This window comes from Hyaena hyaena, unplaced genomic scaffold, assembly GCF_003009895.1.
Source record: "Hyaena hyaena isolate Hyena2069 unplaced genomic scaffold, ASM300989v1 scaffold_141, whole genome shotgun sequence".
Taxonomy (NCBI): Eukaryota; Metazoa; Chordata; class Mammalia; order Carnivora; family Hyaenidae; genus Hyaena; species Hyaena hyaena.
The window spans coordinates 288861-360949 of record NW_024080773.1 but is presented as its reverse complement, the minus strand read 5'-3'; the positions used below and the strand labels follow the sequence as shown (position 1 = coordinate 360949).

The window sequence follows — 72089 nt, the reverse complement described above, 5'->3', positions numbered from 1 at the left end:
TGCGGATTCTTAGATTTCATTTTATTTATTTATTTGTTTGTTTTATTTATTTTTGAGACAGAGACAGAGCACGAGTGGGGGAGGGGCAGAGAGAGAGGGAGACACAGAATCTGAAGCAGGTTCCAGGCTCTGAGCTGTCTGCCTAGAACCCGATGTGGGGCTCGAACCTACAAACCATGTGATCATGGTCAGACGCTTAACCAACTGAGCCACCCAGGCGCCCCAGGATTCTTAGATTTTAGGAATGGAAAATATTTTAGCAGTATTTTTGTCTGCTAAACACTGCTGTTTGACCCTACTGTCCTACAATCATTAATGATTGTGCCCTCCTTTTATTCTCAAAAATGCTCCAGTTAGGATAACAGTGGTATGGTCGGTATGTATATATTTTATATCAGTTTCCTGGGGGCGTCCTGACACATTAGCACAAACCTGGGACTTAAAACCACAGACGCCTTTTCTCTCACAGTTCTGGAAGCCAGAAGTCTGAAATTAAGGTGTTGGGTGAAGCGGGGCCATGCTTTCCCAGATGTTCAGAGGGAAGGACCATTCCTCTTTCCTTCCAGCTTCTGGTGGTGCCTGGATTTGTGGTAGTGTCCCACCGTCTTCACATGGTCTTCATCTGTGTGTCTGTCTTTGTCTTTGCCTCTTACAAAGACACCTGCCTTGGATTGAGGGCCCACCTGAATCCAAAATGATCTTATTTCAAGATCCTTACCTTAATTACATTGCAAAGACCCTTGTTCCAAATTAAGTCACATTCTGAGCTTTTGGGTGGACGTGTCTTTTGGGGACCAAAATTCAACCCTCTACGTAGACACACACACACACACACACATAAAATACATATATATAAAACATATAACTATATCACATATATTATATGCATATATGTGTTACATACATATAATATATATGATATACTATGTATTTTGCAATATATATTTTATAAGCTAATTAAAATCTGTTATATCCATATACATTCATAATAGATTTTTAGTTAGCATATAAAAAGAAAAATAATGTCCCTCAATTACCCATAAAGCGTAGCATGGATAACTTTTTGTGTACATCTCTCTAGTGCAATTTTTAGTCACGTGAAGGTTTGAAACTGGTGAAACTAAAAGAAAGATAATAAAGAAAAGTGTTAGAAACTTAGAAAGTTACTTTATTATGCCTGTAAGGGAAGGGTCAAATTCCAGGATGGGGGAAGTTTGGAGAATTAGAGTGACTCTTCCTTGTCTCTGGGGAATACTGCATTCTGTTATAATAAGCCTTTTTGGGCTTCATACACAGTAATAAATCCTTGTTAGGAGACTTAAGTAAAACAGAGAATCCTTTCTCAGTTGTGTCTGCTGTAAGCCTCATTGTGCTTCATCAGTTCTCCTCACGTCACAGAAAATAAATGTTGGGCTCAGAGATAAGTGTTCAGTCAGAGTTCACATCTAGAAAATTGCAGAAAATCCTAGTCCTCCTGGAAAAACTGATTCTCTGAGATAACCATGTCAATGGTAATAACTAATAATCAGATAATCCTATTAGATATAATAATTATATACAACACAGATATAATATAAACAGTATAGGTATAATGATAGGATGTATGTAATAATTAGATTAGACTTTCAATAACAAGTACAGTGACTTTAAAATTAGTTTACATATTAAAAAATAATGTACACTCATGGTTTTTACAAAGTAGAAATATCTCTAAAGTTGTAAAGAGAAAAGTGATTCTTCTAGTTTCCAGTGTGTCTAAAAAAGGCACGATGGTTCTTATGTGTACTATTAGAATTTTTCTGTGCATATATAAACACATGCTAATATAAAATACATCTATCCTCTTAATTTTACACAAATGAGATCAAACTTGGCATAATGTTCTGTAATAGATTTTACTTAATACTGACATAGCCTGCCTGATATATCTTCCTTACTCTTAGCAACTGCTACCTATCATGCCTTTGTATGGATTTCTGAAAGTAATTTATTTAGAAGGCTTTTATAAACAATGTTTCAAACAGGGTATTGGTACACATGTCTTTAAAATGTGTGTCAGGGTGCCTGGGTGACTCAGTCAGTCAAGCTTCTGACTCTTGATTTCAGTCCAGGTCATGATCTCACAGTTGGTGGAACTGAGCCCTATGTCGGGCTCTGTCCTGACAGTGCAGAGCCTGCTTTGGATTCTCTCTCTCCCTCTCCCTGCCTCTTCCCCACTCATGTGCTGTCTCTCTAAATAAATAAATAAACTTTAGAAAAATTAAAAAAGGAAAGTGTGTGTGTTAAAGCTTGAGCATGACTCTGAGGTAGAAATCCTTTGTTAAAGGCATGCTTATTATAAACATTGCAATATTGCAAGCCTGGCAAATAAAGAGTATGATATAATTTTGAAGCGAAACCAAAAATCAGTTGTTGAATGTTTACAATTGTTATAAATTCTGTCTTATTTCGAACCTGAATCAGCTCTATTGTAAATTCCAACTACTGGTCCTGTTTATGCCCTTGGGAAGAGCAAAAAATAAAGCATTTTCCTTCATCAACGTAACATATATTCAAATAGTTTTTCAAAGCTCCATCTAAATATTTTCTTATGCATGTAAAACATTTTCAATTATTACAGCTAGTCATGTTTGAAATAGCTTCCAGAACCTTTCTTTTCCTGCCCGTAAACCTCTTTAGTTTATTATTGTCTTTGCTCTAAGGTTGTTTTTACTTTAGCTTTTTTACTAAACCTTATCTTTCTTTAAAGTGTGAGGCTTTCTCCAGGTACAGTCTTGTGGAAAACAGCTAGAGACCCCACTTAGGATTCATGCAGCATAGGGAACAGCCCCTGTGTCCTCACCTCATCTGTCAACAAGATGCTGTTTCATGTGATGAATTTGTTCTTCATTGAATGGGAATAACTTGAAGATATGTTCTGTCATGGCCCGGACAGATCTTTGTCCTACTTAGTATAAGGTGAAACTGAGATTATTTTATACAGAAATTGTTAGGGGCGCCTGGGTGGCTTAGTCGGTTGGGTGTCTGACTTTCGCTTAGGTCATGATCTCGCGGTTCGTGGGTTCGAGCCCCGCGTTGGGCTCTGTGCTGACTGCCAGCTCAGAGCCTGGAGCCTGTTTCAGTCTGTGACTCCCTCTCTCTCTGACCTTCCCCTGCTCGCGCTGTCTCTCTCTCTCTCCTAGAAATTAAAAAAAAAAAACAAACACATTATACAGAAATTGTTAATGAGTATATGCTACATTTTAATAGCTTTTTTTTTTTCTAAAATGGTCACAGACCCCATTTCACAGTTGGTTCTTGTCTTTTTGGGGTAAAAACATTGTTCTTACTTCTTCATAGTTTCCATAAATTTTCTGTTCCCTCTTCAGAAGATTAGAAAACTTTCCAACACTTTTCTCCACTGTTTCTCAAAGATTTCTCCAAGATTACCAAGATCTCCAAGATCATATCAGGCAAGTGCCCTGAGATGAACTAATTTGGACTCTACCCTAAATGTTTTGGGCTGACTAGGCATCCTATCATGTTTCCTGATAACATGGCTTTCAGTTACCTCTGAGTGATGTTTTCTAGACCCTATTGGATTTGAGAGTCCTTCTCTTGAGTAGTCAGAAAGTTCTGTCATCCCCCCACCCCTCTTCCAACCCCCTTTGTATACTAATACACACCATCTTCTGAAGGAGAGTTAACTCCTATAGTTACAGTATGAGTTTATTTGAATTTTTGAATTTCTGCTTTTATAAAATCTAGGACTTCACAGCATCATGGTAGTGTTTCCATCAAGAAGGTTACACATTCTTCATATGAAACATCTGAATAAAATCAGAAATTTCTGGTGAATTCCTATGTTCCTGATTATTCATATGAATCAGGAAGACTAATTATGGTCTTCACAATGTCCGCCGAGTGCTTCAAGGTTTTCCTCACATTTGACCTGTGGTGCTTTAGGAAAAAAAATGTTGGGGAGAAAACACAGGCATTTGCACACCGGGCTCACTCTCCCCATGCCCCAGGATTGTACAGCTATAGTAGGATGATGAATACTCCCCGCTGTTTACTCCTTGGGTTATAAGTGACTAGTGCTCCTAAATAGAAATAGACAAGATGCCCATGATGTAAGAAGATGCAACAGTTGGGCTAAAACCACAGGAGACAGAGAGGCCACAGTATGTTAGAGGTGTTGGGGACTTTCTACATCTGCTGCGTGACCTTGTAAGCCCCTTGGCAGCTCTTCAAACTTTACCACCAAAGTCTGCAAACTTCAGAGAAGAGTGAAAATAACCAGATTCTGGGGTATCTGGAAGGGTTAGCTACACCTAGCCCACTATAAGCGCTACATTTTGACAGCTAGTGTTTTTATCTTGAGAAGTGATGCAGTTTTACTTTATGTCTTATGGTATTTTTGTTGTTTGAATATTTTTAAAAAGTCTAATTAAGCCCCTGAGTTTCCCTTTCAATCCTCTTGATCAAAGTCATACTCCGGAAAGGTGTTTCAGCCTTTTAAAACAGACTTGTTCATGTATAGTCAACAATTAGCTGCACACGTTGCATGTGTAGAGTTTGGTGGTTTGACTTACATGCACGTTTGCGAAACCATCCTCACGATCAATGTAACGAATATGCCCATCACTCAGAAGTGTCCATGTGCCCTGCCTCCCTCCTGCCCTTGTTTCCTCTTCCTACAAACAACCACTGAACCACTTGCTGCCACCATGGATTAGTCAGTATTTCCAGAGTTTTATATGTAAGTAAAAGCAAACAGCGTGTGCTATTTTCTTCTTTTCACTCTACATGATGATTTTGAGATTCACCCATGTTATAGCATGAATAGTTCATTCCGTTTTGTTGCTGCGTACTATTCCTTTATATGGATATACCATATAGTAGAATGATACACATTCTAACAATAGACATTTGGGTTACAGTTTGGGGATATTATAAATAAAGCTTCTATGAACACGCATGTGCAAGTCTTTATAGGAACATATGTTCTGTATTTATGCTGTGGCTTTGTAGCAAGCACCGTACACATACCCTAGATGAGAATCATGGCCTCGGATACTCCTTAGGGAGAGGATGGACTTTGCACATGGGCTGTGTTCAGCCATATCTTTTTTAAATGGATAAAAATATGGATGAGGACTTTGGGAGAAAAATAAAAATGTGCATCATGCAATGAAAAGGACCCTCGCTGAAGTCAGGACATTTTAACACTACTATCTCACCATGTAATAGTAAGCAAGTTACTTAAGTGTCTTACACTTTAGCTCACTTTGGCCATGATACTAAAGCCCTCAAATCTCTGAAAAGTAAAAGGTCTTTGATACTCATTTGGTGGTGGAACGTGACCAAATCTGTACTGATTCATGTGCAAAATCAGACATGAAGTGATGAGAACCTATTATAGTTTTATTTATCCCATTCTATGGGAGCGTTCTGATGTGTTGCTGAAAAAGTATGAATGCAGTCGATTATGGGACCCTGCCACAGGTGCAACTGCTGTGTTCCGTAATGTACATCTTATGCATCATATTATCCCTGTGGAGGGATTGTGAGCGCTCCACATATCCGTATTTGAGTTAGATTTGGTTTCGGTTGACAGAAAACACACACAAAAATGGCTCAGACGGGAAGTTTATTTCTGTCTCCTGCGGAAGGCCAGAGAGTAAGCAGTTCTGAGCTTTATGATGGCTGCGTGATGTCAGGGACCAAGGCTGCTGCTATCTCGTGACTCTGTCTTATGTGACTTTTGATCCCAAGTCATGATGTAGGTAAGATGGCTGCTTGAGCACCAGCCTTTTAATTTGTTGTTCAGTTCAGCAAGAAGGGAGTGGAGGAGATAACTAGATCATGGCATTCAAGGACACTTCCCAGAAATTGCACACCCTACATTGGTCAGGCCTTAGGTGCATGGGCATATCTGACTCAAGGGAATACAGGAAAGGGGGGTCTACATTTTAGACCACAGTGAGTCTAGCTAAAAATAGGAGGTCCTGTAACAACAGGAGAAGAGAATAAACATGGGGGGATAGCGCAGTCTTTGATACCTTCTACCTTGCTGGGTGACTGTGGTAACAGTGAGAGATAGTAGACATGAAAACACCTTGAATCAAAAAGTCTGCAAAACTACAGGTTCATAACAAGAAGGATTTTAAATAGGAGATTTTTAAATTCTTACAAGGTTTTGATATGCCAATTTGGTGGCTTCCCAGCATATTATTGGAAATATGTTGTAAATGGTGGGTGAAGGCCAATTTCTACCATTACTCAAAGACTTTCTCAATTATTATTTTTATCTACCAGGAAATCTAGTAGTTTCCTTTTTTTTGAAGACACTTGAACTTTTGGCATGTTTCCAGAAAGCTATAACACAAAGTTGAAACAGCTGTAGCTTCAAACATAGTTTTGTTTCCCCTCCTTTTTTTTCCCCTCTACATTTTTCTGGATCTTTTCTTCAAACTGTGAACCTGGTTACAACTCTGTAGCTAGTAGATCTCATTCTTGCCTACTTGTGCAAATTTTATTATTATTTTCTAAATATCTCATATATTTTCACAGGATGACTTTTTAGAACTTGTGGTTGATTTGAAACAATGGAAGACACAAGGCAGTGTAATCTTAGGAAAAATGGAAGAGGAAGAACTAAATGGACCTCAGTGGGAGGTCCATTTCTGCAAGGTGGATATGCTTGTGACAAATAGGTAAGCACTGGGCATATTTCCATCTCTCCCCACTCAGTAAAGGGCTGGGATTCTGCTTCTCTGCCTGTCTCTGATTAAATAAGTTCAATTTAAGGGGCAGGGATTACGATATCTAACTTGTTGGGTTCAAGCCACATTTTTCAGCTCTATTTTGTTTACAGTAAAGGTAGTATCACATTTTATTCCTCATTGAGTGCTGTACCTGTTCACAGACCAGCTTAGAATGTAAAGAGGGGATGGGGTGATGTAAGCACAGATCCCTAGCAGTACTCAACAGCAATTATCTGATAAATGGATGAATGAAATTTATATGTGAAATTTAAATTGGTTGACTGAATAAGTAAAGCAGAGTGATGGGAAATGATGAGAAAGTTAAACTGTAGATGAGTGTCTGTATGCTCCAAAAAATGATACCTGAGCTATGTATAGAAAACATAAGGGCATTTCTCTTCCTGTGAGGAAAGAGCCTTTGGCTTTGTGTAAATATTGCGGGATGGCTTGCAGTGTCCTGACGAGTCTCTTTTAGGAGAGAGTGATCTGGCGGCTGGTATGTCAGGAGAAGCTCTGTGATTCGATGCACAGGAGAATTCCCGGGACTTTAGCACCTCTAGGTATAGCCCAGCCATGCATTTCACAGTCTTCTAGGCTCCATGATGAACCTGAATCTTGTTTTATAATAATGCTGGTAGATGTTTATTTTGGTTTAAAAAATTTAAGAGAGAAATGCAAGCTGGGGTTGATTCCACACAGCAAACATGCCCTTAGCAGAGCCCCCATCGGGATAGATTCTGGACAGTACTTAGGAAGCATCATTGCCGTGGGGCCATGTTCAAGGGCTATCAGTAACCTTGTGTGTGCTTTCAGCATGATTTACCCGTTGACATCAGCCAGTGTCTTCCACTGAGCGCTCATCACTCGGCACAAAATGAGCATTTTGCTAATGGTTTCGGGAACTCAGTCTTGGTGGCTCCACAACGTCCACACAGATGCTCTGGTTAAAAAAGAAGAAAGACTCTCTGGGTTGGTGCCTTTATTTTATTCTATATATTACTAGTTTCCACCCAATGAAAGGGAAATATAACATTTCAGTTTTCCCTTTGGTTTTCATCATGAACAGACACATTCAGAACATTTACCAAGGCCATCGTTGAGCGTGCTGCAGCTGGTTTTTATTCACGCTCCTAGGTGGCCCTGCTGAAATGCAAGTTTTCTCTTCGGAGGCATAGATATTTGGTTGGAAAGTGTAAGTAAATTGAGGTGCTCCTAATGCTCTTGAGTAAATCACTATTAATTGAAAACGTGAGAAACTCACAACTCTATCAGACCACAGAAGGAAAATAAGCTTAATGTATTTTAGAACCAAATTTTCTTAAACTTTGCTAAATTTTCTTCTAGAGACTTTAGAGATAATCTAATGAATGTCTTTGTCCTCCAGGCAAGGAAGGTAGGTTGCAGGGACGTTAAACCGTATTCTTGACATCATATGGTTCTCTAGCATCAGAATGAAGACTTGAACCCAACTCTCTGATGGTCCAGCCCAAGACTCCTTCCTTCATGCCGCGTTCTTGTCTTTAAAAACAAATACTGCGATTGCTCCTCGCAAGTCAACTGGCTGATGGCAAATAAGGAAGTCTGTTATGCTAAGTGTCACCCCAGGTCGTGCTGTTAGAGAGGAAAGGGCGTCTCTCAGATTATGACTCTTTGTGGGGTCCAGGAGGCAAGCTTTCTCTTCCTGTTTCTAAATACCCCGCCGGTGCAGTGGGTCCCTGGCGTCTCTCCAGGGAAGCCTCCTTTTCTCCACAGAAGAGATGGTCATAAAGATGTTAGTAAAAGCGAATAATCCAGTCAAGTCGCTGAATGTTTGAGAACCTTGCTTTTATCAGCAACAAGCACAGTAACGTTTGTCTTGTAGAGGGGACCTGCCTCATCCTCTCTGATCCCAGAACTGATACAGGCTCGAGTTGCCCATGCAGACCCGTGTCCTTTCTTCCAAAGATAATGAGTAACAGACCCTCACAGTGTCTGTTGAAAGGGGGAGAACAGTGGCTGTCTGCCTCTCATTCCCCAGGGAGGGAGAGTTATTGTGAGTAAGCAGACAGGCCGTGTGCGGTCGCCCCGCTCACAATGGCACATGCTAGTGACGAGAGACACAGCGTCGGGGCTGTGGCTCCTGCGTGGCTGCAACTATTGATACAAGTGGTGTCGTTATTAGGACTTCAATCGGGTTGCTGCATTCCAAGTGGTAATGAGTCCCATACAAGTGCGGCCAGCATGCACCCCTCACCCTAATTCCACAGGATGTGAAGGGAGAGGCACACGATGGAGAGCAAACCCCTGTCCTTTCCATGGATTACATGATCTTCCTTCTAGGTTAGTCTGACACTGGGCTAGAGTTAACGGAAGGAAGAGCAACATTTACAGTCTTAATTGCTGATGGGCAGTGAGCATTAACATCCACAGAGTTTTATGGAGACTGTCTTTCATCACATGTGCAGAGCTTTGCAGTGTGGTGTGTTTAAATTCTGTGTGTGTGTGTGTGTGTGCGCGTGCATTGGGCATGTGTGTGCATGTATGTGCATGCATAGGTGTGTGCATGTGTGTGAGCGTGTAGGTGTGTGTGCATGTTTGCATATGTGGGCGTGTGTGTGTGCGTGAGTGTGCATGTACACTTGCATGTGTATAAAATAGAAAGGCAGTGAGATTAGAGTTTTAAACTAGCAGGAAACTTAAATATACCCTAATCAACAATTCCATGTTACGGTTATAGAAACTTCCACCTAAGGGGGTTAAAGGTTCATGTGTTGGTGTCAGAAAAGAACAAAAATCCAGATTCTGTTGGTTTTTCATTCCAGTGTGTTGGTCTGGATTTCAAATTACACGGCGGCTTACAATAGAAATTTTTAAAATGCAACGATAATGGAAAAACTTGTTCATATCCATAAATTAGCTTTAGTTATTCTCTGAACCATAAAGATGTATTGGATTTTAGTGCGATATTAATGTGAAAGGTATTTTGTGGTATTTAAAATTGTGATATTTTAAAAATTTCTCTCAACTGATGAGAGTTTTAATCAACTAAAACACCTTCACTGAGTCCCTTGGTTAACAGAAAACTCTGAAATTTAATTCTGTTTTCCCTCCATTTATACAGGGAAACCAGAGTGAGGTACTATGTCTTATTCTGTTTAACTTGGTCATCTTTACTCTTCATCTGAGGAAGAGGAAAACCAAGTTTGTTTATTTAACAAACAGTCTAGATTTTCTTTAAATGGATAAATTTCTTCAGATCATTCATCTCCTGCTTTACTGGTTTAGACATACATGGTGCTGTTTCCATGAGCAGGAATGTTTTTACATAGCGATTCTAGCAAATTCTACTAGTAAAAGACTTTGTACTACCAGCGAAGTATTAAAAGCAAGGTGGAGATGGAGAGGCATGAAGAAGGATGTCTGGCCAGATGCTAATATGAAAGGGCACGGAGGAGGGCACTTGTGGGGATGAGCACTGGGTGTTATATGGAAACCAACTTGGCAATAAACTATTAAAAAAAAGGGGGGGTAGGGTCCCAGGTAGCCTGTGAAAAGCAGATTTGAGTTAAAGGAAGAAACTTCCTATCAGCCTCCAAGTATTTACAAGTTTCTTATACGGGTGGTGACAACTTTTAGGAGGAAGTTGACTTAAATCTGTGGTTCTCACATGTCAACATGATAATTGGGGGCACTCGCTTGAAGTAGAGTCCTGGGCTCTGTCTCAGAGACCATTTCGTTCTGGGTGGAGGCACAAAAATCTGTGATTTTAACAAGGAGCTATGGGATGCGCATACAGGTAATCTGGGGTCACACTTTACAAACTCTAATGTAAGTGGGAGCAGGTGGGATTTAGGTTATACAGAGGAAAACATTCCAGTCCAGTTTGTGCCGTAACAAATTCCCCTGTGGAAAGCGGAGTTACTCTTTTCGAGCAGTGCTTTATGATAATCACAATAAACTGCTTCTCATACAGATGCTCGCCTACACAAATAATCTGAGGAAATCTGTAAACTATAGTCAAAATTTAGATACCTGTGGCATATGTTTACATGTGAAAGGTGCTGCACTACAAAAGTTTCTCTCTTTTTAAGCCAGCTTCCTAAACTTAATCACATCATCTGTTTTTGCTTAAGCAAAATTCTCATTTATATGCCATTGAGTCTATTCTCAAAAACACCACTTGAAGAAACAATAAAGTAATAGAAGATTTTTAGCTGTTTGCATTCATGTGCAAGTCCATTATCAAATGCCCCAAATACCTGCCAATAGATCCCTTTATCTGTGAAGGAGGATGGCCTGGCCTCTGGGGCTTCTGCGGGGATATTTTACTGCTATTGCTATCGCTTTGCCTGAGTGTTATTGCTTCAAAAGTATCCTCCATCAGTAGGAAGACCTATTTGCATTTGATTATTTTATCTCCTCTCTGATTACAAGTCCTCTTAATTACAGAAGCTGGTGGAGAGTTATCCAACTTTACTATTTTATGCCTGTTTATATAATTATTTACAATCATTTGATTACCACTTTCTGGCAATGACAAAGTGACAATAGATAGAACAGAGAGTTTTCTGAATAACTCCAAAAGAGATTTGGAACGTTTTCTCATTATGCGGTGGGGTTCCATGCCCACCCTGGGGTGAGCAAACCATCTTCTGTCTCCATATCTGCTTCTGATAAACAGCTGGCTCTGCCGGAGAAAGTCACAGACATGGAGATGGCTTCCACCGTGAGTTTGTGACCACCAACCTTAAAAAGCCCTTTCCCATGACCAACCTGTTCTACCATGTATCTCCGACTCTCCAATGGCCACTGCAAACGTTCTCTCCTTCTAACTGACTTTCTCTCTTTTCCCCTTGCTGAGGTCTGAACTCCAACATCATGACTTACTTTATGAGAAAACAGAAACCATGTATTGGAAACTTAGCAAAGCATAGAAATAGCCCTACACCTGCTCCCATACTGTCATTTTCCTTTTTATTACAATATAAAAGCTTTCCCCCTTCCTCTAAAAGGCTAATTCTTCCACACATGGTTCCACACATGCGTTGAATTATTTCCTATCCCAGCTGTTAAGGTATCTTACAGAGTCATGTCATACTCTCACTGTTTATTTAGTATCTATTGTGAACAAGACAATATTTTAGCGTCTAGAGAGAGACCTATAGGCAGGTTACATAAAGATCCCTGCCTCTTATATTCTAGTGAAATATTTTTCTTTACATTATAGATAATCCCTTCTTTTATTTGTCCTTGGAATATCTCCTCTCATCTGGATTTGTCACATTGGTTTTTCTCATTAAGAAAAGCAAAACCAGGGGCCTCTGGGTGGCTCAGTCAGTTAAGAGGCCGACTTCTGCTCAGGTCATGATCTCATGGTTTGTGGGTTCGAGCCCCATGTCAGGCTCTGTGCTGACAACTCAGAGCCTGGAGCCTGTTTCAGATTCTATATCTCCCTCTCTCTGACCCTCCCCTGCTCATGCTGTCTCTCTTTCTCTCTCAGAAATAAATAAAACATTTTTAAAAAACTAAAAAAAGAAAAAAAGAAAGAAAAGCAAAACCAGTGGTGCCTGGGTAGCTCAGTTGGTTGAGCATCTGACTTCGGCTCAGGTCATGATCTCATGGTTCATGAGTTCAAGTCCGCATCAGGCTCTGTGCTGACAGCTCAGAGCCTGGAGCCTGCTTCAGATTCTGTGTCTCCCTCTCTGTCTGCCCCTCCTCCACTGGTGTGTGCTATCTCTCTTAAAAATAAATAAAAATTAAAAAAAAAGCAAAGCAAAACCATACCAAATAAAATCCTGTCATCTTTGCAGGTCTGGCCCAGTCTCACTCCTCCTCCCACAGCCACATCTCCTAGTAGAGCTGCTCTACCCTCTCTTTCATTGACGCGTCCACCTTCTATCTGCTCCCTATTCACTAAACTCCTATTTCTGCCCCCATCATTTCGCATGAGTGGGTTTTTAAAATTTTTTTAACGTTTTTATTTATTTTTAAGAGAGAGAGAGAGAGCAAGTGGGGGAGGAACAGAGAGAGGGAGACACAGAATCCGAAGCAGCCTCCAGGCTCTGAGCTGTCAACACAGAGCCCAACACAGGGCTCGAACTCACAAACCGCGAGACCATGACCCAAGCTGAAGTTGAACTACCCAGCCACCCCCATGTGAGTGGGTTTTTTAAAAAGTTTATTTATGTATTTTGAGATAGAGATTGGGAGTGGAAGAGAGAATCCCAAGCAGGCTCAGGACTGTCAGTGCAAAGCCTGATGCAAGTCTCGATCTCATCAACTGTGAGATCATGACCTGAGCTGAAATCAAGAGACGCTTAACCACCTGAGTCACGCAGGCCCTGCATGAGTGGTTTTTTTTGAGGGTGGTAATGGGCTCTAATGTTGCTACATTCCATAAACACTTTCCAGTCTTCATTTTCCTTACCTCTCAGTAGCACTTGACTCTGTACGCTACTCCTTGAAACACTCGCTTTCCATTGGCTCGTCTGATCATCATCTCTGGGTTTTTTCTTTCTCTTCTAGGCACTTGTGATCTTTCTCTTTTTCAGGCATGTGTCCTTCTGCTCAGTCTTTATGTTGGAGTCCTTTGTGTTTCTCTTTGGCCTCAGGGCCCTTCTTCTTTGACTTTACCATTGCTTCTAGAGAATCTCATTCAGATCATTCATTTGAAATGCCACCTCTACACCAGTGCCTTGCACACTTCTGTCTAGGTCCCTGTGAGCTCTGGAGAGCTCTGTCTGCAATTATCTATCTCTGTCGATCCATCTACGTGTAGATATTGATAGGCATTGAGATATATGTATATATTCTGCAACTGAATGTGTCTCTGTCTGAAATTCACAACTCTTAAGACTTCCTTAGTCTTGCTTTCCCTCCAGTGTTCTCTGCCTCCCCCAAGTCAGCACCCTTGAGTCACCCAGTATATCTCCCTCTTCCTCACCCCCTCCCTCATAGAATGCATTGCCTTGCTGTATTATTTGACCTGAATATTTCTAGAATCCATCCACTTGGCTGCTTCTCCACCACCGCCCCAGGAAGGTGTCCATTCTCACCTGGGACTTTATAATAGCCTCCGTTCAGGCGTGAGTCTCCCTCCTCTCCTCCCTCCACTCTGTTCTCTGAAGCAAGAATGCTCCTTTGAAAGGAAAAGCTGGTCATATCACCTTCTTATAACAACCATCCTTTACTTCCATTGTTGTTAGGATAAAAGTAAATTGAAATCTCTCCCGGCCTGCAAGGATGCCCCTCGGCATTGGCTGGTTCCTTTTCGCCTTGTCCCCCCTTCAGCTGGGCTGTCTCTTTCTCCTCCCTCCATCCCTCACCAGCTCTTGCTTCTCCCTGCCCTGGGCCTCTCCCGATGCCATTTCCATACCACCTGGAATCCCTTTCCCTTCCAGCTTAGTGTAATGAACCCCTCTTGGTTTTCCACATATTAGCTCCATTTTCACTTCCTCAAGGGAGTTTTCTGCATGCCTGAGTTGGGTCAGACCCTTTTCTGTTGTGCCACGTGCTTTTCTTCTGTGAGTGCTTGCAGTTGTACCTCTAGTCCCGTGATTGTGGGCTTCATGTCTTTCTCTCATTAAATTATAAGCTCTGTAAAGCTGACAACTATACATGGTTTGCTTGCCAATTGTCAGCAGCGGCTAGTACATACTTGGCACTTTGAATATATATAAAATAATTTGAACGCTTGTGACGTATGTGACATACTTTGTCAGCGAATTTTCATACCAAAATATGCCCAGTTTTCTAGAAACTCAAAGTTCAGTGGCTTGAACAGGTGCCAGAGGATTGCTATGATCTCTGTGAGGAGATGACTCAGGACAGTCCTGTAACCTCCACGTACATCCCCCCATCCACCCGCCCCGCAACACAGACCCTTTGAAAATTTCTATTTTCCATTCTTTGAGTTATTGTCTATATTTATATATAAATTTAAATATATATGTAAATATTAAAAGCTCTCTCTATATATTTATATAAATATAGATTATAGTCTATGCTTATAGTCTATAGTCTAGTATTTTCAAAAACATTGTGGAGTTTATAGGTATCAAAAACTTTGTTCAAGATGAATCTCAGCAGGGCTGCCTGAGGGGGGCTCAGTCGGTTGAGCATCCGACTTCAGCTCAGGTCATTATTTCACGGTTTGTGGGTTCAAACCCCACGTCGGGCTCTGTGTTGACAGCTCAGATCCTGGAGCCTGCTTCAGATTCTGTGTCTCCTTCTCTCTCTGCCCCTCCCCTGCTCACTCTCTATTGCTCTCAAAAATAAATTAAAAAGGTAAAAAAAAAGAGAGGGGAGTCTATAGTATTCCCAAGGTTAGTGTGGAGTTGTTGGAGAAAGTGTCCCTAGGGCTCCGAAGGGTCTAGAAATACAGTAATTGCTCTACTCATTTCTTTTCTTTAGATCCTCATCATTTAATGTTTTCTCTCCATATTGTTGAAATGGTAAATTCTTCCTGGATTAAAGAGCTGTCTTGATAAGGCTTGCCACACCCCAGTATGGTATGTGATATACTTATAAACGTATGACACATATGCATCTATTTAATAATTATGTGGGAGAACTATACGATAGACAGGGTTTGGTAAATGCCTGAGGTTAACCAGGGAGTAGGGAACCCTAAGCTATAATTTCTAGCTGGGATTTCAATACTGTGTTTGCTTCTGAGGATAAGAACAGCATGTGCAAGGCATTCTTACTATTTTGTAGAGTTAGGCTTGTATATATAGTCATAAAACAAGGCACTTGACATAGTAGAGGTACCGTATGCTACAGGGGCTTGGGTTAGAGAGTGATCACAGCTCCCTGCCAAAGACAAAGATCTAGTTAAAAGCAGTGGAATTTATTTTAATATTAATATCAAATATTAATATTTGAATATTTGCCATGATTTGTAAAAAAAAAAAAAAAACAGTAGAACTTTTTCCTGTCACAGAAACAATATAAACTCTTTGCAGGCAATAACAAACACACATGTGCAATTCTACCAGATAAAAGTAATCAGTGATAACATTTCTGTATATTTCCTTTACCGAAAGGGGCAATATAGAATATTCTGTTTCATTATTTGAAAGCATAGTGTGAAATACTGTCCAGGCCAGTTCTTCTATAATATAGTCTGTAGTGGCTATTTACATACCCCTTGTGCAAACGAATCGTGATTTATTTAAATAATCTTATAACGACCGGCACCGCTGTGCTGTCGTCAATGATAACTGATTCATCAGTGGTCAGAAATTTAGGAGACCATGGGGGGGTGGGTAGGGTGGGGAGGTAGGGATGTTCACAATGTTTGCTCTGAGCTGCAAAGTGTGAGCTGAGCTGGGAAACATAGGTGACTCTATCTTGGCCCACTTTGCAAAGGAACATGAAACACCATGGCACAGAGCAGAAGCCAGGCGAGTCTCTCAGCCTGGATTCAGTACAGGTCGGATACTTCGTGTCCTCAGATGTCCCTGGCAAAAGAAGGTGGTGCTGGAATAGTAATCAACACGGTTAGTTGTACATTCGGACTCTAGAGATACAACTCCTAACTTTGTCACTCTGTCACTTGATCCAGGGCAAATCATTTCATTCCTCTGAGTGTCAGCTTCCTCGGATACAAAATGGGAATCATTACACCTGTAGCAGGAAGGTTGTTGCAAAGATGGGAATGCTGCCTCCAAAGTACTTAGCACACTGCTTAGAACATAGCACATGCTCAGCAAATACTGTCTCTTGGTATTGTAATTTTGAGAGCCTTTGAAAAAATGTAAAACCAAAATTTTGAAGTGCTAAATGCTAAAATCCTGGTCAACATGGGTCTGTACAGACTCCCGCGAAGAGGGTAACTTTTATATGTTTGGATGCTTAAGATGACTAATTTTTTCTTTTTTTCCCATTAACCATAGCTCCTTTCTGGGCTGTTAAAGTCATATCCACTCTCTTTGCTTATCTGCACACTCAGAGGCTGTGAAATTTTACTACTCCACCCTCCACAAGCATTTGATGAAAATAAAAAACACATAGCACTTGGCTGGCCATCCCATCTTTCTTTCAAGGACAAACAAATTAATAGATTTGGTCAAATGGCAACACTTAAAAAAATAAATTATCCATTTTATGTTTTCAGACTTTTTTCCTCATGAGAAAGGTATATATGCTTTTTGAATATATATTCAACATTTGTGTGTGTTATTGAGATATTATTGACATGGTACATTAGTTTTAGGTATACAACATTTATGACTTGATAAAGGTATGTGATCACCACATACAACTGTCTCAGCAACTGTCAAATATGCAATTGAGTACTAATATCTATAGTCACCATGTTGTACATTACATCTCCAGACTTACTCATATATAATTGGAAGTGTTCCCAAAAGGTACAAAAGGCAATGTTGTTGATCCCAAATCTGTCTTTGGAAATATCTGCACTTCAATTAAAAACCTTTTCTAAGGTTAACACTGTAAGGGATAAATCTGCACGAAGAGTGGAAAAATGAAAGGTTCAAAGTCCTGCTGTATTGTTTTCAGTTTTTTTTAGTATTTCTTTCTTTCTTTTTTTTTTTTTTTTTGAGAGAGAGAGAGAGGAAGAGAGAATGAGAGAGAGCAAAAGCATGAGAGTGAGCATAGGAACAGGGGAGGGGCAGACAGAGAGGGAGACACAGAATCCAAAGCAGGCTCCAAGTTTTGGGCTGTCAGCACAGAGCCTGACGCAGGGCTTGAACTCATGAATCACAGGATCATGACCTGACCCAAAGTTGGAAGCTTAACAGACTGAGCCACCCAGGTACGCTCAAAGTCCTTATTATATTAAAGGCATATTCAGTCTAGTGAAAGACACACACACATACACACACACACACACACACACACACAGGCCTAATTATTGCATAAGGAATCTCTACAAGACCTTATAGTTCAGAGGAGACTCAAGGCATAAATCATGGTGTGTGTTAGCATAGCCATACTTCTGACCTAATACAAATTCCTGCTAAGGAATATTGACAATGTAATTGGAAGTAGAAGCAGACTCTTTTAATGCAGAAAGCCCTTACTATTTCTATCCTTAGTAGCTTGGATATTCCTTAGCATCTCTGAACTTCAATATTATCATCTGTAGAAAGGAAATACTATAAATAGATTTTCAGTTTTGTTTTTTTTGTTTTGCTTTGTTTTGCTTTTTGTTTGTTTGTTGTTGTTGTTTTTTTTTTTTTTTTTTTTTTAGAATTTAACAATATGAATGGACCCCCCCTGGAATAGTTCCCTAAATATACTACATTTCCATCCATTTCTGGTTAATCACACCATCAAAGCTAATCCTAGGGGTAGAATGGTAGTATTTATAGCAATAATCTCCCTGCCTTGCCCCTTTTGGGGCCCTTGGGTTAAGCTGAGCCAATAAGACCAAGGCATAACTGGAACACAGACACTCCAAGTGTTTTGTGTGGGGCCCTTCCCCTGGGGGAGCACAGATCATGCAGAGTTATGCCATGTCCAAGCACAGCAAGTTGGCCTGTGAAGGGGAAGAAGAAAGGATTGGACAGGGAGAAGCTGAGATGAGGAGAAACCATGAGGCTCTTGACAGACTGAGGAGCAGACAGGTTCCTCATGTTACTGTTGATGCTGTGGCCACTGGTAAACTGAGGTCCGTGCATACGAGGTCGCTGGTCATGTTCCCAGTGGGTGGTGCTGTGTCACTCTCACTCAGTGAAGAGGGACGAGGAAGACAGATAGGGCTGTCATGGAACCTTCAGAAGTAACCTGTGTTTAATTTTAGTAACATCTCTTCCCTGACGACTTCTGTGTGTCTTAAACCAAAATGCTTATTTTGTTTTTGAGAGAGAGAGCTTGAACAAGTAGGGGAGGGGCAGAGAAAGAATCTTAAGCAGGCTCAGTGCCCAGTGTAGAGCCCAATGCGTGGCTTGATCTTAAGACCTTATTATGGCTGGAGCCAAAGTCAAGAGTTAGAAGCTTCACTGACTAAGCCACACACCCAGGTGCTCCTTAAACCAAAATGATTAAAACCCAGGTTACAATTACAAAGTAGGTGATATCGGTCTTATCCTCATAGAAGTTCACACTGAGGGTCTTATCTTTTAGTATCCAAATGTGACTTCTTAATGTTTCTCTTCCACGACACATCTCCAGGAAATCTTTCTGGGTCTTTCTGCACTCTGGCATTTCTTGTCCTTGGTGGTTGCATATGATTGATTCCTTACCAGATTTCCCCTCTACCCCTCACATTCCTTCATGATACACTCATGGGTTAGAATCAAGATAGAATTTGTGTAAAAATACATTACTTCTCTTGTCAGCCATATAAGTCACTACTAATATTCCCTCTGGTTCAAAGAGGGAATGAAAAGGCAGGAGAGTACATGAGAAGCATTGAGATCTAGAGTTTGTTGTCTGATATTATAGCCACTGGCCACAGATGGCCTTTCAAATTTAAATTTAATTAAAAATTAATACAGTTATGAGGCACCTGGGTGGCTCAGTAGGTTATCTCGATTTCGGCTCAGGCCATGATCTCATGGTTCATGAGCTGGAACCTCACATCAGGCTCTGCACTGATGGCATGGAGCTTGATTGGGATTCTCTCTCTCCCTCTCTCTGTCCCTCCCTCGCTCAAGCTTTCTTTCTCTCTCAAAAATAAATAAACACTTTAAAAAAGTAAATATAGTCAATAAATCATTTCTTTAGTCACACCAACCGCACCTTATGTGCTTAGTACCACATGTGGTCATTGGCTACCATATAGGACAGTGTAGAGTAGAGAACATTTCTCTCACTATAAAATATTCTATAAGATAGTGCTGCTACAGAATGAATATTACAAATATACCCTTCTTTTGCACTCATGCTCTGATTCATTTGAGGAATATTACAACACTGTCAGAAAATGGAGTATCAAAAAATCATTATTAACTACAGATAAAGGCGAAACTGGAAGATGTGGGTTAGATCGTGGTTAAGCATATTCATCTAGCCAGACTTACCTATACAGATATGGCTAAGCCAGATGTGGTGGCTTTACCTATGTGGTGGAGAGGTCCTACTGTGGAAGAACAGCCAAGACCTGATGAAAGGCAAATCCAAAGAGGAAGTAAGGTCAATGGAATTCATCAATGGCTAGTTCACTCCCCTCCCCCCTGGACAGAGCTATAGTATTTTAGCCTTTGGTCTTCTTTCTGTGGAAGAAAATAGTATATAGAGATTATTTCCCTTAAATAGAAAATAAAAATAATGTCTCCAGCCTTTCCTTATCTACTATGAATTGTAAGGTCCCAGGGTCTCAGGACCAGAGTTTCCCAAGCTGCATGTCTTGAGATCATGATCCCCTTAGTTCTCAGAGTAGAGCATGAGGAAGCCAGGACTCCTTGCTCATTGTTACCTGACACCTAGATGTAAGCTATCTTTATCTATCTATCTATCTATCTATCTATCTATCTATCTACCCATCCATCCATCTATCCATCCATCCATCCATCCATCCATCCTATCCCAAAATAGGTTCTTTCCTTATAAGGGATTCTGCCTTTCTCCTAAAACAATGGACTCAAATTTTGCCTCCTTTCAAGAACAGTTTCCCTCACTTTCTACATTATCATTGTTATTAACTGAATGCTACTAATATAATAGATATATAATTACTCTATGAAATAGGTGCCCTTGTTACTGATGAAAAAAAAATTTCTCTCTTCCCAAATCCAATCATTTTTAAGTAATTTCCCCAAGCTCATGTACCTAGTTAGGGGAAGTGCTGACTATGTGAAAATCTGTATTCTCAACTACTTATGTCTAGGCTCTACCATGAGACTCTATACTAGGGAGAAGCAAACTGTATTTTGTTTATTTGTATCTCTATTATCCTATACAGGATTTGGGACATAGTAGCTGCTCTGTAAATATTTGTTGCTCAGTTATGAAAAACTCCTAACATTATTAACATATTTGTAATTTATTGAAAACGTGATAAAAATGAAGAAATAACTCTACTAATCAATAAGATGCTGTGCTTTAGCCAGATAAGAAGAAATTAAACACATGTTACACAGACATGTGAAATCTATTTATGGCTCCTTATTTTCCAAATCATTTTACAGACAGAGTAACTTTGGGAAAAGAACATTCAAATTGAAATGGTCCACTTAGTTTTAGTTTACATTATGGAAAATGAATCAGATGAAATCAACAATTGGCTGTTTTTACTGAGTAATAAGAAAGAGCAGTCCTTCTTCTAAGTCATAAACAATGAAAAGATTCTAATTAAAAGTGTTAAAAAAATCCCCAACTCTTCTCACTTAGCAGCTGGTTATGTTTTCTACACCTTGTTTCATGACATGGAATGCAGCACAGTCCATCCTTAGGGCCAATATGTCAAGATGCCTCTGACCAAGATGCCAACTGCCCTTATAACACTGTCCTTAGTGTGTTCATTCTTCTGAAAACTCAGACATAGTTTTTTAGTAGAGAGGAAGGAAGGAAGGAAGGAAGAAAGTAAAGGGAGGGAGGAAGGGAGGGAGGAAGGGAGGGAGGAAGGGAGAGAGGGAGGAAAGAAGGAAGGAAGATCATTAGTGCATTATGATAAAGACAAACTCAAGATTAAAAAAATTTCTTTTTAAACTTTCTCATAAAACACATTTTTCCAAGGAGGGTGTTTTAAAAGTCATGATTTCTTTTAGATGAGAGTTTGGGGAGATTTTCATAATTGTTTTTGTGTATCTTCCTCATGTTTTCATTCTTAGTGCTTTTAAAAGCATACATTGATCACTGTGTGTATTTATCCATTTATTCAACCAAGAGTGATTGAACATCTTCTGTGTGTTCATCATTGACTGTGGAGAAGAAGAAGATGCAGCATTAAACAATGAAGACAGAGTTCCTGCCTAGGGGAGCTCACATCTGATGGGGTGAGGTAGACAGTAATAATAGAAATAGAAATAATAGAAATAGAAATAATAGAAATAGAAAATAATAGAAATAAAAGACAGAAATAATAGAGGTAGACAGATATAGAAATAATAATAGAAATAATAGAAACATTACATATCTAGATAGGTAGGTAGGTAGATAGATGATAGATAGATAGATTGATTGATAGATTGATAGATAGAATTATAGACATTTAAGAAGAGCTATGAAAAAATAAAACAAAATTTTGAGTTAGAAATGCTTTGATATAATGATCCCAAACTTCCCTCTCAAATGGTGAAACTTGTGTTAAGGTCTAAAGTATAAGGTCTACCAGTCTTAAAGTAACTGGTAGAAGAACATTGTAGGCAGAGGGAATAGCAAGTACAGAGGCCTTGAGGTAGGGGAGACCTTGGTGTGCTGGAGGAATGGATAAGGCCCATATGTGGTTAAGGAGAAAGTTCAGAGTTCATATCAAGAGGTAGGTGGGAACTAGATCTTGCAGGTTTTGTAGGTTGTGGTGAATTGTTTTGATAAGCCACCGGGGGGGTTGATATGTTATACTATGGAGTGATATGATACACTATGCATTCTTTAAAAAAAAAAAAAAACACAACAACAACAACCCATGATATCAATTTGGTAGCAGTATAGAGAACAGGGTTTTCCAGGAGCACGAATGGTGATGGGGAGACTATGTCATTGTCCAGGCCACCAGTGATGATGGTGTAGACCAGAGAGGGGGTGGCGAAGCCAGTGAATGGATTCAAGAAAATTTTACAAGAACTGGCTGTGTTAACCGATGGATTGGATGTGGTCCAGGGAGAGAACCACACGGGGAGGGATTGGCGCTTGCACGACTTTACCTAGCTGGAGGAACCCGGAGGAGAAGCCTCTCCTTTCGTAGGTGTTTCAGCAACCCCGACAGTTTTGCTTTCATGAAAGATGAGGCCAGAGGCCTTGGTTTTGTCTCCATTCTGCTTCTGAAGAATGTGACTTTGGCAAAACACTTAATTTGATTCCTAGTGTTCCTACCTGTATATGATAATATGCGGCCAGAGTGATTGTTAACAGCCTGCGTTTAATAATTTCATAGTTTTGCCATAAAGCTTTCTTTGCCTCCACAGTAGAGGCATGGCTTCTTCCTATGTCTTCCTTAGCTCTGTAAGCTCTGGATTGCTCTTGTATTTTTGCTTCACGCTCTCACCCTCTCTGCCTCTGACAGCGAGACTTTCTCCAGCCCCTCGTTCTCACTAACCCCCTTCCCCTGGATGCTTGCACCTGCTGCTTTTCCTCCTCAGAAAGCTGAACTTGCCCTCCTTGGACTAGTGGACTTTCTTACAGATTCAGGTGTAGATTAAATTGTCACCTTCTCAGGGAAATGTTGTTGCCTTGCCTAGATCAAATGGGCCTTGTCTATTCTCATAGCTCTGTGCATATTTCTACACCAGCATCTGTCAGCAAACTTCATATTGGTTTGTCTGTTTTACTGACTTGGTTTCTCCCATGAGGACAGAAGTTCTGCCTGTTGCCCCTCAACATTATATCGCCTGCACTTAGGCAGGTCCTAACTTTGTGGTAATGTTACGGGATGAATGAATTGTTGAATAAAAAATTGAGTGAAGGGGCTAGATCACATTACCATTTATTTTCTTCTGAGTACTGAAAACACTACTTCTTAGCAAGAAAGTGATTCTTTGAAATGCATGTGATTTGCGTCACTGCCATTTTTTGTATGCAGTTCCACTGACCTGGAGTGCTCTGTGCTGGTAAAAGTTGTCTCTCTCTGGCTTCTTTATTTATTTATTTAAAAAATTTTTAATGTTTTATTTATTTCTGAGAGAGAGAGAGAGAGAGAGAGAGAGGCTGCGTGAGCAGGGGAGGGTGAGAGTGAGAGGGAGATACAGAATCCAAAACAAGCTCCAGGCTCTGAGATAGCTGCCAGAACAGAGGCCTGTGCGGGGCTCAAACCCATGATCCGTAAGATCATGACCTGAGCCGAAGTTGGACGCCCAACCAACTGAGCCACCCAGGCGCCCCTCTGGCTTCTTTAAAGTGGTAATCTTTACCACTAGCAGTGGTCAGTGCCTTTTTCAGGGATTGTGAATGACATCATTATTATGGGATCAGTTGTGTTTCCCAGAGAATCATGTGTTCAAGTCCTAACACTAGTATCTGTGAATGTGGCCTTACTGGGAAATCGATTCGTACAGAATTAATCAAGCTAAGATGAAGTCATCAGGTTGGCTTTAATCCAGTATGACTGGTATCTTTGTAAAATGAGGAGAATTTGGACACCAGCAAAGACATGTGAAGATAGAGGCAGAGGGGCTCCTGGGTGGCTTAGTCGGTTAAGCGTCCGACTTTCGCTTGGGTCATGATCTCGTGGTTCGTGGGTTCAAGCCCCACATCGGGCTCTGTGCTGACTGCCAGCTCAGAGCCTGGAGCCTGTTTCAGAGTCTGTATCTCCCTCTCTCTCTGACCCTACCCTGCTCACACTGTCTCTGTCTCTCCTAGAAATAAATAATAATATTTAAAAAAAAAATAAAAATAAAAAAGATAGAGGCAGAGACTGGGATAGAGTAATCATTTTAAGGAATGCCCAGCCTACCACCTGAAGTTAGGGAGGGAGGCATGGAACAGAGCCTCTTTCAGAGCATTCACAAGGAACCAACTCTGATCTTGGACTTTGAACCCCCAGAACTCTGAGAACATAAATTTGCATTGTTTAGAGCTACTTTGTGTGCTTTGTTATGGCATCCTAGGAAACTAATAGAATCATCATGTAATTGTTTTTGGTCTCTGCTTGGGTATCTTCTCTCCCCAACGAAAGTCTTCATCCACTCTGTGGCATCCTTATGCAGTGTAGGTACCTCTATGATACAGATGTAAGTGATTGCTCTGTATTTGATGCTCAATATAATGAACAAGGTTTATATTTTCTTAATGTTTAAAAAAGTCTCTACTTTGATTAATTCCTTTTCTCCAACCTAGCAAGATGTGATTTCTTCATTCAAACAGAGTAATTGAAGTTTTGTTTATTGTGGAATCTGGCATGAATTTGATATATTTAAAGAATAAATTAATAAAATGACTCAAGAAGTTAGCAAAACATCAACAACTGTATTCTCCTGAGATATTTGAAGAGGTCTTATTTTAATACATAAGAACTAGTCTGAGGTAACAACTGCGTGAATGATGGTAACAGTTGGAATCTGTTCAGTTTTTGGTTTTGTGTTCCAAAAATTATCTCTTAAGTGTTTTCTTTAGAATTCTCAAATGTGTATATTATAATGTCACATACGATTCTGCACCTGGCTTTTTTCAATAAAAATCACATTTTTTGAGGTCTAATCACTTTGAGATAGAGAAATCTTGTTCATTTATGAAATCATAATGTGCTATTACTTAGAAAATTTTATTCACACTCCTCCCCTATTGATTATATTTAGGTTATTTCTAATATTTTACTATTAAAAGCAGTGCTGCAGTAATGTTTGCCATAGGTTACAAACTAAGAAGCAGAATTTCTGGCCCAAAAGGAATATATATTTTCAGTCATAAAAGATTCTGACTAATTGTCCACATTTTCCTAACAAATTGCATTCCCACCTACATAAGTCTCCTTCCCCGCATATTCTTCTCTACCCTTGCTATTAATCAAACTTATTATTTGTAATAGTCTTTTGAGTGTGTGAAATGATATCTCACTGTGCATGTGTATGAGTACATGCTTTAAGCATAGTTGGGGAATTAATCTTTGCCTTCTGTATATCTGGTAAATGTGGCCTCCTGACCAAGAGTTTACCTTTTACACTTTATCTTTAAATGTGTCTTTCAATTTAAATGAACATGAAGTTATGAACCTTTTCTTAATGATTAAGAGTTTTGCATCTTGTTTCAGAAATTGTTTCTTATTTAAGGCGATAAGGTTATTTTCTATGTTTTCCCCTAACTTACTGGAGTTAACATTATTCTTATTGAAGAAAGCATAGCCATAAACATAGGATTTTTTCCTTACTAAGTCTCAGTCCATTTTTTACATTTCTTCTCAAAAATTTGTCTACAATCTAAATCTTAGAAATACACTTAGTTTGTTTCAGTCAAAAAATGAATAAATGTTGGGGAAAGAGGAAAATGGTGGACCCTAGTCTCCTCTTGTCCCATGAACACATGTAGATGACTATCAAATTATCTTAAATACCCCAGAAATTGACCCAGAAAGTGGCAGGATAGACTACATAAGTAAAGGGAGACAAGAAGTGACATTGGAGAAGGTAGGATATGTGGAGATGTGATTTAGGGGAGAAAGGATCACAGGTGTTGCAGATGGGAGGGAGCCATGGTCCCAGACAAGGGGGAGAGAGGGAGGCAGGGAGAGAGAGAGAGAGAGAGAGAGAGAGAGAGAGATGAAGAGGAGCACACAAGAGGAATGTACGATGAGTATGTTTCCCCATAGTCATTGGCTTGGAAAGCAAGAGAGGATGAATTTTGTGTTTTTGCAACCAGTGGAGCATAAAGCCTGGAGTTTTGTTTTTTTTTTTAATTATATTTTTTCTTAAAGCCTGGAGTTTTAAAGGTCACTGGGCTTGGCTGGTGTAGCAACAGAGGGCACTGCACTGTTCCTGGAGAGAAGGCAGGCAATCAACCTAGAGCACACAATGTGGAAACAAATCTGAAGAACACCTAGGGCACACAGGGGAGAGGTGATTTTCTCTCTCAGAAGACACCCCTGTGAAGCAGTGTTCATGGTGGCACCTCTCGGGAACCAAGGAGCTGGCTTGCAGAATTTCTCTCCCCCACTCCTCAGCATAAACACAGGGCCATCTATAGGAAGCAGTTCAGTGCCAATACTGGTGGCCTAACTTGCTTACACCAAGCCCCAGCCCCCTGTGCTCTGGTGCAACACTGTACCTCTCAGTTACACTTGCCTCAATTCCAGTGCCATAGCCCCTCCCCAAGAAGACCAGTACAAAGCCCTTCCCACACCATGTCCCCCAAACAAAGAGTTCTGTAGGGCCTCAGTTCTAGTGGAGGTGGTGTCAAGTCTCATTTCACGAGCAGACTAGAACACATCTAGTTAAAACTCATCACATTCAGGCCAGGGACCAAACACTGCCCACAGCAGGCAAGGAGAGCTGCTGCAGACCAAGAGCCTAAAGGACAGAGCAGTCAAAACACAAGAGCAGAGTCCATGCAGCAACACACTGGGGACACTCCCTGAAGCACCAGCCCTGGGCATTCTGTGACCATTTCTTCATAAGGCTATTATTCTCAGGATCAGTAAACATAACGGCTTTTTTAACACAGAGAGGGCAGAGACTTAGACAAAATGCAAAGACAGAAGAATTTATCCCAAATACAAGAACAGGATAAAGCTGTAACCAGAGATCTAAGTGAAAAAGATATAAATAACATGCCTGATGGAGCATTTAAAGCAACAATCATAAGGAAACTCACTGAGCTTGAGAATAGAATGGAAGACATCAGGGAGACCTTTACCACAAAGATAAAAGGGTTAAAGATAATCAAGGATGAAGAATGCAATAAATGACTTTGGAAACAGGCCTTGATGCAATAAACAGTGGACTAGAAGAAGCAGAGGTATGAATTAGTGATCTAGAAGACAAAATAATGGAAAATAATGGAACTGAACAAAAGAGAGAAAGAATTATGCAGCACAAGAATAGACTTAGAGAACTCAGTGATTCCATCAAATGGAAAAACACTTGTATTACAGGAGTCCAAGAAGAAGAAGAAGGAAGAGGAGGTGGAAGAAGAGGAGGAGGAGAGAGGAGGAAGGAGAAAAAGGGACAGAAAATGTATTTGAAGAAGTAACAGTTTGGGGCACCTGGGTGGCTTAGTCGGTTAAGCGTCCGGCTTTCACTTAGGTCATGATCTCGCGGTTCGTGGGTTCGAGCCCCGTGTCAGGCTCTGTGCTGACAGCTCAGAGCCTGGAGCCTGTTTCAGACTCTGTGTCTCCCTCTCTCTCTGACCCTCCCCTGCTCACGCTGTCTCTCTCTCTCAGGAATAAATAAAAAACATAAAAAAAAAAAAAAAGAAGTAACAGTTGAAAACTTCCCTAATCTGAGGAAAGAAATAGACCTCCATATCCAGGAGGCACAGAGAGCTCCCATCAAAATCAACAAAAGCAGGCTAATACCAAGACATATTGTAATTAAATTTGCAAAATATAGTGATAAATAAAAAGATCTTAAAAGAAACAAGAAAAAAGAAGTCATTAACTTGCAAGGGAAAACTCACAAGGCTAGCTGGAGATTTTTCAAAAGAAACTTGGCAAGCTAGAAGGGAGTGGCAAGATACATTCAATGTGCTGAATGGGAGAAATCTGCCACCAAGAATATTCTGTCCAGCAAGCCTGTCATCCAGAATAGGAGAGATGAAGAGCTTCCCAGACAAGCAAAAACTAAATTAGTTCATGACCACTAAACAACCAGCCCTGCAAGAAATATTAAAGGGTACACTTTAAGTGGAAAGGAGAGATCAATAATGACAGTAAAAGGCATGAAACACAAAAGCAGTAACAATGGATATTTCTGTAAAAATCAGTCAAGGAATTCACACACAAAAAAAGGATATGAAATATAAAAGCATATACTGATAACATGGGGAGGAGAGGAGAAAACAATGTTTTCAAATTTGAATGATTATCAACTGAAATAGACTATTTGCAAAAGATGTTATATACAAACCTAATGGTAAGCACATATTGAAAAAAACGTTAACAAGCATGCAAACAATAAAGGGAAAGGAACTCAAATCTATTACTAAAGCAAATCAGCAAAACATGAAAGAGAGAGACAAGAAAGGATTGGAGAAAATCTCCAGAAACAGTGACAAAACAAGTAATAAAGTGGCAATAAATACGTATCTATCTATAATTATTTTGAATTTAAATGGACTAAGCACTCCAATCAAAATATACAGGGTGTCAGAAAACAAGGACTATCTATGTGCTACCTTTAGGAGATTCATTTTAGACTTAAAGACACCTCAGATTGAAAATGAGAGGATGGAGAACCTTTATCATGCAAATGGATTTCAAAAGAAAGCCAGCTTAGCAATACTTGACAATGAAGCAACAGGAAGAGAAGTCAAGAAACTGATCCCACTCACAATTATACAAAAAAAACCCCATAAAATACCTAAGGAATAAATCTAACCAAAGATATAAGAGATTTGTATGATGAAAACTACAGAAAACTCATGAAGGAAGTTGAAGAAGACACAAAGAAATGGAAAAACATTCCATGCTCATGGATTGGAAAAATAAATATTGTTAAAATGTCGTTACTACCCAAAACAATCTACACATTCAATGCAATCCCAATCAAAATTGCACCAGAATTCTTCTCAAAACTAGAACAAACTATCCTAAAATTTGTATGGAACCACAAAAGACCCCGAATAGCCAAAGTAATACTGAAGAAGAAAACCAAAACGGGAGGCATCACAACCTCCCAGAGTTTAGCCTCTACTATAAAGCTGTAAGCATCAAAACAGTATGGTATTGGCAAAAAAACAGACACACAGACCCATGGAATAGAATAGAGAACTCAGAATTGGACCCAAAAACGTACTGCCAACTAATCTTTGGCAAAGCGGGAAAGAGTATCCAATGGAAAAAAGACAGCCTCTTTAGCAGATGGTGCTGGGAGAACTAGACAGCAACATGCAGAAGAGTGAAACTAGATCATTTTCTCACACCATATGCAAAAGCAAACTCAAAATGGATAAAGGACCTGAATGTGAGACAGGAAACCATCAACCCTAGAGGAGAAAGCAGGAAACAATCTCCTTGACCTCAACCACAGCAATTTCTTACTTGACACATCCCCAAAAGCAAGGGAATCAAGAGCAAACATGAACTATTGGGACCTCATCAAGATTAAAAGCTTCTTTCTGCATGGCAAAGGAATCAATCCATAAAACTAATAGGTAGCTGATGGAATGGGAAAAGATAGTTGCAAGTGACATATCAGATAAAGGGCTGGTATCCAAAATCTCTAAGGAACTCACCAAACTGCACACCTGAAAAACAAATAATCCAGTGGAGAAATGGGCAGAAGATATGAACAGACACTTCTCCAAAGAGCATATTCGGATGGCCAACAGACACATGAGATGATGCTCAGCATCCCTACTCATCAGGGAAATACAAATCAAAACCACACTGAGATACCACCTCACGCTGGTCAGAGTGGCTAAAATGAACAAATCAGGAGACTCTAGATGCTGGCGAGGATGTGGAGAAACATGCACCCTCCTACACTGTTGGTGGGAATGTAAACTGGTACAGCCCCTCTGGAAAACAGTGTGGAGGTTCCTCAAAAAATTAACACTAGAACTCCCCTATGACCCAGAAGTAGCACTGCTAGGAATTTACCAAAGGGATATAGGAGTGCTGATGCATAGGGGCACATGTACCCCAATGTTCATAGCAGCACTCTCAACAATAGCCAAAACATGGAAAGAGTCTAAGTGTCCATCAACAGACGAATGGATCAAGAAAATGTGGTTTATCTGTACAATGGAATACTACATGGCAATGAGAAAGAGTGGGATCTGGCCATGTGTAGCAACATGGATGGATCTTGAGGGTATTATGCTGAGCGAAATACGTCAGTCAGAGAAGGACAGCTACCATATGTTTGCATGTATAGGAGGATTAGGAGGAACTTAATGGAGGATCATGGTGGAGAAGAAGGGGAAAAATAGTTGAGGAGAGGGAGGGAGGCAAACCATGAGAGACTCTTGAATGCTGAGAACAAACTGAGGGCTGATTGCGGTGGGGGATAGTGGAAGGGGGGTGATGGGCATGGAGGAGGGCACTTGTGGGGATGAGCACTGGGTGTTATATGGAAACCAACTTGACAATAAACTATTAAAAAATTAAAAAAATAGACTTTAACAAAGATTGCAACAAGAGACAAAGAAGGGCACAATTTAATAATAAAGGGGACAACCCAACAAGAATTTATAACAATTATAAATATTTATGAACCCAAAACAGGGCATCCAAATAAATAAAAAAATTAATAACAGAGGTAAAGAAACTCATCGATAATGGCACAATAATAGTAGGGCACTTTAACACCCAATTTACATCAATGAAAAGATGATCTAAACAGAAAATTAACAAGGAAACAATGACTTTGGATGACACACTGGACCAGACGGACTTAACAGATAATCAGAACATTCCATCCTAAAACAGAAAAATACACATTCCTTTCAAATGGACATGGAACATTCTCTAGTATAAATCACATATGAGATCACAAAACAGGTCTCAACAAATATAAAAAGACTGAAATCATATCATGAACCTTTCTGACTACAACACTATGAAACTAAAAGGCAAACACAATAAAAAAAAAATCTGGAAAGACCACAAATACTTGGAGGTTAAACAACATGCTACTAAACAACGAATGGGTCAACCAGGAAATCAAAGAAGAAATTTTTAAAACTACATGGAAACAAATGAAAATGAAAACATAAAGGTCCAAAATGTTTGTGATGCAGCAAAAGTGGTCTTGAGTGGGAAGTATATAGCAATACAGGTCTACCTCAAGAAGCAAGAAAAAAAAAACTCAAATAAACAACTTAACATTACACCTAAAGGAGCTAGTAAAACAACAGCAACAACAACAACAACAGCAACAACAACAACTGAAACCCAAAACCAGCAGAAGGAGTGAAATAATTAAAGATAAGAGCAGAAATAAATGGTATCGAAACTAAAATAATAATAGAACAATCAAGGAAACCAGGAGCTGGTTCTTTGAAAAAACTAATAAAGTTGATATTCCTAGGCTAGTCTTATCAAAGAGAGAAAAGATTCAAATAAAATAAAATCACAAATGAGAGAAGAGAAATAACAACCAATGTAACAGGAATACAAAGAATTACATGAGATTATTAGGAAAACCTGTATAGCAACAAATTGGACAACCAGGAAGAAATGGATAAATTCCTAGAAACATATAAACTGCCGACATTGAAACAGGAAGAAATAGAAAACTTGAACAGACCTGTGATCAGCAATGAAATAGAATCACTAATCATAAAACTTCCAAAAAATCAAAAGTCCAGGATCAGATAGCTTAACAGGTGAATTCTACTCAACATTTATTTTATAGTTAAAGTTTATTTATTTATTTTGAGAAAGAGAGAGACAGAGAGAGAGAGAGGAGAGAGCAAGAATCCCAAGCAGGGTCCATACTGCCTGTGCAGAGCCTGATGCAGGGCTTGAACTCACAAGCTGTGAGATCATGACCTGAGCTGAAGTCAGATGTTTAAGCGACTGAGTCACCCAGGTGCTCCTACCCAACATTTGAAGAAGAGTTAATACCTATTCTCAAACAATTCCAAAAAATAGAAAAAGAAGGAAAGTTTCCAATTTTATTCTGTGAGGCCAGCATTACCCTGATTAAAAAAAACAACAACAACAACAGATAAAGACTCCACTAAAAAAAGAGAACTTCAGGCCATTATTCCTGATAAACACTGATGGAAAAATCCTCAACAAAATATTAGCAAACCAAATCTAACAATACATTAAAAAAATTATTCACCTTGATCAAGGGGGATTTATGCCTGGGTTGCAAATATGGTTCAGCATTCACAAACAGATCACTGTGATACACCCCATTAATAAAAGAAAGGATAAGAACTATATGATCATTTCAAGAGATGGAGAAAATGCATTTGACAAAGTATAGCATCCATTCATGATAACAATCCTCAGAAAAGAAGATTTAGAGAGAACACACCTCAACATAATAAAGGCCACATATGAAACGCTCACAGCTAATATTCTCCATGGGGGGAAAGCTGTGAGCTTCTCCTCTGGAGTCCAGAATAAGATAGCGATGTCCCCTCTCACCACTTTTATTCATCTCAGTGCTAGAAGTCCTGGCCACAGCAATCAGACAACAAAAGAAATAAAAGGCATCCAAAACAACAAGAAAGAAGTAAAATGATAACTATTTGCAGATGGCATGATAGTATGTACAGAAAACCCTAAAGACTCCACCCAACACCTGCTAGAACTGATCAACGAATTAAGTAAAGTCATAGGATACAAAAATCAATGTAGAGAAATCTGTTGCATTTCTGTACACCAGTAATAAAGCAACAGAAAGAGAAATTAAGAAATCTTTCCCATTTACAACTGCACCAAAAACAATATGAAGCCTAGGAATAAACCGAACCAAAGAGGTGAAAACTTGTACTCTGAAACCAAAAAACACTGATAAAAGAAATTGAAGACACTAACAAAGGGAAACACATTCCATTCTCATGGATTGGAAGAACAAATATTGTCAAAATATCTATACCACCCTAAGTAATTACAGATTTGATGCAATCCCTATCAAAATACTAACAACATTTTTCACAGAGCTAGAACAAACAATCCTAAAATTTGTATGGAACCACAAAAGACCCTCAATAGTCAGAGAAACTCTGAAGAAAAGCAAAGCTGGAGGCATCACAATTCCAGACTTCATATTGCAAAGCTGTAATCATCAAAACAGTATAGTGCTGGCACAAAACAGACACATAGATCAAAAGAACAGACAGAAAACCCAGAAATGAACCCACAGTATATGGTCAATTAATCTTCAACTAAGCAGGAAAGAAAATCCAATGGGGAAAAGAATATCCCCTCAACAAAGGATGTTGGAAAAACTGGACAGCAACATGCAAAAAATGAAGCTGGGCCACTTTCTTACATCATACACAAAAGTAAATTCAAAATGGATTAAAGACCTAAATATGAGACCTGAAACCATAAAAATCCTACAAGAGAATATAGGCAGTAACTTCTTTAACATTGGCTAAAAGCACCTTCTAGATATATCTCCTGAGGCAAGGGAAACAAATGCAAAAGTGAACTATTGGGACTTCATCAAAATGAAAAGCGTCTGCACACTGAAGGAACCAAGAAAACGAAAAGGCAACCTAAGTAATGGGAGAAGATATTGCAAATGACATATCTGATAAAGGGTTAGTGTCCAAAATCTATAAAGAACATATACAACTCAATACCCAAACAATGAATAATCCAATTAAAAAAGGGTAGAAGACAGACACTTTTCCAGAGAAGACATACAGATGGCTAACAGACACATGAAAATATGGTCAACATCACTCATCACCAGGGGAATGCAAAGCAAAGTCTGTAATGAGATACCACATCTGTCAGAATGGCTAAAATCAACAACGCAAGAAACAACAGGTGTTGGCATGGATGAGGAGAAACGAGAACCCTCGTGTACCGCTGGTGGGAATGCAGCCTGGTGCAGCCACTCTGGAAAAGAATATGGAGCCTCCTCAAAAAGTTAAAAATAAAGCTACAGTATGATCCAGCAAATGTACTACTAGGTATGTACTCAAAGAATACAAAAATTCTAATGGAAAGGGATCCATACAGCCTGATGTTTATGGCAGCATTATCTACAGTAGCCAAACTATGGACACTGCCCATGTCCATCGATTCATGAATGGATAAAGAAGATGTGGTATATATGTGAAATGGAATATTACTCAGCAATAATAAAAAGAATGAAATCTTGTCATTTGCAACAACATGGGTGGAGCTAGAGAGTATTATGCTCTAAGTGAAATAAGTCCGAGAACAACAAATATGATTTCACTCATGTGGGATTTAAGAAACAAAACAACAGGGCACCTAGGTGGCTCAGTCGGTTAAGGATCCAGCTTCAGCTCAGGTCATGATTCCATGGCTTGTGGGTTCAAGCCCCGCATTGGGCTCTGCATGGACAGAGCCTGGAGGCTGCTTTGGCTTCTGTGTGTGTCTCCCTGTCTCTGCCCCTCGCCCACTTGTGTGCTCTCTCTCTCTCAAAAAATAAATAAACATTTTAAAAAAGGCAATAAAACAATCAAGAATGGGGAGAAAAAGAGGGAGAGGGGCAAACAAGAAACAGACTCTTAACTATAGAAAACAAACCTCTGGTAAACAGAAGGGTGGGGGGTGGCAGGGGGCTGAGTGTAACAGGTGATGAGATTAAGGGGTGCACTTGTGGGGACGAGCACCAGGTGTTGTATGCAAGTATAGAATCACTATATTGTACACCTGAAACTAATATTACACTGTATGTTAACTAACTGGAATTTAAATAAAAACTTAAAAAAATGGATGTTTGTTTCCACTTGAAAATGGTAGGAGAAATTTCTAAATGATGTCCTAAGTCTGCTTTTCCGAGCACATTTTGTAATTTTTTCAAAAAGCCTGAGAGATGTGATATTTTGTCTTTTTCTTTTATTGTGTTAGAATTTTAAGCGGCTCAGTAGGACCCTATACCCCCCCCCCCAGGCTGCCTCACCTCCCACCTGCGCCCTGCTGTCTCCTCTGCTGTGAGGCAGCACACTCCTCCTTCTTCACAGCTACAGATCTTTTACCTCGAAGCCAGAATACCTTCCTTTGGCTGATGTGCCCAACGTTTCTCAGGCTGCAGTGATACGGTGGATAGTGGTTTGATGGAGTCATGGGTCAGAATGGCCAATGCCAGGAGCTAGGCTGACTATTAAGAAGCAAAGGCATTAGGCAGCACCTGGGGGGCTCAGTCAGTTAAGCATCCAACTCTTTGTTTCAGCTCAGATCATGATCTCAGCGTTCGTGAGTTCAAGCCCCGTGTCCGTGCACTGTAAGTGCAGAGGCTGCTTGGGATTCTCTCTTCTCTCTCTGATCTTCCCCTGCTTGTGCTATCTGTCTCTCAAAATAAACTTAGGGAAAAAAAAAAAAAGCAAAGGCATTAGATGCTGTCCATCTACCTTGATGAGGGCTCTACAGATTTCGGGACTCATATATTTCTCTTGGCTGAAATTGTCATTTTTATTCTCTAAAACAATTCATATTTCTATGACAGGTATTCCTTCCTTCTCTCCAGTATTGTGCATATTTCCCTCCATTTTACACATGGAACTTTTCTCTTGCAAGGCATTTGAAATACTTTTATAATTATAAATATGAGATGAGTCCTCAACCTTAAGTATGCAGTTTGTCTTTCTATATCACAACCCAACTTTTATACCAACATTCTGCAGGAATGCTAAGAGGTTGTTTGGAGGCTTATGTGGCACTAAGATATCATGGTGATCAGGCCCTGGGGTCCTCTATCGCAGCAGGAGGTGCCCAGAGACCTACAGTTCCCTGTTTAGCCCCTGTCACTCGGCCATAAAGACCCCACCTGAGATAACCCATTTTCCTGTCCTCAAAGCCCTGTCAAGTATGTTGCCACCCACTTCCCACCACAGCCAAACTGGAGACATGGGCATCATCCCGTGGCTTCTGTTCTGCAGTGCGGCAGTGGAAACTCTCCATGTCTGGGGCTCTGTCTGGCTGGACCCATTTCACAGATGTCACTTGCTTTCACTGGTCGTTTGCCGCCCTCCCTGGCCCACTCTGCGCATGGTGTTCTGGAAACAGGGCACAGGGCCCCTCTCTCAAAGACACGACGGCTTCTCTTTCTTATTGCTTCCTTACTATCTCTTCTCCCCCCACTAGATTGTTTTCCTAGTCTGAGTGGGAGTTGGCATGAAACACTCCTCTTTTCTTTTGCTTTTCCTGTACATTTTACTCTAAATCCTTAAAAATTCTCCAAAGGAATTTATGCTTGTGGAGTACAAAGGGCAGAGACTGAGCGGCTCCTTCTGCTTTGTGCCTGGCCGTGTCCCTGTGCTGAAGTGATGGATGCAGTCAAGTATTTGCCCACATGAGGCATCAAATAGGGAAAAATGCCTGGAATCTTTTTGTTTTTAAAGGAAAACAGTAGTTAACTTCATTAAAACATTATCTGGCTATGCTTATACTTTATAATGTTTTAATAGTTTTGATTTCTTTGCTTTTAAATTACTGTTGTGATTTGGCATGTGTATGATTGCCTCTGGTGATCCCATTTGGGGCACGTGATACTGCCAGACCTCAGTTCCTTCCAGTCCGTCTGAGTGCCTACTGCCTGCTGGCTGCCAGACCTATGCCCGTTACAATCCACATTTATTAATCCTCACCCTTCATGGTTTGCTGTGAGTCCTTCTAATCACACTGTTCTTCCTGTCTTAGTTTTCTTTTAAATCACTTTAAATCATGTCTCCATTTCCTACCATCAATTATTGGTTAAGCCTTGATTTGTTAAAACCTCCATCTAAAGCATTATGTTAGTCAAATGATTGGACCTCAGGTCCACGTCTCCTGTCATTAGCTGGATTTCTGCATCTGATCCCTGCCGTGATTCAAGTGAAGAATTTTCTTCCATGAGCCGTCATGGGGAAGAAGTTTGTTGTGACAAGAGTCTTGCCTGATTTATATAGTGAGGCACACTCACTACTTCTGGCGTCAGAGCTCTGAGCGCTTACCAGTTGATTCCTATCAGTGTTGTGTGAGATGGTAAATTTTAATCAGAGCTTTTAGGTCTCCGTTAGTCTGGCTTTCTTTTTTATAATGGATTTCTCTCATTCATGCTTTCCCTAGTCTGCATTTTTATGACCGTGATGTGCTTTGATTTACTTCATTCAGAGTACAATGCTCTGGCTTCAATTACTCCATTTAACTTTAAATAGACATTGCTACAAGTCTCACTGATACAAAGAACATCTGGTGTCAATAAAGTGCAGCGGGAGGTGCCATGTGGGAAGGAACCCAAGAACTGAACACATCTCTGGGCACATCCATCAGGACATGAGCATACGTATCATGGCGCTCTGCCACATATTAAATGCTAGCAGAGCAGAGCTTGCTCTGGGCACTCAAGTCGGGAGGGCACCATTTTGATTTTCCTTGTAGCAATGCTTGACTCACTGACCTAAAGCTCCAGACACAAAACATTCCGTTCAGTTGATAACATCTTTGAGGATGATGACTTTTGCCAAACAGGAAAGGCACAGACGGCAAGGGGACAGTTTTTTCTAGGTCTTGTACAGAGTGTTTGATGAAGGATGTTGTAAAGAAGTCAGAGTAAAGAACTCTGTTCTTCACACCCCTCCCCAGCAAGCACACCAGAACACAAAGTCCGGAAGTCTTCACAGGGAAAAGTAGTTCCTCAATGCTATTCCTGGGGCAATCCCAATGAGAAGTTTTAACAATTTCCTAAGACCAAGTCCAGATAGTAGAATGTCAAATGATTAAATAAAGAGAACCTTTTGCCTGCTCTCAGGCCCTGAAAAAATAAACTATCTTGAATTGCAAAAGTAAGGATCAAACAGAAATAACTTACCAAAGATATAATTTACATTCAGATTTTGTTCTGTATACAGAATCTCTGAATCACTCATGCACTGACCATCTGACCCCTGTGAACAAGGATGTTCCTAATCATAGGTTTTATTTTGATGATGGTAATTAAAATTATTTATGGGTTATGTACTGGGAAGCATACTTCTGCATTTCACAGTATCAAAGTATTTTGAAACTCAGGTAATCAGGCATGAGAATCAGGAACCTCACCCCACCCTACCAGACTCTCTTCATCTCCACTCTTGGGTTTTGCTCGGCACCACGGGCTGTCTTTCTCTGCCAGGGCAGCAGGTGACCAGGACCAACAGACATCATGCCCTCCCAGTTTAACAGGAGGGTGTTGCTTTTCCCCAGGGTCTGATAAGACCCTGATTGGCCCTGTTTTGTGATGTGCTCATGCTGAGTTCCATCACAGCTTCTGGAAAGGAGAAAGACAGGATGTGCCAAGAATTTAATCTGCTGGGAGAACAGGTTCTGTTCCCAGAAGAAAGATGAGGAAACACACGATGCAAAAAACAAACAAAAAAGCCAAACCAGATTGACAGTGCTTACTACCTTCCGTGACAGTTCACGTTCCCATTCTGGTGAGGGGTTTAGAGAATGAATCTGAGGAAGGCATGCATTTCAGATTCAGACAGGAGACACTTCCGGTTTAGTGTCCACCCAGAGCTGAAAGGTCCTTCTAAGACAGTCGGCCGTGTCCTGCCACCAAGTGGGAACACACAGACATCTTGTCTACGATTTGGAAGAATAGCAGTAAAAAGAGAGTGTTCTCTGCGGTGCAGCTGTCGGAGGAGGTATAACTTGTTCAGCACCCCACCCAGCTCGACCTCACAGGGTGGGAAAAGATAGTGTGAAGTGAGCAAACAGGACATGACTGGGGAACCAAGCCAGAACACTTTCTTTATTGAAAGATTTCATGAAAGCTCTGGTATGGCCTGCAGAATCACCAAAGACATTTATTCAGAGAACTCTTCCTATTTTTATTCATTAGGGAAGGTAAAAGATTTGGTGAGTTCTTAATAACTTGCTTGTCCCCCCAATTTTATTATTTTAAGAGAGCAATATAATGCCAGGATTCCAATCCCAGAGCTTCTTCTGGGTCAGAAAGCCCAGTTATAAGCTCAGGAAGCCTTCTGTACCCTGTGCTAATCTTCCTGCCATCACCACCAGATCCCATAAGGAGGGTCATTGGAGTCATGTAACCTGCATAGATCCAATATGGTAGAACCAGCCTGATGAAATGCAAAGAAAGACATGCCATGAAAAACATTGCAGCATCTGCTATGTAACAAAACTTCCCATAAAAAGTCATTAAGTTTCGGGGTTCAAAATCTAGTACATAAAACATCTATGTAGCTTCTCTGGAGCAGATTCTTATTATGTGTCCTCGATGTTTTTTGACATGGAAGCCGAAGGAGATGAGAACTAGAATCCCGCTCCACTGTTTCCGCATTTCCTGATTCTGCTGCAACTCCACCTCATGCCACAGTTTCTTGGAGTCTTCTACACTGATTCTGAAAAAATGGTGTACATAGCAAAGCTCTGTAGGTTACAGGAAAGAATTTCTCAGGACAGGTGAAAATCTACTTTTCTATACCAGTGTTTCTGTGCAGACACCAGCCATTTGACTCTCTGGCTAATGAACATCACCTTATTTTAAATCATAAAACATTACCTGGTCAGAGTATTTTTGTCGGCTATTTTCAACCTTTTTTGGCTTACCTAGTTCTGTGATTTTTAAAGCAATTGTGTTCTTAATATTGGTTAGTTGATAAAATGGGAGAATTTGGGAAAAGACGTGTTTGGTGGAGCACATTGAGGGAGGACAGCACACTCTCCCTTCAAAAGCTGAGGTCAGGAGCAGTGGATGTTTTAACAGCTGGAGAAAGGCAGAGAGTCCCCCTGTTAGAATTTTCCATCCCCTCACAGACCAGATTCATAGACACAGCACTAAGTTTTATCTACTCTAGGATAACAATTAAGTAGCTTTTGTAGAATGAATATGTTTTCAGTTTTGGGTTGCCACAACTTCTTTAACGTGCCATTGCTCATAAGTATATGTCCTTGCATGCTAGTTAATTTCTGATGTCACTAAAAGGTTTGCAGGAATTGGTGCACGTTTTCACGTTAGCCACCTGTGTCCTGAAAGCTCGCGTTGCCACAGTGCAGTTACGTTAGAGGTTGCACCTCGCTGGCATGAAAAGAGTGTATCATTTATAACGGGAATATCTAGAATCAAACTCCTGGTATCATTTTTGTAATCAGGCTACTTATTTCACCTCCCTGAATCTCAGGCTCCTTGTTTGCAAATCAAGGCACCAATGGTAACATCTTTCTGCCTGTTTGTAAAGACATTGTGGTGATCAAGTGGATGCTGTCTGTTTTGAAATCTGTCAGGGAATTTTGGGCTGGGGACTAAGGCTGCAGTGATGAGAGGGAGAGCCCTGAGCACAAGGTCCTTGCAGACGAGCAGTTACAGCATTTTAGGGCACGTACATCTGAGCAAGGCTCAGAGATGCCTCAGGGGAGGTGACGACAGTAGCAGCAGCATGACAACCAGGTAAATGAAGACGGGAGATTTTTCGGATGGAGAATATGCACAGATCAGGGGGAAAAAAGAGCTTGGCATATTTTGTAAATAAAAATGAGCTCACTTTTTTTTTTTTTTTGGAGCATTAAGTTTGGAGAACTGGGCCAGAGAATGGAAAGATAAGGAGAGAAGTAAATGGAGGCCAGATGATTTTAAACTACATGCAGGAGTTTGGACTTCCACATGGCTGCAGTGGACAGTCCAAATAAATATTATTTTAAACGTTTTATACAGGGGATGGCATAAGCCACTTTACAAATATTGGTTATTATTGGATTTTTGTTAATTATTTTAGTAATATGCAGACAGCAGCTGTTACCTAGCTTAATCTTTGAACATTTAACTTAACAATTTGAGTTAGTGTTTTAAGAATGCTACTTACTGGGGCACCTGGCTGGCACAGTTGGTTAAGTGTCTGACTTTGGCTCAGGTCATGATCTCATGGTTTCTGAGTTTGAGCCCTGCATCGGGCTCTGGGCTGACAGCTCAGAATATTTGTGTGTTAATGAAATGATCCAGGAAAGGGTGAGGAGGAAGGAGTGAGAGAGAAAGAATTAACTGATGCAGGAGAGAGATAAGGAGGTGGAGTGACATCTCTAAGAAAGGAGATTGGGTCTAACGCATGACTGGTGACGTCAGGCAGTTACAGTGACTCCGGGCAGTCCTTCTGTGGGGGAGTAGCAGGCAAGAAGGCAGAGTATGTGTGTCCTGATGCTGGCACACAGGTACCAGCAGGGGTAGGGACTGGTAGAAATCTCTTTATGAATGCTTATACTTTTATTTTTTTAATGTGCATTAAAAGAGAGGAAGTAGGGGAGGGCAGAGAGAGAGGGAGAGGAAAAATCTTAGGCAGATTCTTCACTGTCAGTGCAGAGGCCGATGTTGGGTTCAAACTCATGAACTGTGAGATCATGACCTGAACTGAAATCAAGAGTCAGACTCTCAGTCAACCGAGTCACCGAGGCACCCCTGAATGCTTCTACTTTACCAGGAAAATAAGCCAGGAGTTGAGACTGAGCATGGGAGAGAAGGTGTTGCAGGTTTGAGGAGACAGGAGGCTCTCGTTACCGAGGAGTCTGGGAGGGGTAATGGAACAGGGAAATAAAACATGGCTGCTGGTGTTACAAAAAGCTCACCTGGGATTTGTAGTCATTGAAATTCAAGTGTTTGGCAAGTCTGTGTTTCTCTCCAGCTGGACAGAGTAGTGAGGTCATTGGACTTAGCAACAGATGGGGTTTTGGCAACTGAGCACAAATCTTCGAGAGATAGAGAAGGAGTTAGGTTGTATGCAAAGAAGCAATAGAATGATCCACCATGAAATTTAACATACAGGTGTAGTATCAGTAGACTTTAGGTGCCATTGTGGCAAAAGGGTCATTGGGCTTTGGGTACTAGGTAAAGGCAGTAAGCTGGACATGTAGAAAGTGGTGGTTGGAAAATAAGACACTTGAAACTGAGATTCTGGGGGAACTTGTAGTGATTGAAAAGAGACGTCAGGGGTATGGCCATGAAGGCTCACTGGAGAAGAGGCTGTGAAGGAGCTGATAGACCAGGTCTGCAGTCAGATCATCTAGGTATATATGGAAGTCAGCCAGGATTAATGACAGTAATGTCTGCGAGAGACGCAAGGTAGGAGCTAAGGTCTTCGAGGCATAAGGGGTGTTTCCCAGAAGCCTGTAAAAAGTAGGATCTTAATGGGAAAGAAACAAAACAAAACCAAAACACAAGCTTAGTTTGCCATTTCCAAGTACATGTGGATGCCTTAAGAAAAACTATTGTGATTTTTAATTTTTAATTTTGTCAGGAAGTTATTATGAGCTGCTACAGTGTAGGCAGAAGAAATGAAAATGTGTACAAAGGTATGTTTCTGAACAGTGATTTGATAAGGATATGTTTGAGGGGGGACTGAAAATAATTGTCCCAAAAGCACTGAAATATTGTGTTATGAATACACTCATCTTCTGTGGTTTATCTATACCATGGAATACTACATGGCAATGAGAAACAATGAAATCTGGCCATGTGTAGCAACATGGATGGACCTTGAGGGTGTTATGCTGAGCGAAATAAGTCAGGCAGAGAAGGACAAATACCATATGTTTGCACGTATAGGAGGATTAGGAGGAACTTGACGGAGGACCAAGGGGGAGAAGAAGGGCGGAAATGGTGGGGGAAAGGGAGAGAGGCAAACCATGAGAGACTCTTGAATGCTGACAAAAACTGAGGACTGATGGATGTGGGGGGGGGGGATGGGCATGGAGGAGGGCACTTTGGGGATGAGCACTGAGGGTTATGTAGAAACTAATTTGACAATAAACTATTTGTAAAAAAAAAAAAAAAAAAAAGAATACACTCATCTTCCATTTATCACTAAAAATAAAAATTGTGGATGATCTAGTCAAATGTACTTTTCACAATGTCTGGTATATACATTGTTTTGTTTGTTTCCAAGTGTTACAGATTATCATTTATGCACTTAGTAGAATTTAGCAAAACTGAACTTACAGATTTGATATTTTTGTAAAAAATTTTTTTTAATGTTTCTTTATTTTTGAAGGAAAAAGAGTTGGGAAGGAACAGAAGGAGACAGAGAGAGAGAGAACCCCAAGCAGGCTCTGCACTGTGAGTGCGCAGTACGACCCAGGGTTCGAACTCACAAACTGTAAGATCACAACCTGAGCCGAAATCAAGAGTTGGACTCTCAACTGACTGAGCCACCCAGGCGCCCCTATATTTGCAAAAATTTCAAATCTCACATGTTCTTATTTCTTTCACATATGAGATCTCTTCAGTTCAAAACTGAAATTCAGGATAACATACAGAAATTAAAAATTTACATTAAATTTTGTTTTCTCTTTCAGGTAACTCTGTGCTCTTGATTTATTAGTTGAATGATTTTGTCATTGCAGTATTTTATTAATTGATATGTACAGATGAGCTAGACTCAATTCAATATTTTTTTCTAAATAGACCCCTTTTACTAAAAAGAGGGCTAAAGGAAATACATGTTCTCTTCAATTGATAATCTGTTGATTATTAAATAATCAATGGCATTTTCTAAATGTCTTCAGAAAATCATGGCAAATTGAATTATTAGGTTTATAACTGTGTTAAATATTCCGTAAACATTTTATGAAAGGAAAAATAAATCCAGAATGCTATTGAAAGCTCAGGTAAAACAAATATGAAGCCAGTCTTAAAAACAAAAACAAAACCAACCCAAGTTTACTGTGAAGAAGGACATGTACTCAGTGTAGTATCTGGAAAGAGACTGCACAATACAGTGCTGGCGAGCCTGGTCCTAGAATTGGGACTCCAGGCTCCCAGTCCTGGCCCTGGGCCTTGTTGGATTTATCTTGGGCGCATGGCTCCAGTTCTCCAGGCCTCAGCTTCTGCCACAACACAGCAGTAAGAAAATAACCATTTTGTAGGGGCTTCAGTTAACATTAAATCCCCTATACAGAGCACTTAGGACAATTGAAGGCATTAGTAATTATATTTTATCCTACCCTCTGTCAACTTTGAGATTTCTCTCAGGTCATATCCCACACCTAGGACATACTTTTCCCTACTCTGTGTACCAAACCACTCTCTAACTCAGAAGGAGTCTAGAAAGATTAAATTAACCTATTTGAAACAGTAATTCCCTTAGTGATTATAGAAAGTATACATTTGTGTCCGTTTAATCCCATGTCCCTCTTCCTACACAGGGTCACCAGGGAAAAGCCTTATGAGGACCACCAGGAAGGGGGTTCTCACCAAGAAGCCAACCACACTGGCACGGGATTCCCAGCCTTCAGAGAAATAAATGTTTGTTGTGTAAGCCCCCCAGTCTATGGAAGTTCATGATACCAGCCCACGCTAAGACAATTTGGTGGTATTTTATACACCCAGTGATTGTGGTGATACACCTGTTTTGATGGGTGTGGCAATGTCAGAAATTGATAAGGCTCTAGGTCCCCTTAAAGATGCTTGAATTCCTACACAGGTACTCACACTTAAGACAGGCCCTGTGCACCTCAAGTGTTCATTGCCAGAGTGTTTGCAGTTGAAGGCGTAAATTCAGCATGAGAGTCGTGGACGTTGGGGGTCATCCAAGAAATCGTGACTTACAAAGCTTCAGGAGTAAACATACTCTAGAACTTTTCAACCAGTGGGAGCTGCCTTTTACTAGAATGTTAGAATTTGTGATCTCTTAGAAGAACAGCGTTATTGATATGGTAGCCAAGTTGACTAGTTAATAATGGCTTAATAACACATGGTGCCATTTACACAACACCCGAATTCAATCTGAGACAGTACGGCTGCTGGAAAGGACAGTGGCCCAGGAGTGGGACCCGGGAAGGTGCCCCCTTCACTCGGCTCTTGGATGTGGTGCTTCACAGACTCGCTCCCCCCCACCCTCACCCCCTCCTGCGCGTTTGCTTATCTGCCAGACGAAGGGGTCGGAGCCTCAGAATCCTCCCTGCCCTAGTGTTCGGTGACTCTCCCTGGTTAACTGTGGACGCTAACGCTTCTGTGGCATTTGTTTTTCTCTGGTTGCCTGTCCTTATGATGACGGGGGTATTGGAGAATTTCGTGGGTTTTGTGGCCTGAACAGCTCAACCTGGTGCAGAGGCTTTGAGTATCTGCATCAGATTTGTCGTCAAATTGTATTCAGTTCATCCCTCCCTCAAACTTCATTTCCTACCTCTTTCCATGACTTCTTAGTCTGTCCTACTTTTATGAGATTGTTAAAAAACAAAACAAAACAAAACAAAACAAAACAAAACAAAACACATAAAAAAATCCACTGTGGAGGATTTAAAGGAAATGATGAGATCGTCAGTTGCTGGGCAACTGCTCTTTAACTGTGATTCAACGTTTAATAAGATTGTTTTATCTGGTTCCAGGGTCTTCCCAGAATTTCACTGTTGCTGATTTTGTGTTCGTTTAGGGAAAAGAGGGGGGGAAAACCCAGTAAACTTAGGAGCTTTTTTTTTTCCTCTGATGTTTCCAAAATTTATACTTTTGAATTTTAAATTGGTACTTTTTATCAAAGAATATTGCAGCCTGATCAGGTCCTGTCCTTTGTTCTCTCAATAGAAAAGGGTTTTTCATGACAAACATTTCAAATAATATATATCAGTTCTCTCAGAGCAGTTCCAAAAACCAGATGTAAAACAACAATGTACTCTCTAGAGTCTATTTAAATTTGTTTCAAAGCTCAGAACCAAACCTTTTAACGCGACTCCACCATTCCTGAATTCTTGATTCATAGATTGTTTCTTAAGTGGATAGAATTTATTGTTGAGCAGTGTTTCAAGAGGGATCATGAGTGCTCCGTTTCCAGAGTTCTTTGAGTTTTATGAATACTTGCCTGCTGCCTCTATAATAACGCGGTGGCCGTATGTAATCATTGGGTCACAACCTCTTTACCTTGAAAATCCTGTGACAATTTCTCAGTTTTCTTCTCTTTTAAAATTTGCTCTGGACAAGGCTGAAGTCAGACTGAATTTTTCCTTCTGGTAGAAAAAAATCTTTCTGTTACCTTGATGTCTGTAAAACTGTTTATTAGATTGGACAGTGGAATGTCTTGATATCAATTGATCTGTATGAAATAGTCTGCTAGATGGCATTATATAACTAGCAGAATTTATTTCTCTTAAGGACAATTTCTTGAATCATATCAATGAATACTTTCTGGCTATCTATTGAGTTTCTATATTTCAGTGGTTCTAATGATCTCTGCCCTCTTGCTTGTCCATATTAGGTCCCAGAAACCTGCAAAAAACTTAATGTCACCAAGTGTTCTTCTCTGACTTGGGGTTCAGGCTTCATTCCCCATCTCTCACATAGGCTATGTTTTAAGTGAGTGACTTAAGTCTTGCTTGCCCATATTAAGATTGTCTTATTTCTAGGGGTGTCTTGGGGAGCTTAAGTGTCCGACTTCAGCTCAGGTCATAACCTCATATTTCGTGAGCTCGAGCCCTGCATCAGGCTCTGTGCTGACAGCTGGAGTCTGCTTCAGATTCTCTGTCTCTCTCTCTTTCTGTCCCTCTCCTGCTCACATTCTGTCTCTCTGTCTTTCAAAAATAAAATTAAAAAAAAATTCAAAGAAGATTATCCTATTTCTAAGAGGGCTGAAGGCAAGCCCAAGGCACTGAAGTTAAATGGTGCTCCCTCGACCTCCTGTCTTCTGATGGGATCCCATGTTGAGGAGCTGTCTGCTGCCCCAACACCCTCAATTCCACTGCAAGGGTCAGAGGGCAGCCAACCTTCACGTCACCCTCACCCCCCAACTGTCATGGCTGTGATTCCACCAGGGCCAATATCATAGGTTTTTATCCCAGTCTATGAGGAGAGAGAGAACTCAGACTCCCAGATCTCCCTGTGTCTACCTCATTTTGACTACAGCAAGGGGCTACACGAGCCCATTTCTGCCCCATGTCTCACCTGCTCCCATCTACCGGAATAACTGCATTGTGTTTCCCTCACATTCATCATCAGCAAAACCTCCTCCGACCTCAGACTTGTCTCTGAACATGTGCTTCACATTAATGCACTCACGTAAACCTGGCTTTCACTTGATGATCTTTCTCTTACCACAGCTCTCTCAAGTGGTGGCTTTTTGTTTATTTGTCTGTTTGCTCATAACCCCTGAACCACAAATTTACTTAAATCATTCTTTTGGGGATATGTGTTCCGAGAGGATCCAGTGTCATTCCTAACTCCTTGTGGGAGGAACTCCCTCCTTTTTTGGCATTAGCTGACACCTTTAAAGATTTATGTTCCTGTTGTCCCTTGGGTGGCACACGTTTGCTATTGACGGGTTTGTGCACTCTGTTCCCTCGGCCAACATCAGACATCGCAAACACTGAAGCCGTACCTCTCTGGGGAACTTTGTACATAAGTGGGCAGGAACCCAAGGCCCTCACACTCCTGTGTCCATCAAAAATAGAAGCATATATGTTTTTCCAGTCTTGGGAAAACCACTCAGTATCCCTGTAATATTTTGAGTTTTGCTTTCCCCTCTCCACTCCATACTCATCAAGGTCCATGTCCTTTTCCAATAATCACACGACAGAGTCATTATTAGCCTAGGTCAGGGGGCAAACTCAAGTGCGTGAAGAGTCTAGATAGGTGATGTCCACAATGGATGTGGTCCAGGTGACAGAATGCGTGGTGTCCCCAAGTGGAGCGGCTCACTCCACTCTCACTGACTCTTGCTTTGAATGGGAACCCCTTGATGCCAGAATTCAGCTTTTTAAACAGAGGCATATTTTTATATGAAATCCCTTGACTTAAAAAAATAATATTTATTTGTTTTTGGAGAGACAGAGAGAGACAGAGTAAGATTGGGGGAGGAGCAGAGAGGGAGACACAGAATCTGAAGCAGGCTCTGGTCTCTGAGCCCAATATGGGGCTTGAACCCACAAACTGGTGAGATGGTGACTTGAGCAGAGGTCAGATGCTTAAGCGATTAAGCCACCCAGGTGCCCCTGAAATCCCCTGACTTTTAAATATTGGCTTAGCTTGTTTAAAGCTCTGCATGGAGGGGCACCTGGGTGGCTTAGTGGGTTAAGCGTCCGACTTTCGCTTAGGTCATGATCTCACGGTTCCTGGGTTCGAGCCCCGCGTTGGGCCCTGTGCTGACTGCCAGCTCGGAGCCTGGAGCCTGTTTCAGAGTCTGTGTCTCCCTCTCTCTCTGACCCTCCCCTGCTCATGCTCGCTCTCTCTCTCTCTCCTAAAAATAAAAAAAAAAAAAAAAAAAAAAAAAAGCTCTGCATGGAATAATCAAGCTGTTCATGGCAGACTTTTTCACTTGACTTTGGGTGTAGGCGTACCTCGGCCTCTCTCCCAAATCTTCTTTTCTTGCTCTACACGTGTGCAACCACAGTCATGCACAGTCAAGCTTCACGTTCTGTCTCCTGCTCACATCCTTGCTCACTCGGCCCACCAGAGCACCTGCTTACTGCTTCTCTTTGGTTGTCTTACAAACACTTGGTTGTAATATGTCTGAGCCTGAACTGAAGATCTTTCTCCCCAGATTGTTCTTACACCATTAAGTGGAAGCTTCATGCACTCAGTTGCATGGGAAAGGAGGGAAAGGGGATGTACGCCAGGGCCCCATCAAGATGGAAAGGAGGGGCAAAGACCTTCGCGTGAGGGAAGCATCCTCTATGTGTGATCTAAAAATCAAACAAGTACGTGGGGCGCCTGGAAGGCTCAGTCAGTTGTGCTTCTGACTCTTGATTTTGGCTCAGGTCATGATCCCAGGGCCATGGGATGGAGACCCAAATGGGACTCAATGCTGAGTGTGGAGCCTGCTTGAGATTCTTTCTCTCTCCCTCTGCCCATTCTTCTCTCTCTCTCTCTCTCTCTTTCTCTCTCTCTCTCTCTTTCTCTCAAATAAAAGGAAATGAAATCCACTTTAAAAATCAAATGAATAAGCAAGCAAGCAAGCCAACAAATAAAATAATCTCCCTAGAATGGAAGGATGTAAGGAGACTTCCGTGTCTGGGCCTTAACTCTGAGTGAGGGAGAGAAAAAAGCCTCTGAAAAAAACAATTGGAAGGTGACCCTTATGTGAACTTGAAGCCAGAATGCATAGCACTAATGTGGTTCCTCAAACGCCTAACATTCCGTGTGTTTCCGAGCAGCCCTGGGCTGGAAGTGTCCTCTGACAGGAGCACACAAATCCTGTCTGCAGGAGCCCCTCCTCGCCCCACCAGCAAGGGATTCGGGCACAAGGAATACACACTCACGTTTATAAAATCACCAAACTTCTAAAGAAGCAAGCTCATGTGAGTGAGGACATACGAAATAGCATTAGGCAGTCTCTGAAGGGACTGAATATACTGGATATGAATTTTTAAAGAAGTGATTTTAATGACTATAAAGAAATAAAAGCAGGAAAAATTCTGACTACATAAGAACATGTAACAAGATGTAACAGGTTTGTAAAAGAGCCAAATATGATTTCCCGATACAAGATATATCATTGAAATTAGGATTCAATACAAGATAAAGAGTAAATTTAAAGATTCATCTGATAAGCAACTTCCTTATGAAACATAGAGAAACTGATAGAAAATATCAAAGAGCTTATAAAAGATACATAGATTAGAGCGAGACAGTCTAGTCACGATTTCAGGAGAACATAGAAATAGGAAATAACTGAAGAGATATTCCAACAAAACTGGTATAAATATATACTATCAGGCAAAATAGATTTGAAAGTAAAAATCATTAACATAAACATCGTTAATAACATACTGGTAAAAAGTTTTATTCACCAGAAAGATGTAGTAATCCCACATTTGGTTGAACATGCTTTAAAGGTCGGCTGATAAAAGTGGAAGAAGGAATCACAAAGGTCATCTTTGTAATGGAGGTTTTTATACACCTCCATCAGTCATTAATAGATTAATAGTTATTAATAGTCATTAATAGATAAATCAGATGGAAAAAAAATAGTCTGTAAGATTCAAACAACAAAACTCACAAGAGTAACCTAATGATACTATTAACACTGTACCCAATAGAGAAACACGTGGGAAACATTATTTCACAACACAGAGGAAACATTTAAAAAATGATATTTGAGGGGCGCCTGGGTGGCTTAGTCGGTTAAGCATCCGACTTTCCCTTAGGTCATGATCTCGCGGTTCGTGGGTTCGAGCCCCGCGTCGGGCTCTGTGCTGACTGCCAGCTCGGAGCCTGGAGCCTATTTCAAAGTCTGTGACTCCCTCTCTCTCTGACCCTCCCCTGCTCATGCTGTCTCTCTCTCCTAGAAATAAATAAAAATATTAAAAAAAATGATATTTGAAATAAAACTTTTACATCACAAACAGAAAAAGCAAAGGGCTTTTTAAAAAGAGTTTTTGGAGGTTCTTTACAAAGTGTCAGAAGATATTTTACATTCTATGTAAGTAACAAGCACTTTAATGTCTATTTAAAGTGTTTTTAGGGGCCCCTGGGTGGCTCTGTTGGTTGAGCATCCAACTCTTGAATTCAGCCTAGGTCATGAGTTCGAGCCCCACATTGGGCTCTGCACTGACAGTGAGGAACCTGCTTAGGATTCTCTCTCTGCCCTTCTCTCTGCCCCTTCCCTGCTAACATGTGCACACACTCTCTCTCAAAAAATACAAAGTAAAGTGCTTTTATATATTAATAAGAAAAAGACAATCCAACAGAAAGTGGGCAAAGACTATGAATGTGTAAATGGCAAGAGATAAACACCAATGGCCAATAAACACGGGAAAGGCTGCTCAGCCTAACTGGCAATAAGGAAGACAAAGACTCAAAGAAGGAGGTGTCTGTCATATCCATCCCATCGCCCCTCACATCGGGGCGCGTTAGTGCATCTGGTAATGGCAAGCCGTGCAGAGAACACAGAGAAGAGGCAGGAGAGAACTGGTGGGAATGTGAACTGGTGCATCCACTTAACTGAACAACTTAATGATAACTCATAACACGTAAGACAGGTTCTCTGAGTTAGACGTTCTCCTTCTTAGGGTCTACCCTGGAGAAATTCTTTTTTTTTTTTTTTTTTAATTTTTTTTTTAATGTTTTTTATTTATTTCTAGGAGAGAGAGAGAGACAGCGTGAGCAGGGGAGGGTCAGAGAGAGAGGGAGTCACAGACTCTGAAACAGGCTCCAGGCTCCGAGCTGGCAGTCAGCACAGAGCCCGATGCGGGGCTCGAACCCACGAACCGCGAGATCATGACCTAAGTGAAAGTCGGACGCTTAACCGACTAAGCCACCCAGGCGCCCCTACCCTGGAGAAATTCTTATACACAGAGACATGTGCGAAGGTAATGGTCTCAGGACTGTTTGTCATTGCGAAAAAAGAGGGAAAGAATGAATTTCTTGTGGTAGGGAAATGAATAAATCATGACTGATTTGGCAGATACAAGGAATAGAGTTCAGTTATGTGCATAAACATGGCTAATTAAAAAAAGCATATTATCAGTAGAGAACAAGTTGCAGAAAGAGGTGAAGAATTTGGTAAGATTCATGCAAGTATGAAGACATAGTGTATATTGTTTATGAATGCACGTATGTAGTAAATGTGGAAAACTATGCGCATCTTCCTTTGGGGAAGAGAATGAGGGGGAAAGGTTCTGCTTAGGGTTCTGGCTATTTGTGAATCATTTTCTTCTTATTCTGTTAGAAAGGTGAATTCTGAAGTTAATATGACAAAATGTTAACATCTGTTTTAGTGCTCATGAGAGATCTGTTATATTATTTTCTATCTCTGTTAAGTATGTTGCCTAACATAAAAATTTCAAGACGAAAGGAGACTGAGAAAATGTCTTTAAAAAGTTGCCATTTTCTGGAAATAAAATGAGGGCAAAGTTGTTAGAACAGGCTCATTTTAAAATTGAGGACTGGGAAAAATATTAGATTTGGTAATAACTTTCAAGAGAGCGGCTTCATTAAATGTTGAGATGGAAGCGAGGTAGCCAGAGGCTCTTTGGAAAGTTGGAAGGAGGTAAAAAGTAGATGGATGGCATAGCACAAAGCATCAGATAGCCAACGGAAGAAGTTTTAGAATAAGAGATCCTTGAATACTTACCAATATGACATTAAATAGGAGAAAGAGTAGGTAAATACCTACATTACATACTGTGGCCTTATTAAGCACTGTTAAATCAATTTTAGAGGCTTGGCATTTGTAAGAAAGTGATAGTTGTCTCTGAGAATTCCTTAACATTACCAAAATATCTACAGATAGATGCATATGCAAACAGATTTAGTAATTGATAGACATATTGAGTATGTATGAAGTGGTTTTAAAGAATAGTTTCCATTTCTTATATTATGGATGGCATCCAAAATATTCATCTAATCATGCACAAATGCACTGAATTATTAATTGAAAATGCATTTCCTCTTTAGCCTAAAGAAAAGGACTAAATTAGGATCATGTGTGAAAACTTGTGGGCCCACTATTGCTAAACTTAATGCTCATTTCTTGGGAACATCAAAACAACACTCTGAGTATTTTTAAAAAATCATACAAGTATGAAATACATGTTTTGGAAGCAATAACTACTTTATTTTTAAACGTACGCTTGTGATTTTTAAGATAGTACCATAAAGAGGAGTGACTCTAAAAGCAGATGAAATTTAAAGAAATTTTTTAAATGCATATTTATTTTTGAGAGAGACAGTGTGGGTGGGGGAGGGGCAGAGAGACAGACAGACAGACAGACAGAATCTGAAGCAGATTCCCGGCTCTGAGCTGTCAGCACAGAGCCAGATGCAGGGCTCAAACCGTGAGATCATGACCTGAGCTGAAGTCGGATGCCAGGTGCCTCAGAGGCAGATGTCTATAATAACCAATTATAACTGAGAAATAAGTATTAAAACTACTTGCTAACTTCATACACATGACTTACACTTAGGTCCCTGTGAGGGCTAGACTTCGACACTGTTACTTTTGCCCATAGGACGGGTGAGTATGTTAGAGATGCTCAGTGACAATTATCCTCCTAATGGGCAGAATCAGGTGCCACACTGCCATCCTCAATCCCAGGGTGCAGAAGCATGGAGGGAGAGTTAAACTCACACGCATACCATGAGTACACTTTAAAATCTCAGCATCCTATTTCTTCCAACCAATCCCTACCAAATCAAGGAAAAACAAAACAAAACAAAAAACCACAAAAACCCCTTTCAATAGTTCAAGTAACAAAAGTATACTTTTGATAGATCGTAAGATACTTCAACCAGTTTTTTCCAATAGCAATGCTTCTGGCCCTCTCGTTGGAGAGATGTTTTATGATCCCCTTTGAAACTAGTACTTAAATCCCAATTGTAACTTCTCTTAATTTTCTACTCTGGGTTGCCTTCTGACATCCTTGCCTTCCACTTCCTAACCTCAGTGTCCACCCTTTCAGTCCCTTCGGAGTATGTTCTCCTAAGGATGTCCCAAGCATTCAGAACACAGAATTACCAGGCTGTGTATTAGGAATGCAGATTCCACAGCACCATCCTAAAAATTCTGATTTGGAATACGCTTTAGTATAGGATTTTCCATCAGTTTGGACTCCCTTTCATCCTTCAGTCCCACCAATATCAGTTCTCCAAACTGGTAATTTCCATGATCTGCCTTCAATTCTCCCTGAGCCGAGCCCTGCATGTTTCCACTACAAATGTGTGTGGTTAGGCCTATGGACATAGGTTGATCCTGTACACGTTCAGTATGTATTGGAGAAATCATCAAGCCACTTTCAGTTATAATTTTCTTATCTGTAATGTAGGTATTCATCTATCATTCATTCATCCATGAATTTAATTGATTACTTTATATTTATTTATATTTATAGTATTTGTTGAGTAGATGCTGTTCTAAGTATTGGAAATATAATGAATACCTAAAGGTTCCACAGACCTGACAATTTCATTAAATATTAGTCTATAACGAATATAGTTGTTGAGAAGATTTAATGAAAGCATTATAGTACCTAAAGCATATACCCGTGTTTAAGTGCAAGGCAAGGTTTTTAAGCTCTCTGCATAACACACTTATTTAGTCCTTATAGCAATAGTATGTGGCAAGTACTATTACTATTCTCATTTTATATATAATGAAACTGGGCCACAGAAAGTTTAAGTATTTACTTCAAGGTCACTAAGTTAGTAAATGTTAACACTGGGATTTTTAACCCAGGTCATCGGGGTCTGCAACCCATCCTCTTAATCTCTGATGTAACGCTACCTCTCTCTGAGACATTTAACCTATCAAAGTCTTCATGTACGTATCCGATTTATGAAGAAGTCAACCTAAACTACAGAAATGTCTTCAAGCCTAAGTCTGTAACTTGATCTGACACTAAGGTATTTCAAGAAAGAATGTGTCAACAAGCAGGAATAGTCTCAATGACTATTATGCAAAGAGCACCTTCCTGATGGCAAAAGTTGGCAAGATCTATATAGTATTTCCAGAGAAGAAACCTAATGTGACAACAGGTATTGAATATTTACCACTTCGTCACTGTGCTAATTGCATTTCACAGATTGCCCTGATTCATCTTGACGATCATGTACAAAGTATGTGATACATCTATTTTACAAGATGAGGAAACTGGTGTTAGTACAAGGTGAGTCACTAGTTCAAGGTCTTACAATCAGCAAGCATTTCCAACTCAATTGTTGGACCCCAGAACACACCTTCCTCATGGCTACCAAGCATCATTTTTTAAATACCAGCTGCTGCATTGATTCTGCAGCCTACTAAACTTCTGGTCACCTACACTCGTATTTTTCTCCTAAGTAGCATCAGGGCTGGGAAGAATATACTTTGAGACCATGTAGTGAAATGTTAGTTTACAATGTGCTTTTCTCAGAGATGCCTCCAGTGGCCACACCAGCTAAATCAGTTCCTCTACTGTTTGCAGAATTCTTTTTATAGTTATTATTTTAATGTTACTGTCCTCTGGTAGGCTCTAAGATATGAGGTTCACAATGTACCTCTTTCAGTTTTCAGTGCGTGCCCAGTGCTTGGTGCAGTTCCTGGTATGTGAAGGCTTGCTTCTGTGTTCACTTTATGTACTTTTCTTTTCTTTTCTTTTCTTTTCTTTTATAAGTTGATTTATTCACTTTGAGTGGGGAGAGAGAGTGAGCACAAGCAGGGGAGGGGCAGAGAGACATACATATGGAGAGAGAATCCCAAGCAGGCTCTGTGCTGTAAGCGCAGAGCCCAGTGCAGGGCTTGAACTTGCAAATTGTGAGATCATGACCTGAGCCAAATCCAAGAGTCAGACGCTTAAGCGGCTGAGTCACCCAGATGCCCCTATGTACATTTCTAATCCTGTGCCTGGTTTCTGAGGTTCTCTGATAAAGGCAAAAATGCAGACAGATGGCTCTTAAGCACTGGAAAAGGATACCACTACTGTGAATTAAACAGCAAAGGGAGAAAGTGGGCTAAAAATTAGAATAGCGGGGTTGCTTATAACATTCCTCACTTCATTAATGCATTTTCTTTTTCATTTACATTACCAGAATCTCAGGAGTCTGTTTAGTTCGATTCATCCCCGGGAGACCAAGCAAATGGCCCATCACTGTATGCATTCACTGAGGTGAGATAGCCTGAGCGGGCAGCCAGCAACAGACTGAACATGAACTTGGGGCACCAGCAACATAGAGGCACTGAACGTCATTTCTTTTCCAAGCAAGGCAACACAAGTCGTTTTTACGGGAAGTATCACAACTTCGTTGAATTTCATTACAAGTAACTTGTTTTTAATATTATTTTGATTTTTATTTATGCATGGGGGTGGAGGCGTAATCGATTCAGTTCTCTGTGCTGCTGAAGTTCTCACTCTGGCCCTGAGCTCCTGAGAGCATGCCGGCTCTCCTCGTACATCACATGGCACACCTGCCTTCTCGCACATCATTAATACTAGTTTATTTTGTTCTGGGTCATTTGTATTTTGTGTCTGAGAGAGAGGTGGCCCAGCTCTTTGACAAGTGAACCCTTCCCCCTGGATACTGCCTTCAGTATGTGGATGACTTTAATGCATCATCATCCTGCACTTGAATTCTAACCACAGATGCTCTCTCCTCTGCTTCCTCCTCCATCTACTGGTCTTCCTTCCAAACTTGCGGACAGGCTGTGCTTCCTGCTTCCTCGGCCCCTAGTGGAACTCTGGCTCTGACAGCCAAGCTGTCAAGCAGCCCCAGCACCCCTTTTTGTTGAGTGTGGGCTCAGGCCTGGCTTACAGCCTCTGTCTTACGTGTATTTTTTCTTCCATTAATTCAGTAATCAGCTTACTCATCTTCCCAGTCATTGTTTAAACAGCTAACATTGTCTTCCATGCTTAGGAGGTGTTATTCATATTCAGTGAATGGAATTAAATCATTTCACCAATTTTTACATTTTGGATTGAGTGAATTATTATATGACATTTCAGAGTATCTACTTGGAAGTTATCTTAAAGTACCTTAAAATGAGAACACCTGTGACCAGAACCTATTTGAATTAAGTGAAAAGACTGAAAAAAAAAAGTCAAATCCAAATTTTGAGCATTGAAGAATTATTGTGTCCTTCAACCTCTGAAGTTGTATCTCCATATTTTATATATTCCAAGTTTTTTGTACTTTCACGTCTCTAAGGAGATATATATTTACCAACTTTTCAGCATAAGGACAATCCTATAATTCAGAAATTCCTCAGAGTGAGTGATTTTGGTGAGTCTTAAATCTCTCCTACCTTTTTCCCCCCTATACAAAGAGGTTCAGGAAATACTTTTTTAAATGAATAAACTTTTACCTTTTATTTTATTTTCATCTTCACCTCCCCTCAATTTATTGTTACTAATAGCAAAATCCACCTTTTTAAATGAACACTTTTATGAATATTGACAGACTTACACAGTCATGTAAGTGCCATCACCAATCAAGACAATATTTTCATCAGCCAAAAAAGCTCCCTCATGCCCCATTTGTTCCTTTCTCCTTCCACCAGCCAGCGGCAGCCCTGATGTGAAAATATGAATGCCTTTTTCTTCCTAAAGTACTTTTGGGAATGTTTTCACTTAAGATATAAGTATCCCTGGTAAATCAGGTGTTGAGTTGACATAATTTTAATACCTTTAAAAGGTACTTGCTAGCCTTGTGCTGCGACAAAGATACTTTGGGGGAATAGTTTAAATCAGTAATAGGAAATACAGTTGCCTCTGTAATTATGTAATATAACAGTCTGTGGATGAGAAAGTGCCTTTTTTATGACATCAAGCTTTGTGACTCACAGGGTAGGGAGGGAAAAAATGTTTTTAATGCCTGGATGTTTTTCTCTCCTCGTTATCCGCCTTCTTCTTTTGGGCAGGGCTGGGGGTAAGGGGCAATCAGGTGGTTTGAGATCAGATATGGGTTTTTTTAAATCTAAATAAAGTGTTTACTTGGTTTGAAGTGATATAGTAGCTATTGTATTATACATATTAATAAATTAATGTGCCCGACCAATGAAAATCACAGGACATGCCAAATATACCAAGGATTGAAGAGCCACTTTCCATGCTAAACTGAATGTAAATTGAATTCTGACTAAGGGCACTGTTCATTCTCCAGTGATGGGTATGTGATGAAGGAGATGCCCACTGGGGTGTTGGGAGGACCGAATTCATTGCAGAAGAAGACTCCCTTGGGGTGCCAGGCCTCCTCTGTGCCTGCATCTTTGGAAGCTGACATAGGCCATGTAGAGAAGAGATCATTATGTTTATAGTAGAAGGTCTGTCTCATTCTTGCCAAGGCTAACGGGATTTGGGACAAAATAAGCCAGTTTTATCAATGTCCATTCTGTGTTATCCAAATTAGAACTCGGAGAAATAAAGGCTGCAGTCGGACAGTGGTAACAACTAGCAAATCAAAGTTCATATCATAGTTGATTCAACTATAGTAGACACCTTTGAATATGCTCCTTTTTAATTGACAGTTTCCTATGATTTATGTGGCCAGATTTGTCCTGTTCTCCATCTCTACCTGACAGGGCTCAGTCACCACTCTTCGCTGCATATCTCACTTCTTGTACCTATATTTGGCCTTCTCTTCTTTCTCTGTAGTCTTACCTTAGTTTAGGCAGCTTTTTGTTTTCCAATTTCTATGTAAAAAAGTCAGTGTCTCCTGCCAACACTTTAAATAACTCTAGATCTTCAGTTTTCTACCTTCTTAATCAATTTCTACATCTAGATCTTTGCAAGTACTTCTAATTCAACATCCTCCTCAAAAATCTTCCTCTGTCCCATCCATTAGCTACTTAGTACACAGATGTTCAGTTGAATTGAACTGTCATTGTTCATGGTGAGGAGAAAAACAGAATGTGGGTTTTGATTTGGGCCTTGCTGGATAAGCACAGTTGGGAGAAATTAAGAAGGAAAAGATCGTCTACATGTCGAGGACACCATGAAGTACAAAACCAAGTTTAAACATTTTTGTTCCTTGGGGTTGAGACTAGCCTGTCTCCTAGAAAGATATTAGTTGGAAATAAAGTTGAGGAGTAGGGGGTGGAACAAAATTGTGGCAGAATTTGAAAGCAGAGAAATTTGAACTTGATTTTTTTTGAAATTGAGATCCACTAATTATTTCGGAGTAGGGCAAATGGGCATTTGTTGGTTCTTACCTGACCTTTGTTTTTTGTTCCACTTTTTTCCTAGGGTTTTCAGAATTTCATTCTGGTATCTGTTGACCTCTCCTCAATTGACCGTATGTGTCAGCAGAAGAGAATTCACCCTTAGCATCAAGGGTGAGGATGTGGCCTGAATATCTCCAATCAGAATGAATCTCAGGAATCTTGTTCAGAAACATTCCCTTGTGGTGAGTAGAACTGACATCCACGTTTGCTACGCCATGATGTGACTGTGCAGGGAGCCGGCCAGGAAACAAAGCTCAGACGAGCTAGAATGATCTTCATGTCCCAGCTAGAGAAAACTTCCGAAATGTGTAAAGGTATCCTAAAAATTGAAAGAAAGCTTTTGGAAAATACTCCTGTAAAAATCACTTAACGTTAGTGATTACTAATGTAAGTCACTTCGTGTTGGAGAAACACAAGAATATATATGCATTACATCATATTTGGGGAAAATACAAAAGTACTAGCTCTGATGATGTGTTCAGAAAATTAATATATTGACTCAACGAATTCAGTTGCTTCCAATGCTTTTATAACTATTAGTACTAATGGAACTGAAAGGACTAAAGTTTAACTCCATTTCTATTTTTGTGTGTTTGGCACTGAATTTTTTAAAGATGCTATTTGGGGGGTGAGTTTTAGGTTCACAAAAAAATTGAGAGGAAGGTGTAGGAATTTCCTCTGGACACTGTGCTCCAACTCATGCATGGTCTTTCCCATGCATCAGCATCGCTTAGCAGAACAGTACATCTATTACCAAGAATGAACCTATATGACATGTCAGAATCACTCAAGCTCAGTAGTTTACCTTAGAGCTCATGCTTGATAGTGTGTATTCTACAGGTTTGGACAAATATATAATGACATATATTCATCATTATAACGCCACACAGAGTGAGTTCACTACCCTAACAATTCTCAGTGCTACACTTATCCATCCCTGCATCCCATCTGGACCCCTAGTAATCAGTGATCTTCTTACTGTCTCCATAGTTTTGTCTTTCCCAGAATATCATATAGTTGGAATCATATGGTATCTAGCTTTCTCAGATTGGGTTATTTTACTTAGTTAAAATATATGCGTTCAAGTTTCCTCCTTTTTTCTAAGGCTTAATAGCTATTTTTTTAAAAGCACTGAATAATACTCCCATCATCCAGATGGATCACAGTTTATTTACCCATCACCTACTGAAGGACATCTTGGCTGCTTCCAAGTTTTGGCAGTTATGAATCCATAACATCCATGAACAGGTATTTATGTGGACATAAGTTTTTCAACTTTCTGGGTAAATATCAAGAAGTGCAATTCCTGGATCATAGGGTAAGAGTATGTTTAGTTTGATAAGAAACCCCCAGATTTCTTGTCTTCCACAATGGCTGTACCATTTTGCATTCCTACCAGCAGTGTTTGAGAGTTCCCTCACCAGCATTTGGTGTTGTCAGTGTTCTGGATTCGGGCCATTCTCATGGGTATGTGGTGGTATCCCATCGTTTTAAAATGCATTCCCCTGAAGACATATAGCCTGGAGCAATTTCTCATGTGCTTATTTACCAACTCTAGATCTTTGGTGAGAAGCGTCTTTTAGGGTTTTTGGCTCATTTTTTAAAAAATCACATTATTTGTTTTCTTATTGTTGAGTTTTGTAAGTTCTTTGTATATTTTGGTTAGTCCTTTATCAGATGTGTCTTGCAAATATTTTCTCTCAGTCTGTTGTCCTTTTCTTCATATTGTCTTTACAGAGTTTTTAATTTTAATGAAATCCAACTTATCAATTGTTTCTTCATGGATCATGCGCCTTTGGTGTTCTACCTAAAAAGTAATCAGCACACCAACATCATCTAGATTTTCTCGGGGTGCCTAGGAGGCTCAGTTGGTTAAACGTCCGACTTTGGCTCAGGTCTTGATCTCATGGTTTGTGAGTTTAAGCCTTGTTGAGGGCTCTGAGCAGACAGCTCAGAGCCTGGAGCCTGCTTCAGATTCTGTGTCTCCCTCTCTCTCTGACCCTCCTTCACTAATATTCTGTCTCTTTCTCAAAAATAAATAAAACATTAAAAAAATTAGATTTTCTCTTATGTTATCTTCTAGGAATTTTATAGTCTTACACTTTACATTTAGGTACATCATCCATTTGGAGTTAAATTTTGTCAAGTGTGTAAGGCTTGTGTTTTTTTTTTTTTTTTTTTTTTTTTTGCATGTGGATGTCTGTTTCTCGCACCACTTATTGAAAAACCATCTTGGCTCCACTGTGTTGCCTTTTCTCCTTTGTCAGACAAGTTGATGTATTTATGAAGGTCTATTCTTGGCCCTTTCCTTATTCTATTCTATTGATCTAATTGAATGTTCTTTTCCCAATCTCATCCTGTCATGATTACTGTAGCTTTATAGTAAGTCTTAAAGTCAAGTAGTCTTTCAACTTTGTTCTTCTCCTTTAATAGCATGTCAGCTATAGTGTGTATTTTCCTTCTCCAAATAAACGTTAGAATCAATTTGTTGATATCTCTAAAAAAAACTTTTTGGGATTTTTGTTGAGATTAAATGCAATTTATAGATCAAAATGAGAAACACTGACATCTTGACAATATATTCTCTTCCTACCCTAGAACATGGAATATGTTCATTTATTTAGTTCTTTGATTTTATTAGTCAGGGTTTTGTAGGTTTCCTTATATAGATCTCGTATATACTTTGTTAGATTTATACCCAAGTATTTAATATTGCTAATATAAATGATGTTGCGTTTTTAATTTCAAATTCTATTCATTGTTGGTATATAGAAAAGCCATTAACTTTTGTATATTCACCTTATGTCCTGCAACTTCTCCATAATCACTTCTTAGTTTCAGAATATTTGTGTTGTCGTTGTTGTTGATGCTTTTGGATTTTCTACCTAGGTTATCACACCATCTGCAAACAAAGACAGTTTTATGTCTTCTTACCAAATCTGTGTACCTTTTACTTTGTTTTCTTGCCTTCTTGCATCAGCAAGGACTTCCATTACAATATTTAATATTACAATATTAAAAACCCAATGTACATTCTAAGATTGTACCTGAAAATTTCAGAGGTTTATACCATCTAGTATGATGTTAGCTATTAGGCATTTTAATTTTGTTGAAGAGAAAGTGGGAGTGAAAGCTGGTAGAGTGGCAGAGGGTGAAAGAGAAGGAGTCTCATGCAGGCTCCATGCTCAGTGCAGAGCCTGACATGGGGCTCATTCTCACTTCCCTGGGATCATGACCTGAGCTGAAATCAAGAGTTGGACACTCAGCCTACTTAGCCCCCCAGGTGCCCCAGGCTTTTCCAAAAAAGGTAGCCTTTCTCAAGTTGAGAAGTTGCCCTTCTAATCCAAGTTTCCTGAAAATTTTCATCATGAATGGGTGTTAGGTTTTATCAACTGCTCTTTCTGCATCTATTGATCTGACCATGTGATTTTCTGTGTTAGTCTGTTGATGTGATGCGCTGCATTAGGTTTTCAAATGCTGAACCAGACTTTCTAGGATTAATCCCACTTGGTCATGGTATATAATTCTTTTTCTATTTTTTGGATTTAAAACTTTATAATAAGCTGATGTTCACACACACAGATACACTTTTTTCTCCTTCTAGAGGAGGGTTGTTAAACATCCACTAGCACACCACTAGCGACAACTTTCTACTGTACTTCTTACTTGATTCATTGAAGGCTTAGTTAAAAAGAATATAATTTTCAACAAAACTCGGATGTTCAGTCAGAATGAGAAGGCAGGCATACAAGCTTAGAATGCTTTGGGTCACTCTCCTATGAAAATGCTCAACTATTTTTTCTTTTCTGTCTTTTTTAGAGCTTCAACTCTTCTCCTTGACTTATAGGAACAGTAATACATTGCTATCATAGAGCACTGTACAAGATCAGCCTTTCTACTGAGCAGCTAGGAAAAATTGCCTTTGGTCATAAAGGCTAGGTTATGGCTGACTAAATATTTCATGAATAACTTTTGTTAACAATTGGTAATGCATTTTCCAACTTGGAAGAAGTCCAAAAGATACAAACTTTCTTTTACTTTTCTGCTTTGTCTCTTGTTTCCTCATACTTTATAGCATTATTTCCTCCAGGGTAATTCTGCCACCTGCAGGAAATGAGTAGACAACTTCCCACTATAAACTCAAGCTTTTAAATATTGTGTGTTTTTTTTTTTTTTTTTAAGAGACACAAGTTCTTAGTAGTGCCCTGAGGTCAATGTGATTTTCATAGAACAGTATCACATGTATTATTATAGGAGTTAACACATATCTCATATCTCAGGATAAGAGATTGGTGTCATTTCTCCCTTTAGGTTTATGAAGCTTGTACTCCATTTCTCCCCCAGCAAACTAATTCAGCGCTGTGTACATTTTAGTGTGTAATGTGCTGCAAAAGAAAAGCTCTTGATTGTACTTCCTTTCCATTTCCAAACATCTCTATTTTTTTTTTTTATTTTAGAGGATGGGGGAGAATGATAGAAATAGAGAGAGAGAGAGAGAGAGGGATTGAGGATCTCAAGCAGACTCTATGCTCAGTATGGAGTCTGACACAGGGCTCGATCCCACGACCCTGAGATCATGACCTGAGTTGAAATCAAGAGCTGGACACTCAATTGCCTGAGGCACTCTGGTGCCCCCTAAACATCTCTATTTTATAGAGAAGAGCTTTGAAAGTGTCCTGCACCTATGTTCTTGTAGAAAAATGTAGCATGAGTATCTCCCCCTATAATCATTCATTCTTTCGTTCTGTTTCCGTTTGGATGAATAGATCCAGTCCATGTGTGTCAATTTTGTTTCAAATGCTTCTATGACAGTGTTTAGAAAATGTGGTAGAGGGGTGCCCGGGTGGCTCAGTCAATTAAGTGTCTGACTCTTGATCTCGGCTCAGGTCATGATCTCACAGTTTGTGAGTTCGAGCCCCATGTCAGGTTCTGCGCTGACCGTGTGGAACCTGCTTCAGATTCTGTCCCTCTTCCCCTCCCCAGCTTGTGCTCTCCTCTCTCTCTCTCTCTCAAAATAAATAAATACACTTAAAATTTTTTAAAATATGTGGTAGAATCCATTTTACTTTGGCCCTGCTCTGGCAGCAAAAGATCATTGAAAGAGGATTTCATGGGCCCGATGATGCAGCTCCCTCCATGGGGCACTGGTCCCCCTCTCCTTTCCAGGGCAGAGACTGAAAACAGCTGGCCCCCAGCTTCCCGGAGCTGCTCGCTAGCTTGACAGACCAGGACGTCAGACACCATTTGTTGTTTTTCATGGTGGAGGCAAGGTGATTAAAACAAGATAAACATGCCAGAAGAAGAAAGAAGGAAAATACCTCAGAATAATTTGGGTGTGGAAAAAAAGTCCCCTTTGAACTTCCTAAAGAAAGACTCAGGGGACTATGTATAATGGGGATGAGTCTCTGTGGTTAATATTAGGAAGAAGGTCATGTTACAAGGGAGGAAATATAAGGAGAATACACATCTCTGAGGAATTATAAAAGAATATGGAGAATTTCATCTTTATGCAGAATTACAGCACATCGTTTTTCACATTCATCGAGTCCCAAAGAATTTTTTTCTGCCATGGCTGGTATGCCTTGTTTATTTATTTATTTATTTTTTAGCTGATTTATGCTTACTTAGAAAATCCTCTTCCTCTTGCCACTGATTTTCCCTCTTAAATTTAGAGATGTCATTCTTTATCCAAAGTGAATAGATCACAAGCCTCTTTAATAATAGATGTCTGAAGAATATTTCTTTAAGCTTTTAACTTTTAATTGGTTTTACAGTTAAAGAAATATTCACAGATAACACCAAGTTCCTGTACACCCCTCACCAGCTTTGTCTTTGTTAATATCTTATGCCCCACGGCACATTTGTCACACTAAGGCACTGACACTGATATATTATTTTTAACTAAACTTCAGACATTAGTAGGGTTTCATAAGCCTCTCCACTAACATCGTCTTTCTGCTCCAAGATCTAATGTTGGCTACTATATTCCATTTAGTCCTTTCTGGTCCATGACAATTTCTCAGTGTTTTTGTAGTTTTCTTGTGGAGGACTGACCAGGTGCCCTGAAGAATGCCCTCATTCTGGTTTTATCTGATGCTATCTCATGGTGAGGCTGGGCTTAAAGAATTTGCGGAAGGATATCTATTGCAGGTGATATGCCCTTCTCCTCACATCATGTCAGGGGTAGATGATACTCACACGACATGAGTGGGGCTGTTTACTTTCATCATTTGGTTAAGCCAGTGTTTGCTAGATTTCCCCACTCTTTTTTTCTTTCCCATACTCTATTCTTGGAAAGGGGGTCACTAAGTTCAACCTATTCTGAAGTGAGATTGCGGGGGAGGGAGGTAAGCTCTACCTCTTGGCGGGGTAAAGAGTCTTTTACTCGTTCTATGACTGTATTCAAGGTCAATAAAACATGGGATCAGTTTAATTGACAAGTTGGGCAGTTCAATGAATTCTATGTCTATTCACATTCACAAATTTCAGAAATATAAGGATTTGCATCTAATTTTCTGAAGCTGTTGAAATGCCGTTTCTTAACACTGTCTAAAATCAGTTCCCTGGTGGGATGGCCAGGGATTCCAGAGCAAACTCACCTGGCAAGCCCGTGGCATCGTCTAAAGAAGTGAGTCCTGTGTCAAATGATGAAAGTTAAAAGTCATGTTCCCAACTATTCAGGTTTTCCCACATTGCTCCATCCAGATTTTAAGCCCAGATATGCCCGGTTTCACCCTCGAGTAGTGCAGGCCTTCGTAGATTTCTGTGTGAACGAATTCCAACGTGTGGTGCAATGAAGCCTCCTGAGACAGAGGCTCACCTCCACCTGGAGTCAGCAAATGTCTGTGCTCTAGGTGTGTCTGTGACAGCTTTGCCAGAACAGTGTTTTTTTAAAGGCGTTCTGACTTTTGTTTCTGATTTTTTCAAAGCCATGGTGATCTGAAATAATAATTGGAGTTAGTAGTCACAGATTTAATCATCTGTTAACCGGTGAGACTGTGTCAATTACCTAGTTTATTGAGCTCCGGAACAAGAGTTCAGAATTTTTTTTGACCCTGAGGATCCTTCTGATTTTCCTTTCATTTCTTCCAGATAATTATGAGCTGATGAACACCATGACGAATCAGATAAAACTAACCCATCAGGTGTCCCCTTCTCCATTCCCTGTTATCAAGCTAGACAAATGTTATGCATCTTTTTAAGACCCTGTGATAGGCATTTTTGAGTTAGCCTCATTCCTAACTTCATTTAATACACCAGTACTCTTTTTTTTTCTCTTTTTTACACACTTCTAATTTATATTAATTTCAAGAATTTTATGTATCACTCTAAATCCTTTGGAAAGAAGATGAAGCAAAACTACCGACCAAAAATCAAAAACCGTGGGGGATACTCACGAGAGGATCAGGCATTCAGGTGGAGCTCGTGGGTACTTGGAGATCTGTTATTCATAGCCCAACATGCTCAGGTATAAGCTTACAGCTTCTTGGTCGCTTTTTGCTGGAAGCCTGATACCACACAGAGTAGAGGTCAACTGCTGACTTAGACCAGAAGTCCCAAGCTGGGAGGGCTTTTATTTTTTTAAATGAATGTCTTCCAGATGACACTGTCCTACCCTTCCGTGCAGAGCTAGAACACAAACAAAATGTGTATCGTAAGGGTCATGTGGTAGAGAGGGACTGGGCATAATCTGATTCATCATTTGGCTGTGAAGCCCACTTTGTTCAGCTCCCCACTCTGGAACAAGGACAGACTCTTAGCCCAGGGCCAGGATGAAGGGTCCAGCCCTATCACTTTCCCTGGCTTGGGTCAGAGAAGCTGCAGACACAGCCAATGGAATGATTCCTCCCATGTCCCCAGGGATCCAGTTTTCTCAGCTGCAGATCCACCAAGGGCATGAAAAAGGGAAGAAAGCAAAAAAAGAAATCGTCTCTGCTAATTCAATTGTGGGTTTCCTTGGATCAAAGACAAACTACTATAGCATCCCAAGTTCAAGCTTTTACTCATAGGATGCTGGAGGCCCTCTCCTCATGATTTACATTAAGGCCTATATATGGTACACATGTGGCCTCTAGAAGTATATTTAAAAGATTCTTTTTTATCACTGGCAAACTGAAGAATAACATACAAGGAGGTCCCAATCTGATGATGTTTAAAAACTAGAAGGTTGGAGGAAGCTAGGAGTTGAGTAGACAAAAGAAGAAAGAATTACATATTAAACACCAAGTAGGACAGAATCCCAAAGGAGCGAATAAAAAGTTCCAGCAAATGCAGCCGTGCCATTTGAATATGTAGCCAGATAATTAAAATGTCAGGAAGCTTGATTCCCAGGACTTCAAGACAGAGGGAGGAAATGTTAACACACACACACACACACACACACACGGACACATGCACACATACACACACGTGCACGCACACATGCACACATACATTGGCAGGCTTGGGGATCATTTTTCAAATAACTGTTTTCAACCCCTGTGTTAGAAAACATACTTCACTGGGGAGAAATAAGTGAAAAATAATGGGCATCATTTTCTCAATTTTACTGTTGGACACAGGTGGTAACTACAGATCTTCACATACAAACATACTGTTCAAGAAACAGAATTTTCTGAATATGTTATAACTTGATTTCCATTTCAAACCTATGTTCCATCAGTGGAAGAACCTTAATCATAATCATCTTTAAGTAATCTCATTCTACTCAAGTGTCCTCAATAGAAGCCACCCCCTCATCCTCCACATCCCCCCTTCCCCTCTGCCCTCCTGGCTCTTTCTCTTAGGGTTAGTTCCTAGCTCTTTATTATTTTCTCCTTGTGGTCAGAAAGAGACAAGAACAGTGAAAAATTCATCAGTTAAATTTTCTCCTTAGCAACTGGTGTGCTTTGAATGAAAATGAGCACAGATCAGGTTATTTTCTGGTGTTTTCTATGTAAACTGTTGTCTCTTTATCGCTTTACAGTTTATCAAGATCATTGTGTTGTGCATGAGTTATTGGAGTTAAGGACTTGGCTTCTCTCTTTTTTTTAAAATATTTATTTAATTTGGAGAGAGAGAGAGAGAGAGAGAGAGAGAGAGAGAATGAACAGTTGGGGAAGGGGCAGAGAGAATGGGAGATATAATATCTGAAGGAGGCTCTAGGCTCTGCACTGTCAGGACAGAGTCCAATGTGGGGCTCAAACCCATGAACCATGAGATTATGACCTGAGCCGAAGTCACTCAACCGACTGTGGCACCCAGGCGCCCCAAGCACTTGGCTTCTCTTGCCTTTTAGAATCTGCAATGTACCACCTATATAAACACTTGGAAAATAATTAGGCCTCAAGTTCCCTTTCAGCCAAGTAAGTAGAAATCAGATAAAAACTAAGTAGCAGGATCAGGGCTGGGGATAACTATTGTTTTGACTTGCTAGAATCCTCTTATTCTGACAACTGCCCCTTCCCCCCATCCACACGTATTACTGTCTTTCTTACACGAGTCGGTGACTGACCAGATCTGAGCCAACGCCAGTCCTTTCCCTGGTGATGAGTAACTGGAGCAGGAGTAAGCAACTGATCCAGGGTGAGCTTCTCAGTGTCCCTGGGATTTTGGAATCAGGACTAAGAAGACAGGTATGTTGGAGAGGAAGGTATAAATTTGGACATTGGTAGTGTGTTCTTCTGTGTGCAGGCGCATGGCAGAAAACACTACACAGCAGTAAGCAAATAAAACAAAAAGCTGAAACACAACACATACCCTAACAGTACTTAAGCCCTGGGGTTCAGTTGTCCCTGAGGCTCCATTTCAAATCTGCATTTCAGGATCCTGAGGAACACTCTGATCCTTTCCTCTTTTGGCTTAAGTTTACATTTATGTTACTTGCAACCAAACAAGTTGTAACTAATACTGTCCATTGCCTGGTATGCCAGGCTAATTCAGATTGGCTCTGTTTCTGTACTGCAGAGAGTGTGACTCGGTATTTCTTACTAGCCACATGAAGCCATTTCTCTGTCCATGTGGATTTGTTTAGGAGTTGAAGCAAAAGAAGAAAACCACGTGTTTATAACTTCAGTACTCCAAATGGAAAAATTCATTCTCCGAGTCTTTCTAATAATCAGAGAGATATTACAAATGATACAGGCTCATAGTCATGGACTCTAATTTTAGAGTTTGACTAATAAATAGTTTAAACAATAATGAGATTTTTTGGGAGGTCTGTTTAGTTAAGAAGAGTTCACTGAAGGCTTGAGAATGAAATGTCTGCCGTATGTCTGTGTGTGTGTACATACATATATATGTATATATAAAGGTTTTCTAGAATATATATTTTAGGCCCTAAGAAGAAGAAGAAGAAAGTGTTTGTCTACAGGTATGGCTTATTCCATTTATTTAATTCTCATTTTCCAGAAACAAAAAAAGTCCACCTAGAAAAAAAAAGGAAAACCATAAATCTCTAATCTGTTGGCTGACGTGACTTTTATTAAGGCAGTTAAGAGTCATTCAAATCCCAACTCAGTTGTGTGACTTGGGTCATTTACTTAATCTCTCAGTGACTCAGTTTTATTCTCTATAAATATGTACATCATTGGATGGTTGTGAGTTGAAATGAAGTGGTATATCTACATCACATAGACTACACTTAATGTACACACAGTAAAGGCTCAATTAATGTTAGCTATTATTTTCTCAGAAATTCTCAAAAATGTTGTCATTCTCATATAGAGCTTTGGTTGTTTTTGAAATTGCTCCTAAACAAATGGATCTTTTGAATAGCTTCTAAACAAATGTATATTTCACAATACTCCATTTACCCCTGTTTCTCTCAAGATATTTCAAAACAAAAATAAAATTTAAATTGAAGGGGTGAAAGGTATTCTATGCAACTTTTAGGAAGAGAAGGGGCTGCCACAAAGTCTAACGAGAGAACGCTGACATTCTAGCATATTTGGGAATTTGTGCATACGGTAGTAGACTTATCTTGTTTTTCCCTATCCTTTCTTTTCCTTCCTTTTGGTAACAGAACCCCTATTTCATCTGAACAACATCCTGCATTATTCTGTTGGGAGTGAAAGCGAGCCTTGTCTATAAAGCCACATGATGGGCATATGACCCAGGCAGTGCTAATCAGAATGTCAGGTCCAAAACGATTAAGAAAGGCACTCTCTGTGGTGGCAGGTTAATATTTGGTTGCTGGCCATCCTCCAGCCATGTGAAGAGAGCCACTGGATAAAGACATGATTTACTGACAGTTCTCTTAAGACCCTGAATCCCAGCCATACTTGAGTAAATGTATCCTTGGACTTTTGATGACATGGCACTCAAAGATTCTCAAGTATTTTTGTCTCTTATATTTTTCCTTATGCTATTTTGAGTATAGTTATCACTTCCAGCTGAAAGGGTTCCAGTGATTATACCTATTTCTGTGTTGTCTTTTGGAGGCTGAAGGAATCTATCCTCTGCTTGAACGAGAAGGAGATCCATTTTGACCCACTTTCCCCTCAGTAGAAAAAAGCTAAGAAAGGCATGTGAGTATGTTCTTACCTAGTCCAATTATTCAACTTAGAGATTGAAGAATTAGGTTAAGGAGAAAAGACTGGAAAAATATCAGGAAATAGATATTAATTTCAAAAATCTTTAATAAATCACTGTCAATCTTAGATTTATTATAGTCAAAAATGGAACCATCTTTGAAAGATATGCTTAAGAATATGATTTCCACATTCATCTAGCAAGAGATCACGTAGACACGAAGTACGGTGAGCTCAGATCATAAAGCATTCTCAGGCTTAGCTTTTAGGTCCAGCAGGAACACATGCTGGTATTTCATTGAAAAGTGCATTGGAATTTAGCTGTGGCCTTAAAGAATTCTTGAGGATTAAATACAGGGATATGCAAAACAAACAATTTTTAACTGAGCCAGAGTAACGAGAAACAAAGAATATACTTCTCCACTCTGCACCCCACCCCCATCCCCATCTGTGTATCTTTAAAATAAGTCATTCTCATCCAGCTGTAGGTGTTGGGCATAGAGCAAGCAGAATGGGCTCGGTGACTTAAAAGCTTTTTAAAGGGGCACCTGAGTGGCTCAGTTGGGTAAAAGTATCTGACTCTTGGTTTCAGGTCAGGTCATGATCTCACAGTTTGGGAGTTCGATCCCGGCATCTGGCTCCATGCTGACAGTGCAGAGCCTGCTGAGGATTCTCTCTCTCCCCCTCTCTCTGCCCTTTCCCTGCTTGTGCTCTTTCTCTCTCTCTCCAGTTAATAAATAAAAACTTTTAAAAAAAAAGGTGCTGTTTACAATGCCTATTAAAACTCTCTTCTCTAGGAATAGAAAGTTTCTGGCAGAGATTTGGACTTCTATCCCTGCACTGTGAACCATTGTGCTGTCCACCCATCCATCCTCTAAAACTCACTCGTATTAATGCAGTTATTATCCATAAGTAACTGAGGCAGAGATTACTTTAAATGACTCCCAAAAAACTTACAGTGAGATTATAGCAGAGATGAAATTGATATCCCTATAATGATACGCATAGAGTGACGACCATACTCCTTCCTACACAACTTCATTGTTCCTCAGACTTCCTTGTGGGCTCAGATAGCTGAAGGATATGGGCAAATAAGGTTACCCGGGAAGACGGAAGTCTGGCTGTAATGTCACTTCTAGGCAGTCCCCTGTGGCAGGAGCCATGCACGGTATGCAGAGTCTTCGTTCCCAAAACTGTACTTCAGACTCATGTGAAGTCCTACTTTTCCATCGATGGTTCCCAGTTCTCCCAGTTTATGACAGTCTTTGCATTTACCTGAACTACTGGAGGGTTAGATTGTGAGTAGTCTTATAGTAGTCTCTCTTTTATCCTGTGTAAGACTTTCCAACATAGAGACCTAAGAGGGAAGTATAGGACTGCCTTCTACTTAATTCATGTTTTCATAGCACATCGCAGTTTTCTGAGTTGAATACCAGTGTTTGAAGGACTCACTCAGAGTCTTGTATATACCGGTTAATGGGGGTTCGGCATTTACTACAGTTTAGCTTTGCATAGCAGCACAAACACACCATTTAGAGTCCCTGAGCAGACCATACTCTCCCGAGTAGCCACATCCCTAATAAAGCTAATGAGGAACATAAAGAAAACTGGCACTTAACAGAACCACTTTTGGGGCACAACTGTTCCATTGAGATGAGTGGTTATTTGCTAAATTACTCAGGTAACAACCTGGTTCTGAGTCTTGAGAGAGGAGAAAAGGTTAGGGGGTCGAGATGGAGAAGGGAGGTGACAAGTTTATACAGGAGTTACTTCAAACGTAAAAGTAAAGTAAAATTTCTTTTTGGAAAGAAGGAAGAGAAAAGCAAATGGGTAAGATAAAAGGGAAATCACTGATGTGTGTCAAAACACGCATAGATTCTTTTCCTGTGTGTCTGTGTACAAACATAAGAGAGAAATGTGAGGAAATCTGTTTCTTTTTATGGCT

General features: G+C 40.1%; 1 long non-coding RNA gene across 1 annotated transcript; it reads right to left on the bottom strand.

Annotated features, from left to right (window-relative positions):
- Positions 1–15631: 15631 nt before the first annotated feature.
- LOC120235965 lies at positions 15632–66139 on the bottom strand. Its single transcript, XR_005529552.1, has 3 exons — positions 66032–66139; positions 19724–19915; positions 15632–16211 (listed from the first exon to the last, which is right to left on the bottom strand). It is a non-coding gene; the product is annotated as an uncharacterized LOC120235965 (long non-coding RNA).
- Positions 66140–72089: the final 5950 nt, after the last annotated feature.